This window comes from Suricata suricatta, chromosome X (genome assembly GCF_006229205.1).
Source record: "Suricata suricatta isolate VVHF042 chromosome X, meerkat_22Aug2017_6uvM2_HiC, whole genome shotgun sequence".
NCBI lineage: Eukaryota > Metazoa > Chordata > Mammalia > Carnivora > Herpestidae > Suricata > Suricata suricatta.
Window position 1 is genome coordinate 77,325,894 of NC_043717.1, and position 72,089 is coordinate 77,397,982.

The 72,089-nt window shown below is 43.0% G+C and overlaps 1 protein-coding gene across 1 annotated transcript; it reads right to left on the bottom strand.

Annotated features, from left to right (window-relative positions):
* Positions 1–4,271: 4,271 nt before the first annotated feature.
* On the bottom strand, positions 4,272–50,973 carry AMOT (angiomotin). Its single transcript, XM_029930328.1, has 12 exons — positions 50,935–50,973; positions 48,066–48,999; positions 40,976–41,456; positions 36,916–37,060; positions 35,779–35,871; positions 33,099–33,244; positions 17,181–17,330; positions 16,210–16,400; positions 7,541–7,663; positions 6,569–6,801; positions 4,781–5,482; positions 4,272–4,418 (listed from the first exon to the last, which is right to left on the bottom strand). Exons 2-12 carry the CDS (start codon positions 48,935–48,937, stop codon positions 4,321–4,323), a joined length of 3,234 nt encoding a protein of 1,077 aa, XP_029786188.1. The 5' UTR covers positions 48,938–48,999; positions 50,935–50,973; the 3' UTR covers positions 4,272–4,320.
* Positions 50,974–72,089: the final 21,116 nt, after the last annotated feature.

Sequence of the window (72,089 nt, forward strand, 5' to 3'; positions counted from 1 at the left end):
CAAAATATGGAGGGACTATGTAGCCCAAGTTAATAAAAAAATCAAATTTTGAGTTTAATGAATTCTATATCCTCTCCCATCCATGTTGTAACACCCATCAAGCCAATTCTATTGTAAAAAGTGTCCATTCAAAGCCCATCTCCCCTCCCCAGGCAGGGTGGGACCCAGTGGTAAACAGGAGGTGCAGGGAGAGCAGTGTAATGGCAGCTTTAACATTTTCAGTGAAAAAAACCCGGCTTGTTCCCGGTTTTGATTTGCTTTTAATAACAAGCTCCCTCAACCAAAACTGATGAATTGGCATAAGAACAAGGGTACAAAAGAAACATCAAGGGGCCTTCCAAATTGCTAACTAAAGGATGAATTATCTGCTTTGGGTGGCCATCATTTCAGCCCTCAGAAACAGGGAGATAAAAAGATGCAAAGCTTTTAATATATGCTGCCTGAATATATAAAGGAACCGATTAGAGTCTGTGGCCTGTGGCGTTGTCTTAATACTTTATAATCACATTCCGTACTTTAAGCAAATGCAAATTCTGTCGAATGCTTCCCTTGAAAGGCAATTTCCCTGCATAGTAAATTGAAAGTAATCACTGATACAGGGTAAATACAGTCTCTGTTGGGTAAACACCAAAGCATTTTCCACACAGTATTGCATTTTAAAATAGCTAACTTTATTGTCAGTGAAAAGATAGGCACAAAGTGGATTCAAACCTGCTTAACTTTATTGGAACTAGTTCAGTCGATTACAGAATGGGGTCGCAATCAACAAGGGGGTCGCAATCAACAAGGGGCCACCTACATTTGAAACCGAAGGTGATTCTTCTCTAGCCATCTGCCAACCCCAGCTATCCATTTTATTAACACATGCCATTAATCACAAGGGAGGCCAGAAAGGAGTTTTGATGATTCCATGTAACTCATAGTTACTACTGGAAAAAAATAAACAAGCTCTGACACTTGTCCTACTGATGATGAATGACACTTAGGAGATGTATTTCCAAGGATCATGGCAGCTTGATATTGATGGCAATTAGCCCATACTGATGCCTTCCTCTGAAAACATGTTCCATAAGAATGCACACATTTTAAGTAACACATTCCATATGTGAATGAGCAATTGAGATAACTAGAGATTATGCCTAACCGACAGGAGAATATAATTTATAAAAGTTAGTCCACATGTATACACAGTAAGCTGCCGCATTATGAGTGTTTAGGTTCTTCATAAAAAGTAGTTTGCACAATCAGTTTGTTCATTTTCCAATCATTGTGCCCACCCAACCATGTAGCAAGACAACACTTGGTATGTTTTCTATGGCAGATGATGGCAGATAGTTCAAATGTTTGCTCTCCCTGTCATCCTGAAGCTCGAAAGCAACATTGAAAATAAATCCTTAATTAAAACAAAAATCAAGATACATGATTTGAAGAGAATGTCCAAGTTACTTTCTTTAATAAAAAAATGGTTAATAGGAATTTTCTATCAAGTACAATTCATTCTAATGAAGATTTTTTGTACATGGGACATCAGGGTACAACGGACTTAAAAGAGGTCCCCAGAGACCACCAGGCAGTACATGTTAAGACAACAAGGTCAGCCTTCTGTCCTGAGGTGCCAGTAAAATGCATAGGTAAGTGGGAGTCCGGAAAGATTCCCCAAATGTTATACCCACACAAGTGTGAAAAGGTGACTAACTTGACATTTCTCCCATAAACCTGAATCTTTAGAAGGACACCTATTTGAGATTTTCTGAAAAGGCTGAATCTACCTTGTTTGTAAACACTGACAAGGACTTCTTCCATCTCTTAGATGTACGATATTACTTGAGAAAATTACCTGGGATTAAAAAACTGAGCCAAAAAGGATTTCCTCTGGTGTAAGGGGGCAGGGATGCTGTGGAACGTTCAAAGGAGTACTCAGCCAAAACCTTCCTCCTCTCCCCAAAATACATGAGACTAAAGAGATGGCTGCCACACAGTCTGGAATGTATGACATTCGTCACTTTCCAGAGTGTGATTAAAATCATGGCTCCCAGAGCTAGCAAAAATTCTGGCAATGTGTTATAAACATAAAAGGAGCAGATGAAAGGTTTAATTTTATTTGTATTTACTTATTTGGCTAGAAAGTAGCAGTCCTCAAGTTTGCTTTCCATTTGAGGACTTTTCTCCTTATGACTGAAGGGCGGTATGAATAAGTGTTAACACAATGGCACGCACTGTTTCTATCCAGAATTCATTTGATGGCTGAAGACTAACGTGTAGGATGGTCACTTCTTTATTGAAATGTTTAGACTGGCTGAAATCACATCACTCTCCCTTGTCTCTCCCCCGGCCCCACAAAAAGAATTCCTTCAGAAGGTAATTAGGAATGACACAAAAATACTGTTAAATATGCCATTCCCTGGGCACGGAGGAACTCTGTGAGATGACCTGAGACAGCCAACCCCACAGCAAGACAAGAAGTGAAGGGGTTGCTTACGGGGAAGTTTCATGTGATTCAATGTTGAAATGAGGACCAGTAAAGAGAAAACCTTACAAAAAGGCACTGCAGGAGAGGCAAGGTAGGAATCTAGAACACTGGACAAACCAACGAAGCCAGGGATAGTTTACAAAACATGTATGCCCTGGTCCATGAAGATGCCTTTTCTTAAAACGAGGCTTTTTGTATATAAGGATTTCTCAAAATAAGCGTGGTAATTAGCAAAATGGAAAGCTGTGTTGGGTGGTCTTGAAAAAGTAACCTCTCCAGGTCTCAAATTCCTCATCACTAAAATGAGCGGGTAGGGCTCTATTGCTGAAGTTCCGTCCAGCCACTATGCTTCACAACATAATATATCAGGCCTCCTCTTCTATTAATCTGGTTTCTAACTAACAAGTCCCCAAACTTCTACCCCCCACCCTTACCTAACACCCCCCACTTCCCTCACCCTCCCATACCCCTGAAAACTGATCTTAATGACATTGTCTGTGGATCTGTCACCTTAATTAAGGTCAGAAAGGTGACACAGAGCAGGGACCTGTGGCAAGAAGCAGCCCTTTTTGTGTCCCTGAAGGCGGCCCTCTGGCAAAGCTCCGGAGCCATGGCCTCCTTGGTCCCTGTCCACATGCACATTTCATACTACCCTCCAAAGGTGTTCTCAGATGGAGTCACTGGCAGTAAGAAGCGACAGCTAAGGATACATCGCAGCCCACCTCTCCCCCGACTGCAGCATAGTACTTTGGGCTTCTGATGCTATTCCCTTGGAGGTTATCATCAACGATGCCTTTTAAGACATATGCTAAGAATTGGGGAAAACAAAATGAGTTATTTCAAAGTAGTCACCAGAAACTCAAAGTATTCAGCCCATCAACAAGAAAGGCTTCCTCATTTTGCAAATGATTGGAAATCTGAAACTGGTGAAACAGCCAGTGAACTTGTGCTGGAGAAAAAAATGAATGCTAAGCAGATTGGTCTCAGGGAAGGCAAGCGAGCTGTGTACATGGCCACACACAGCACCTTGTGCAACTCTCCATCAAGGCTTCCGATGGTCTTAACTCCCTAAGTAGGAGGAAGTTGTGCAGCACACAGCTAATTTACTCTCTTAGCATCTGAAAGCAATATATTAATTATCCAAATGCATAAATTACTCCAGAGTATATATATGAATGTATGAACCTCTGCGAGGGAACCAAAAGAATCCACTTCCAAAGCACCACTGAAATGAAGATAAACACAATCTCATGACACAGGGTAGCTGGGAAATTGGGAGGGAAAATTAGCTCCAGCACCCTTCCACACCCCAATATCCCCTGCCTTTTCTTCCGCTTACACAGCTCCTAAAACTATTTCCTTTCATGAGCCCGAGATGAGAGCTCCCTCTCTGGTTGCTGCCTAGATGGTAAGTAAGTATACAAAACAGCACATGTGCAAATTCTCTCCGGCTTCCTACTTCTGAAATCTACATGTTACGCACGGTCTCCCAAACATACTGTGCTCTTCAATGAAAATGATCTGGAATATGTAAATGCTAAACAAAATCATGCCTGTTGAAAACATTCATGTATATCCAGCTATTAACAGTCCATGTATTTGTATAAATCCAAATAATAAACTTTAGAGCACATTCTGATTAATCTGTCATTAGAGGTACTCTCTGAGTTTGTACCAGAATAGACTGGAGTTTGTATGGTATTACTTAAGTACTATATTGTTTCAGTAAAAAGTCCCTTTAAAAAACATCCCCCCCACCCCTTGTCCTCACCCTCAAAATAAGAACAAACAAAAGGGAAAAATAGTTAAAAGCACTCTTGCTGATAAACTGCAGCTCTTGAATAGGCCATTTAGATGAGATATTCCACCATCTCTGCATCAGACTCTTGTCCCAGGATCTGAATGGGAGCTTTTCTTTCCAGAGTATTGGAGTGGAAAACAGGGCCATCTAAATGGAAACAGGGGGTTAGAAACCACTTAGAGATCAGGTAAAGACTCAGATTTCTAGAAATAGACCTCTTTCGAGCCATGAATCCACTGGCAAAGGGAGACTTGCCTGGCACCATCTTCCCTTGTTCACCTGAGTGTATACAGCTACTGGAAGGAAGAACCACCTTGACGCACCCCTGTTCCCATCCTAGTCTCCCAAGAAGTCATTTAAGGACTCTGCACCCATCGCTTATGACCAATCCCCTTTAGAACCTGAACGACTCTGGCCAAATGACCGGCTGTGGTTACAGAGCAGGGTACCAACAACCAATCCATAATAGAGGGTAGAACCCAAGGCTACCCCATATGGAGGATTATTACCTGTCTTATCTGGATTGCAGGTCGGACTTGGTATAGACAAACGACGTGGTCCAGAGCCGGCAGCTGGACTTGCAGAAACCTCAGCCTGACCCAGAGCTGAAGTTGGAGCTGGAGCCGGCGTAGCAGCCGCAGTTGGAGATGGAGCTGGTACCTGAGTCTGAGCCGGAGCAGAAGCTGGAGACACTGTTGGAGCCGGAACCGCAGTCGGAGCCGCAGCTGGAACTGGAGCCGGAGCAGCTGGAGCAACCTGAACAGCAGCAGGAGGCGCGACAGCAGCAGCAGCAGCGGCGGTGGCGGCGGCAGCAGAGGCAGCGGCTGGAACCTGAGCAGCAGCAGCTGGAGAAATGGCAGCCGCCAGAGCAGCAGCAGCAGCAGCGGTTGCTGGAGATGGGGCAGCGGAGGCGGCAGCAGCCTGAGGAGCAGCAGCAGCGACAGCAAGTGGAGCAGCAGCTACCATGGTGGTGGTGGTGGTGGTAGCGTTGGCACTGATGGCGGCAGAGGTGGCGGCAGTAGCGACTGGCGCGGGGACAGAGATTGGAGCAACAGCTGCGGTTTTGTTCGGTTCCGTGCCCCGTTCCGTCTGGGTGCTGCAATCCCGACTGCCCGTCTTGGAGTGAGCGGAGAGCAGGGGAGTGGAGGGCGGCACAGGCGAGGGTGTGGAGGGCACCGACTCTGCGCGGTAGTCCCCACCCAGGAGGATACCTACAAAGGGAAGAAGGAAAGGGGTCAGAAAAGTACTTGCTCTTCAAATGCAGACATCAGGTTACCTCTTCCTCTGAGCAGGAGGTTCAGGAGAAGCACAAAAGGGACGCGAGTTTCTACTTGCGCCTCCGAGGAACCCAGGAATCGGTTCAGCAGACATGTCCCTTCTGGTCCTCATTCTCCAACCCAGCACAGAGTATTAAACCTTTAAGTGCCCCGCGGATCTGTTTTGATTTACTTTTCCAGTGGTGATTAATTTCTACTGGGCTTGCAAAGACTTCTACTAGGCTCCACTTATAACCCATGTCATCCACCACCAGGCAGCTGGGACGGATTGGGGAAACGATCCTGATCTGTGATCACTGATGAGTGAGATGATAATTGTGTAACCTAAGGTTCTCATCAAGACCGGGGTCCCCAAAATGCCTATTCTATCCAAAGGACATTGCAAACTACAGAGGACCAAGGAAGGTATTAGAAGCAATGCAAAGACCTAAAATTAAAATACAAAGCTCGCTTCCTCAGGCTCTAAAAATGTGCCTGGAGGTATCCACAGTGTTTCTGGGGTTTTGATTAGAGGGGAAGGAATGAACAGAAATGGAATGAAAAAGTACATTCAGTTCTCATCTCAGAACATTCTGATAACAAAAACCTGCCACCCAGCTCCATTTAGCTTAATTAGAACACTGAGTCCTTGTATTATATGGGAGGAGAGAACAGAGAGAAGTCTGGAATTCTGAACTTCTGACTGACATGAAGGTCATATGGGCTTTGGACAAAGACAAAAGGTCTGGCATCGGAAAGGCCTTGTCTGAGAATTTTCTAGGGTAAACTGAAGTTGTCTTCTTTCCCACCTAAACAGAACTCAGAATTCTTATCTCCTAAGGCTTTGGCTTCAACCACTGCTCTGTCAGTGAGACATCAGAGTATGAAGGAGCCCCTGAATATGCAGCTAGCCTCTCAGGAGGACTGATACTCAACCTGGTATATCTTCCTCTCTAGAATCTGGACCATCACTCTTTTTCCTTGCTGAATGGGCACATATCTAAACATGTCACTTTATTCTTCCTTATCTGCTGTCATTACCTAGGCTCCCCTTCCAGCTCTTGTCATCTCGCTTCTCTTCCATAATGGGGGTGCCAGTCAGGGTGGAAGAATGAGAGAGCAGGCCTGACCCGGCATTGGAAATGGACATCAGAGACTTCGCTGGTCGCATGGATGACAGCTGCTCTGTCTTACTTGGCTCCTTCCGGGAACGCTGCTGGAGCACTTTGATCATGGCATCCTTCTCAATAATTTGAGCATGAAGCGTCTTAATCCTAGGAGCCAAAGACAAAGAACATATAAAAACCTCGTCGCCACCTCCATGTTTTGGTCTCACTGCCTGCATGGACTCGAGTTTCCATTATCTTTACAACTGAGGAGTGGTTTAGTCCTTTCAGCATTGAAAAGCAAGGGGAGGTGTGCTGTATTTTTAAAAACGCCTTTCTCCACACCCCAGTGGATCTAGCAGAACATCCAGGAGTTGTTGCCTAAACCTCAGGAAGCCAGAGCAAGGTCCTGGTGGGAAAAAAGGCTGTATGTAAGAGAGTAAATGGATGTTGTGGGTGCTATAGTGAAGAATCTGAGTCAATGGAATGATGTATTTAGTGAGAAGATGAGGACGTCTTTGAATGCGCTGCAGTTTCACTTAATAAGTAAATGATCCTGAGTTTATATGACATATTAGGCACCCTACCTCCAAGTGTAAATGGATATTCTTTTACTGTGCACTCTGCTACATCACAGTGTTGAAGTCCAGTGCTAGAAAGAATACCCCAGAGTACAAATACCGACAATATAGTTCTGGTAGAGGGAAGATGGAAGGCAATTACCAAGGCCAATGGGGAAAGCAAGGTAAAGGTCATTGCATTTCAAACTCAAGTTAACAGGCTGGCAGGGGGAGTCTGCATTATCAAGTTTCTCAGTTGTGAATGAAGATGCCTGTCCTTTCCTACTGACCTATCTGGTCTCTATACTTTCTTCTCAGATCCACTGGGGTCCAGATTGATATTTTACCTGCCCTCCATGTCAAGGCAACGCTTGTTGGCCATCAAGATCTCTTCCTCCTCTTTCTGGATGCGAGCTTCCAGAGCTGTGTCATAGCTGGTGTTAGGAGAGTGGCTGATGACTGTTGTATCCCTGAGAAGGAAAAGGACAGTCATGATGATAAGGCAGCAAAATCAATGAATCCTATCATCTCCTTCCCATGTCAAAGGTATTGCTGGAAAGCAGTAAGCTACAGCCAAACTCATTAGGAATGGCTGGTTTCTGGATGACTTACTGAAAAGAACCTCAAAGATGGGAAGGTTCAGCATTTAGAGCTAGCTAGAAGAGAATTTTGGCACAGATACAGGGGCAAAAATCAGTGAGGGGATTCTGTCATAGGTACACAGGCTTGCCTTCAGAACTAGACAGATATCTTCCCAACACCTCCTGGAAGAGAGTCCCTTCAAGTGTTTAGATTATGGACAGGTTATAGGAAGATCTTCATGTGTTTACTTTATATGATGATTTATATTACACATAAGATATTATAGATTTTCACTTTATTCTCATTACAGATATGAAGGGGGAAAGGCTAGACTTTGATGAAAGTCCAAGAATGTACTAAATAGCTACTGCTACAGATGTATAGCAGCAACGACACCTCAGTGCTAGGAACAAACTATAGAGACAGTACCAGTAAAGGTCAGACTGGGCATATGAGCTGAGTAAGAAGCATGGCCTTTGAGTCAGTGCCACTTAAATCCTATCTAACCTATTATCAGAAACATTCTAGTGCCAAATCTAGGAGTCTCTCCCCCCAGCTACGTGACTGTTCTCTTGCCAGAGTCTCAACTGCATGGGGTGCCATCATGTTTCACTTGAAAGTGTCTCAGGCCATTAACTCAAATACTAATTAATAAGGAATAAAGGGTGTGTGTGTGTGTGTGTGTGTGTGTGTGTGTGTGTGTGTGCAAGAGAGAAAGAGAAAGGAGAAGGAGGGGAAGGAGGAGGAGAAGGAGAGGAGGAAAGGGAGGGGGAGGGGGAGGGGGCAGGGCAAGGCTGATATTTAAACAGCTCAAGTCAAAGATACACGGGAATCCTGTATCATCCTGATAAGTGAGCTCATGCCTCTTTGTTTAGTTCATTTGGAACTAGTGGTAGAAAAAAAGTGAAAGGAATGAAAAAAACCTGGATCTTGAGTAGGTTGGAGGGAAAGAAAAAGGGATTAGGAAGAATATTGATGTAATTATATTGGTCTTAAAGGAAAAGCCAACAATAGACTGAGAAAACAATGAACTGGCACTTCATTATACTTCCTATGAGAATGGGGAGCTGTGGGAGAATTTTCTCTGGCTGCTAGCTATGGTCTCTTAGCTAAGAGACTGTGACCAATGCAGATGGGAGTGAAAGGGCAGGAGACTGAAGACGCACAAAGTGGGTATTAAAGTTAGGGCATTTTGGTGAATTCCTACAAAACTACTGTTTCCCAAAATGCTTACACTTGATATGCAATTTATTTGAATGGTGAAATAAACTGGAGAGCAAAAAGAAGAAGGGCTTACAATGGCTCACATCAATTGCTAAATTGAAAATATTTTAGCCTCTCAGGATTCTACACTTGCTCTAGTGAATTCTCTTGCTTATAGTCCTACCAGGAATAGCACTTGTGTTCTGAAATATCCAAGGGGAAATGGCATTGTGTAATGTTCAGAGCACGGGCTCTGACTATAGACCCATGACGGTCCAATGCCACTTTCCCAAGTGCCCTGCCACGAACAAACTCTTATGAGCTCAGGAAGGCAGTTTAGTGCTCTAGACCTCGGTCTAGTCATACAGAAGGCAGAAGTCATAATTATACCTGCATCTCATGGCATTTTGGAGGTCTCAAATAAAAGTATGCATGTAACAGATGCCAGGCACAGTAAAAACACTCAACAAAGTTATCTGTTATTAGAGAGAAAAGTATGGGTAGGGGCACCTGGGTGGCTCAGTTGGTTAAGGGCTCAACTCTCAGTTTCTGCTCAGGTCACGATCTCACAGTTTCCTGAGTTCAAGCCCCCCATCAGGCTCTGCACTGATGGTGTGGAGTCTACTTGGGATTCTCTCTCTCTCTCTCTCTCTCTCTCTCTCTCTCTCTCTCTCTGTCCCTCCCCTACTTACGCTGTCTCTGTTTCTCTCAAAATAAATAAATAAACTTTAAAAAATGTTCCAAGAGAGAAAAGTATGGGTAGAAGGAGAGTAACATACAAGAAGGTATGACTTGAAGGAATTCCAGCTCTAGGTAGAATCCTAGAGGCAGCTCCTACAGTGCACAGCTGCCATGCAATGGCTGCTTCAGAGCCAGGCCTCTCTGAAGAGTGTGTGGTGTCTATGGATACTGGGGACATAAGCATACAGTTTGTCACTGGGGGAGCCAGTAGTGGCTCACTGCCACTTTCACCACATAAAGACCATTTTGGGGACTCAGAGCCCTGCCAGCTAATTGATATGGACACTGTGAACTCCTCAGGAATGGAGCCTGAAAATGTGGAGCACTTAGTGAATTCCTCCAGAGCTGCCAGGGTAGCTTTCAACATCAATCTTCCTTCTAGAAGACTGAGGCTACTTAGCCAGTGGCTCAGGCAAAAGCATGCAATCAGTGTTTGAAAAAGCAACTTGACCTAACTTCGAAGACACGAAGACTATCCTTAAGCACATCAGGAGAGAGATGCTGAGCTTGAGAACATAATCTGAAAACCCCAAACTGTAGATCCCTGATTTTGACATCCTACATCCAAATTCATTTTCTTTAATGTTTCTTTAATGTTTCTTTACTTTTATTTTAATGTTTTTTTTTAATTTTTTTAATTTTTATAGGGTTTATTTACTTATTTTGAGTAAATTGAGAGACAGAGACAGCACAAGCAGGGGAGGGGCAGAGAGAGAGTCCCAAGTAAGCTCCACACTGTCAGCACAGAGCCTGATATGGGGCTCCAACTCACAAACTGTGAGTTGTTACAGCGGTGACAGAGGTGTAATTGTTACAGAGGTGTGTGTGAACTTTATGACCTGAGCTGAAACCAAGAATCAGGCACTTAACTGATGAGCCACCCAGGCATCCCTGAAATATGTATTTATTTTTGAGAGGGAGAGAGACCATGAGCAGGGGAAATGCAGAGAGAGAGGAGAACAGAGGATCTAAAGTGGGCTCCACGCTGACAGCAGACAGCCCAATGCAGGGCTCCGTCTTGTAAACCGTGAGATCATGATCAAAGCTGAAGTTGGACAGTCAACTGATGGAGCCACCCAGGTGCCCCTACATCTAAATTCTTAAGTAAATGATTTCTGGCAACTATCCCACCAGTCATCTCTCCTTCCACTGTCTGATGAAATTATCCTCATCACATTGCTTACATCACTTTCCAGAATGTCACCCATGATATCCTAATTAAAATATCTAGAGTTTTCAACTTTTAAACTTCGAATCCATTTTTTCCTATCAGTAGCATCCTTTGTTTATTTAATAGGTGAACTTGACCATGAGTGGTTGAGTTACTTGACCTGTGGTTGAACTTACTGTGATGCTAAAAAAGTGGCTAGACATGCATTGGACTAGTCCCTGACTGCAGGGAACTTGCAAGAAAAGAAAATATAAGGGCAAGTAATTAATTGTTACAGAGGTGAGTGTGAACTTTATTCCCATATGCACTAAAAGTTATTAGAGCTTTTTGAGGGGAGTGCAACGATCCAAGCTATGTTTTAAAAAGATAACATTAGGGGCGCCTGGGTGGCTCAGTCGGTTAAGCCTCCGATTTCGGCTCAGGTCAGATCTCACATTCGTGGGTTCGAGCCCAGTGTCAGGCTCTGTGCTGACAGCTAGCTCAGAGCCTGGAGCCTGCTTCCGGTTCTGTGTCTCCCCTCTCTGCTCCTCCCCCTCTCATGCTCTGTCTCTCTCTGTATCAAAAATAAATAAAACATTAAAAAAAAAGATAACATTATCTCTGGTTGAAATGTGATGGAGGGTTAGGGGAACAATACAGTGGACTTGGGCAAACCAGTGAGAATGGTCACTGTAATAATCCCAGCAAGAGATACTGAAATCATGAACCAACACAATAAGAAGGGGAACGCAAACAGGCCATAGGAGGCACAAATGCTACAACCTGGAGACTATTTAAGTGTGGGTGTTGGAGAGAGCAAATAATGAATAAGAGCTTTGGTGTTTCTACTTCAAAAGGCTAGAAAAGATGGCATACTGCTCATTTTCTATGATAGGAATATAAGGAGAGATTTTTGGGAAAACATGATAATGGATTTTGGTTTTAGTTACATCAGAGTTAACACATCTTATGAATAGCCATTTGACAATATCCAACAAGTTGTTGACAATTCTAACTTTAACCTAAGGGATGTCAGACTTACTATTTGAAGCTGTAGTAGAGAACAAGACAGCTAAGACAGAATGCAGAATGAGAAAAAGCTGAGAACAGAAACTGAGAAAAGCCTATAAGGAAGGAATAGGTAGGCAAGTATAATGTGTGTGACCAGCTTCTATCTCCCGCTTTCCCTTCCTTTCCTTCTTTCCCAGATTGACATCATCCAAAATAAAAACAACACACTGCATGTTTGAGGAAGGTTAATGACCGGATACAGGAAATGCAAACTAGTAAATTACATGGCTGATTGGGTTTGTTATCTTTTTTTTTTTTTTTTTTTGAGACAGAAAGAGTGTGTGTGTGTGAGCAGGCATGCACGCACGCACGCACGCATGGGGGAGGGGCAGAGGGAGATGGAGAGAGGCAATCTTAAGCAGGCTCCATGCCCAGCACAGAGCCCCATGCAGGGCTCAATCTCAGGACCATGAGATCATGGCCTGAGCAGAAATCAAGAGTCAGACACTTAACCAACTGAGCGACCCAGGTGCCCCAATTATCTTTTTATCCTTTTGCTGCGATTCAGAAATAAATTCACCATTTGTGAGCTGCAGTCTGCGTTGTCAAATCTATTCTTCTAGACCAAACTACTCAGTAATAATTTCTCTTATGTAAATTAAGCATCTAAAGAATCTCTAGGAACACAATAATATGGAAGTTATAATATGGGCCATATTATTGTGATTAATTATCATACTTTTCAGTGAATAAATAATAAGCCTCAAACAGTAAATCTTAAACAGTTAATAATCCTTAATTACCATCTTGAGATCATCATATCTGGAAGGCAGCAGAGTCTAGTGGTGAAGGTGTCAAAGTGTCATTTTCAATCCCAGTTCTTCTTAGTAGCTGTGTGTGATCTTGGGGAAATTATTTAACCTGTCTGTGCTTCAGTTTCCTCACACATAGAATAGATAAGAGTACTTATCTCAAAGACTTATTGTGAGGAAAGGCAATAACTATAAAGTACTTAGAGTATCTTATACAGAAAACACTACCTATGCTTTCTTGCCTTGACAGCTGTTCCTCTGAGAAGTGGTGCTTTGTAGAATCGAAGTGCTAACGGGGGTATAAACAGATCACCTAATAGGTCTTCTCACAGGAGAAAAGCCTGTTCTCTATTACTATATTAAAATCTGTACTTTAGGGGCACCTGGGTGGCTCAATCAGTTAAGCATTTGGCTTTGGCTCAGGTCATAACCTCACGGTTCGGGTTCCAGCTCCGCGTCTGGCTCTGTGCTGACAGTTCAGAGACTAGAGCCTGCTTTGGTTCTGTGTCCACCTCTCTTCCTCTGTCCCTTCCCCACTTATGCTCTGTCTCTCAAAATTAAATAAACATTAAAAATTTTTTTTTAAATATGTAGTTTATTATTCACAATGGCCAAAGATCTGAAACAAGCCAAATATCCGTCATCAAGTGAATGGATAGACTATGGTGGTACACCCAGCCTATGAAACAGTACTCAGCAATCAAAAGGAATAAACTATTGATACATGCATCAACTTGTATGAATCTCAATTATGCCAAGTGACAGAAATCAACAGAAAGAGTAAATACTACATGACTCCTTTTGTACAACATTCTAGAAAAGGCAAAATATAATGACAAAAAACAAACTGATTATTGTCTAGTGTCAGGTGGGGGAGGAAGGGGTCAAGCTAAAGGGGTACAAGGGCACTTTAGAATGCACCCTCTATCTTGATTGTGGTGGTGACTACATTATTGTATGTAACTGCCAACATGCATCAAACCATTCACATAAAATAGGTGTTTTGAAATATGTAAACAATACCTTAATTGAAAAAATTCTACAACTACCACTGATACCACCCAAGCAACATTTCCTAAATGTGCAACCTGTTATTTACCCATAAACGATTACACTGGGAATGTATGAAGTCAGAGATACTAGCAGAATACAGAAGTCAAGCAGGTCATTAAAATGTTGCACTAGATTTAGGGATTTAAGTTATAGAGTTAGAAACCATTTCCTTCTCTTTCACTTCTTTAGAGATTACTTAGAAGGAAAATAGAATATAAAACCTTTACCACAGAAAGAGGCAAAAAGCAGAACCTTGGTCAAACTGTTAGGGCTGAATGAAACCACTGGACAAAAAAGAAAGGGCAAAAGATGTTGGAAGGGAAGGCAAAAGAGCTCATAGGTTCTGAAATAAAATTTTCTGAATGTCACCTTCCAAATTGGAAATCTCATTAAGAAAAGATGAAAAGGAAACAAATCTCTGTGGCTGAGCATAAGAGGCACTATCTCTGAAAAAAAAAATAGTATAATTCTAGAAATAGAAGGGTCTGGAGGAATTACCTAGTCTACCTCTCTCATTTTGCAAGAATGTGAACATAGTCTCTCAATCTCTCCTGTGAGCCGGAGTAATAGGTGTGCAGAAAAGCATACAGTCCCAAAACAGTCCCTTGTTTGCCCAAGGAACTAACATAAGGTGTTTCTGGCCAGGTGGAAACTGGCTGCTTTTTATCATATTAGATAATAAGCGTGCACATTTAACCAAAAACAGTGATTACATGGAAACTTTCTACCTGGTGATTTAAACAAATGTGGCTTAAATTAAATCTACTTTATGGAAGGCAACAGCCTCTGGGAAGAAATCTATCCGAAAGTGGGTTCCCCCAATATCAAAACTTTCCAGGAAGGAAGGAAGGGAGTAGTTTCTTTATACAAGGACCCCAGTGACAACCTCCTAGCTTTCTTGCATTTCCTGACCTGAAGTCTATTCTGAAGTCGGTTTTAGCCACGAACTTCCCAGCATCAAGAATGTTGGCTTTCCAACATTTTCTCACACTGCATACCTTTATGAGCTAGATCTTTCTCAGTTCCTGCCCAAAGATGACAAAATCACCCTTCATCTCCTTTTCAGTGTTAGAGTTTCCTGAATAACCTTTGAATAAGCACTTGGGCACAGGTGTTTTCTTGGGAGGGAGCAGCTAAAATTACACTTAATTCTGCTTCTGATCTGCCTACAAACTTGCCGACCATCTTCTAGCACAGCGGGGGCTTCCTTGCACTCAGTTATTGCCCTGGCATGTGCTGAGCACACTGTTCTCCGAAAACGAAGACAGGGATGAATAAGCCCATGATGACTTCAAAATCAAGGCACAGGTGATTTCAATCCATTTAAGTTATCGATTCTCCATGTACTTGGAGGCAGGCAGAGTGTGTTAGAGAAACAGTAAGACATCTTCCTGAAGAATTGGAAATACATGTGCAGATCACTAGCCTAGGTCGAAGCACTGACTTCCTTCTTATTTGGCATGAGAAGGACCCACAAATAAATGTATACCCCCCCACCCCCACATCACAGCCTAGACTCTGGCAAGCATTTCCAGATTCCACCAGTTCACCTTTAGGAGAATGTTCGAAACAACACCATGGTTTTTAATAACCTCCTGGGTAAAGCTTCTATGGGTGCAATATGCTTTGGCCTCCCTTAGATACCCAACTGGGGGCCAAGGCTCTATCAGTCTCTCCAACAACCCAGGCCATCTCCGGACTCGAATTTAGTTTTTGTTGTTTCTCTCTTTCTTTTCCAACTGATGATTATGAACAGCAGTGGGACAGACAAATTGGACAAGAGCACTGTTTCCTCCAAAGACCAATATTTAATGTTTTCACATGAAAAGGGGACATGGAAGAGGCAAAAATTAAAAAAAAAATCCTTCTGCAACTTTCTCTCCCTTGCCAAGTGGAATGTGACTGTTTACATGTGATGAACTTAAGGACACGGAGAATGCAGCCTTCAAATATAGACCTTCTCAAAGGGCAGGGATGGATCCATGTTCGGCACAGCCTCTGGCATACCTTGGGTGAGCCAGAGCTATCAAATGGCAGCAGCCACTCCTGAGTGACATTTAGGTTCTGAGTGGCATTTCTCCGGAGAGGCTCTCACTCCTGTCCGGGGGCTAAACAAAGAAACCAACACATGTGGCTGAAAGAAGTCATGGCACTGGTGAAGGAGGCGGGCGAATGTTCAGCTGACCCTGTCTGCCATTGTCCTGGCTCCTGATGAAAGCTGAACTATGATTCCAGTAGGTTCATTAAGTTAACGTTCATTTTCAAATTCCTGACCTAAATTCCTAAACAGTCTGTGTTTAACCAGGTAAAAGGAAACACACTTGAGTAGGCACTGGGGAGGGGAACAAAGAGCACTATAGGAAAAAAAGCAAAAAACACCCGGAACAATCTTTTACCCAGTCACCTTTCTGTTCCACCCACCACCCACGCCCTCCACCAGGGATTCCAGAAGCCAGCCACTTACCTCTGCGCAGCTACAGTTGCAGCGGCATCTAGAGCGAAATGTCTCATCACATTCTCCTCCAAATACTTCTGCTCCCACTTCGTCATATCGGCTTCCAGGGCCAGGATCCTCTCCTCCTTCTCACGAAGTAACTCCATCAGTGCAGTGGCACTGTGTTCTGAAACGTTGGCAGGCTGAGGGTTGCCCTGGCGCTGGTTGGGGAGATGCCGAGACCCCCAGGGTTAGTGAGAGAACCATGGTGACCGAGTCCCATTTGAAGAGCCCCTATTCTTGGAGAGCATGACTGCCTGAGCCACTTCAGTTTGGATTCTGATCCAGAAGCAAGGGAAATTCAGATTTCTTCCCAAGGCAACAGCACTTTCTATCTTGGGGTTGAACAAGAGACTCTTTTGATCAGGAAAGCAGCTTGCCGTATCAAATAGTCATGCCGCTCAGAAAGTGGGTGGGTGGCTGAAAAATCACTACTCCTGCCTGCCAGCATGGCACAAACTAGAAATGGACATTAACCACCTAGGATTGGATCCCTACCTTGCCCTTAACTTGTTGTGTGGTCTTAAGTGACTCGAGCAACCTTTTCTGGGTCTTGATTTTCTCCCATCTGAAAATGAGGAGGGATATGGCCGGATGATTCTAAAGACCGGAGCTAATTCTAAAATGTCTGGAGTCTACTTGTACAGCATCTTCCCTTTTTTTGTTTGTTTGTTTACCAACCCTTCCCACTGCATCTTCACTTCTTAGAGGGTCTACTGTTCGTATGAAAATAAAAGGTGCAAGACAACAGGCATTAAGGATTTTACTGGGCTAGGAGGCTAAGGAAGCTGATCACAATTAGGAGGTAGTCTGGGGTAAGATCAAGTGGGGCAAAAAAAAAAAAAAACTAAAGATGAGCACAAGTGTGGTTTTTATCTTCATGTCCGACACCAAATGAAAAATAACCAATAAGGAGCGATCTCATTTTATGTTCTCCGTACCTGCTGAATTCTGAGTGATTCCAGTTCCCTCTCTAGCCGGGTCCGAAGACGATGCTCCAACTGCTCGCGTTTTTCACACGCCGCCTGGAGCTGTACGAGGGCTTGCTGCATCTTCTCGACCTTATCTACATACACTTGCTTCTTTTTCAACTGAAATTCCAGGTTGGGAGAGTTGTGAGATGGCACAAAAGAGAACAACAGAGTCGGTTATGCTGCCCCCAAATCCAGACTTGTGTTTAGATGTCTTTCTGACAAGCTCCAAAAACCAATGAATGCCATAAAGGTCCCTCATGATGAGTAGTACACTGCCTTTTACTTATCATACAAAGAATGTGATGGGGAAGAGGAATTAGGAGCCCCCCTGCCTTTTTAAACATTTTCTTCTTTCGCCATCTCTATGCCTTTCCCAGACCTATTTCCATCAGTAGGATCTCTCTTAGATAGCAAGCTTTGAAGATAATTAAAATGATAATCCTTGGGGTGCCTGGGTGGCTCAGTTGGTTAAGAGTCCGACTTCAGCTCAGGTCATGATCTCACAGCTCTTGAGTTCGAGCTCCGCATCGGGCTCTGTGCTAACAGCTCAGAGTCTGGAGCCTCCTTCCAATTCTCTCTCTCTCTCTCTATCTCTCTCTCTCTCTCTCTCTCTCTGCCTTTCTCCCACTCACAATCTCTTTCTCAAAAATAAATAAAACAAAAAATTATAAAAAATAAATAAAATGATAATCCTTCTAGGAAGGTCCTCATTTCTGCTTTTCTTCACTCTAAACTGGAATATTCTGGGGGAAGGGATGTCTTATTTTGGTCATTACAATAAACAAATGCTAAAAAAAATAAAATGGGGGGCTCTCCAAGGAAAAAAACTTTAATTTGGTATGGAAAGGCAATCCATCGCCTGTCCCTTATATAGGTGTTACTCTCCAAGTGACAAAGAACAGGTACTGAAGGTACAAGGAAGCCAGAACTGTCTTTTTGGAGTCTGTGGTCTTTGTAATTACCAAATATAGTCACTGCTGCTCTCTTTGACAGTTTCTGCTTCTCAAAAGTGAAGTTATCTTGCAATGGATTAAGAGTTTTAAATCTCCTCATTGACTAGCACTGCCCTACTACATGTTTATTAAAAGAACACAGATTATTTGTCATTTCTGTCTCACTCATGAGCCTGAGTTGATAACACTGGACTTTGAGAATACTGGACTATAATTTCTCAACTTTATTCTGGGCCCTTTAAAGATATCTAAAGAGTCAAACTAATGAATCAAATCTAAACTTAAAGAGTCAAAAATGATTCTTCCTCTTTACAAGCCTGGGAACCATAATGAAAAGCAAAGGCAGAAGCAAGTTGGGACAAAGAATTTGAATTTTTCACGTTATTTTTTAATGTTTGTTTATTTTTAAGAGAGAAGGGGACGGAAAGTGAGCGGGGAAGGGGCAGAGAGAGAAAGGGAGACACAGAATCCAAAGCAGGCTCCAGGCCCTGAGCTGTCTGCACAGAGTCCGATGCAGGGCTCAAACCCAAGAACCGTGAGATCATGACCTGAGATGATGTCACACACTTAACCGACTGAGTCACCGAGGCGCCGCTGGCACTAAGAATTTGAGTTCTTTGTGCCCTTATAGTTTACAAGCCAAACCGTGGCTCCATTGGAATAGAGCAATGGGGATCTAGGGCTCTTTCAAGAAGGCATATACCTCCTCAACACCTAAGAAGATTGGGCTAAGTTAAGTGCAGCTTCCCAGCTTGTTAGCAAATGAGGACGTTATACTCGTCATCATATTCATGCGGTACCTCTCTTGCTACTAGAATCAACCCACGGACTCTTTCTAATGCAGACATTCTGCCAGGCTAGCCTCACATCAGTCATTACCATTTTCATGGAAGCTGAGATTAGGGATACTTCCATTTTAAGATCTAAATCGAACTATTATTGGTGACCTTGTGAGGAGAAAATTGAAAAATTCAGCTCAACTCAAACTTTTAAACAAATTCCCAGGCCCTTGAGCTAGCTAGGTAGACAGTTGCAATGTTAGAAGTTAGCCTTCCAGAACTAACTGCCCAGGCACATTTAGCTAGGGGCAAGCCAGCAGGACCAACCTGGCTCCCTTTTGCAGAAACTAGGTAACTTAATGGTAATGAGTCCAAATCACTACTGTCTAGTCAGACAGCAACGACATGTTCCAAACTCTCCGTGTCTTATAAATGCCTTCTCACCAAATTAGACTCGCCAAATTTTATCTAGGTTGCAGAAAACCTATCTTATATTTTTCTATCAGACCTGTGGTATTATACTTTACCTAGGTGACTTGGAAAAGATAATTTAAAAGCTTTTCTTCTATACTTTTTTGACATTTTCTTTCATTCTAAGACCTACTTCAATTTAGCCTCACAGACTAGATATTTTTTATCCATTAGACCTTTTCCTAGGAAATAAAACAAACAACAACCATTATCTTTCTTTCAGCAAGCTTACACTTTCCTGGGACACATAACTATTTTTTACAACAATGACTAGGGCAATCGAGACCTTTAGGCCATAGATGTCTCTGCCTTCCTATTTGCTAAGCTTTGAATAATCGGAGCAGTGAATATCCTCTAACTTCACATTTTGGGTGCCATAATCCTCACGAGCTATTTCAGGTTGAATGCATTTATTTGCGAATCACTCTGAAAATCCTAGGGGAGCAGTGCAGTGTTAATGCAGAGAATGTTAACTATAATTACTGAGGCTTACAGCAGCTATACTTAAAGGCAATTAAAGTTAGCATGCAGTTCTTGCCTTGATGGTAAAGTACTCCGGTGCAAACTCAGGGAACTGAAAAACAAGCAGTCCAGGGCCTGGTGGAGGTCTCCACACCCTGCCTTTCTTGAGAAAGGAAACCTTAATATCTTGGCAAAAGCATCTCTAGCAGTAGAAGTCACTGAACCAACCCTCTTGAAGGGAAAAGCAATAAAGGCACAGGGAGTTTTCTGAGCTGGCTGAAAGACAGGGATGCAGGTCAGACAGCTCTCCCAAAGCAGGCCAAGAAAAAAATCCAATTATGCTTTGCTACTGAGATGATTATACATAAGGTACCAGGACCACGGTTACTGGCATAATTCACCTTCTACCCCCTTTAAAAGAAGAAAGAGTGTAGGTCACCCATAAATAGCATGGTCATTCAGCAAATGCTTAATCTATAGATAACTTATGAAAGGAATGATAAATCTTGGATGCTACCAATGCTAGACCCTAGAGATGAAATCAACAAGCCAGTTGTATTATAAGTTATGTACTCTGTTTTCTAGATCTCATCTGTATTTAGAAATGAACAAAGATCTATATGGTTTATTAATTCCTCTACTATTGTCATATGCTTTGCTTTTACCTTCATTGTGATAAATCCCCTTTTCTGCCTCACCTCTGTACACCTATCTCCTGTGCTAAGCTCCTCAAATGTTTGATCATTAATTAGGACATTCTGGGTCCTCAACTTCATCTTCCAATGTCATCAGAAACATCAGTGGTTCCTTCTTAGGTAAAAAGAGAGGCCACATAGTAAAATGGTTATGGTCATGAAGTCTGGCCTCAAACTATCTGAGGCCAAATCTGAGCTCTCCCACTCACTTGTATGCAAATTTAGGCAAGCTACGTAATCTCTCTGACCTTCCATTTATTCATCCATCAACAGCATGGAGATGATGATAATGTGATATACCTCTATAAAGATCAAATGAGATAAATCATGAAGTGCTTAGCAGATGGCCTAGTACAAAAGTACTTAGGGTGGTTCTTTTTTTTAAAGTTAATGTCAAGTCACACATGCTGAGTCCTTTCAACTCTGAACATTCATGCCAGATGGCCTTGATATGGTTCTCATTATTTCTGTAACTCTAATTATCACATTAATGCTAATTTAAGACAAACCAAACAAATAAATAACAATAACGAGAAAAACCAACTCATAAATATGAGAACAAACTGGAGGTTGCTAAAGGGTAGGGGCGTGAGGGATGGACAAAATGAGTGAAGGAGATTAAAAAGTACAAACTTAAATATATTAAGTCTTGGTGGTGAAAAGCACAGCATAAGAATGTAGCCAATAAGATTATAACACACTTACCATGGTGTGCATTTCATAATGAACATAATTGTTAAAACACTATGCTATACACCTAAAATTAATATTATATGTCAACTATACTTAATTTAAGAAAAAAACTTAAAGACATTGGAAATACAGTCATTTTCCCATTGGAAAACATATAAACTAAGCCTCAAAAACTTCATATGATAGTGCTTCAGATATCTTTGTAAAACAAGGCCATTCACTGGAGATAAAATTAGAAGCAAGTGCTAAGTAGCCATTCTCTAAATGAGAAATAAATATTTTTCTTATAGTCAAAGGTACTGCTTAAAAAAAAGAGCCTTAGCATTCCCCCCCCACACACACACGCACACACACAGAGTCAGATATCTTTTTCTTAATTTTTCAAATGTTTATTTTTTTATTTTTGAGAGAGAGAAAGAGACAGAGCATGAGCAGGGGAGGGACAGAGAACAAGAGGAAGTCACAGAATCTGAAACAGGCTCCAGGCTCTGAGCTGTCAGCACAGAGCATGATGTGGGGCTCGAACTCACAAACGTAACTGACTGAGCCACCCAGGTGAACCCAGGTATTTCTATTTGACAGCAAATGAAAGGTAAAGGAACAAAGGGGCAATCAGGAAACTTGGAATCTAGTCCTAACTCTGCTATTGATGGTAATCTTTTTCCCTGTTTTCAGCCTCAGCATCCCCGTTTGTAAAAAAAAATTAGGAGGGTTCTAGGAATCAGCAAAGGAAAATGGTCAGCTGCGGTCCAAATCCTTCCATCTCCATTCATTTACATACTGGCTATAGATGCCTTTGGCTAGAATGGCAGACTTGAGCAGGTGTGGTTACAAAAGACACTGTATGGTCTACAAAACTTCAACTATTTACTATCTGGTCCTTTGTAGATAAAATGCCAGAACCTGGACTGATTTTCAAATTGTTCTGTGGAGTGCTTCAGAAGCTACTGTGATGGGTAAGTTGTATCAAATGGCTTCTCTTTTACATGGAGAGACCATTGACCAGTATGTTTTAAAGAAATTAAAAAAAAAAAAAACAACACTAGGCTAGAGTGATGTTCTCAGATGGTCTCTAATAGTCTCTCTTTTAAAAAAATTTTTAATGTTTATTTTTGAGAGAAAGAAAGACACAGACAGACAGCATGAGTGGGGGAGGAGCAGAGAGAGACAGAGATACAGAATCCAAAGCAGGCTCCAGGCTCCAAGCTATCAGCACAAAGCCCAACCCAGGGCTCAGACTCACAAATTGCGAGATCTTGACCTGAGCCAATGTTGGCGCTTTACCGACTGAGCCACCCAGGCACCCCTCTAATAGTCTTTCAATTTGCAAATATTTTATGGATCTTATCTTCCCCTTTCCCCCTTCAACATTGACCAACAACTAAGAAAGGAAGCAAAATGAAATCTCAGAGTTCTGTACGGGCACATTCTTGGAGGCAAAAAAAAAAAAAAAGAAGTTGAAGTTCTGCCTTTGTTTGTGTGTATGTGCATGCAAAAGACAGAACATGTACCGTGTGTACTCTCCGTAGGATCCTAGATGATTTGTTTCTCCATGTCTTCAGTATTCAAGGAAGTGAAAGTTCACTTGAAAAGTTTCTAGAGCCAAGGCAGTGGCTCAGGCCTAGAGATGAGTACCCATGGGCCTCTAGAAGAAGCCAAGTAAATCTATCACTTAAACCAAATTCTCGGGGCACCTGGGTGGCTTAGTTGCTTAAGTGTCCGAGTTCGGCTCAGGTCATGATCTTGTGGTTCATAAGTTCAAGCCCCGGGTTGGGCTCTGTGTTGACAGCTCAGAGCCTGGAGCTTACTTTGGATTCTGTGTCTCCCTCTCTCTCTGCCTCTCCCCCACTTGTTCTCTCTCTGTGTCTCTGTCTCTCTTTCTCTCAAAAATAAATAAAACATTAAAAAATAAAGCAAATTGTCTCTGGATACACAGTGAATAGGAGAAATCATTCCATCCATTCAAGTTTTCTTTCTAAAGGCCAGTTTTCAAAAACTTGTCAAAGCTCTCTTTCCCTTGCTTTAATTCTATATATTTGTAATATGGTTCCTTATATCACTCTTACTTTCTGTCTTGGTATTTTAGACTCACCTTCCCTTCCAACCCCATCTCTACCTCTACTATACCACAAAGGTATAATCTAAGGTTCTTTATTCTTTTGCCTCTATTCCAATGGTTCTTAACTGGGGTCTATTTTTTCCCCCAAGGGGTCATTCACCAATGCCTGGAGACATTTTTGGTTGTTACAGCTCAGGATAGGTTACTACTGGCTTCATGTGGGTAGAACATTTTGCAATTCATAAGACAGCATCCTCTACTACTACTAGTGAAGAACTATCTGCCCCCAATGTCAATAATGTTGAAGTGGAGATTCCTTGATCTACACGTGAGCACTACTGGAGATTTCATTCATGTCACACTTTCAACAACTGCTTATATTCACATTTTAATATTACCATTCTCTCTTTAGTCATGGACTTCTGGCTGAATACAGGATTTCACACTCCAACACTTCATGTGTCCCAGACTGCTTTCATGTTTCCCAAAAAGGCTATCCTTTTAATAGTTCAATCAATATTATCACTTAATCTATTTTTCCCTGTCTCAAAACCTTGAAATTACTGTTCTTCCCTCTTCCCACTGTCCACCATACCCAATCTGTCACTGTCTGTTACTATGTGAATTTGAATACATCTCATATTCTTTTGTGTCCTTATATTTTCATAGCCTACAAAGTTTTAAATCCCAATTTCACAACTAAATTATTATAACAATAACCTAACAGATCTCCTTACTCTCAGCTGCCCTCTCCCACTGACACATTGCACATGTGCATGTGCACACACACACACACACACACACAAACAATCTGTCCATCCTATATACAGTTATAACATACTTCCTCAAGAAGTACATTTTGGTACTGCTTTATTTAAGGACAAAGGAAGCTACTGTTAGCATATCCATTCAAGTAGTACTGACTAGGTACCTACTATATCCAAGGTGCCTCTACACCTCCTCTCTCACTTCTTTAGACCAGAACTCTTCTTTCTCACCCATATCTCAAGCTACTTGATGCTTTTCATTTCATCTCCAGTCAGCAATCACACTGCCGCCTGTCTAGTCTGGATATGGCTCTTAAAATATGCTTTTATCAATGTTCTATCTTCCTACTGCCTTAAAATTCTACCAGGGCTCCCTTGAAAACTATTAATCTTTGTGTTAGTCTGATCCTTTCTTTCTTTCTCTCTTTCTTTCTCTCTCTTTCTTTTTTTTTCTTTCCTTTTTAAAAAAATTTTTATGTGTCTTATTTATTTTTGAGAGACAGAGAGAGATAGCATGAGCAGGAGAGGGTCAGAGAGAGAGAGTGAGACACAGAATCCAAAGCAGGCTCCAGACTCTGAGCTGTCAGCACAGAACCCAACGTGGGGCTCAAACCCACAAACCGTGAGATCATGACTTGATTTGAAGCCGGACGCTCAACCCACTGAGCCACCCAGGCGCCCCTTTCCTTTTATCTTTAGGCTAATTTTTCTTCATCCCTCCTTGCCATATCACTAAACTCTCCAGGAGTTTTTCCTCAAATAATCTGACCTGACCCTGATTGTTGCTTTTCTCTAAATTCTCTCATAGTGTGTACTCTAGTAGCAGTCATTGTATAAGATTTTAATTCATGTGTGGATTCATTCGTTCGTTCATTCGTTCAACAGATATTTACTGAGGGCTTATCATGTGTCAGGCCCTATTTTACACGAGAGAGCAGAAGTGATACAAAGGGAAGCAAGACAAAGTCCCTGTCCCATTAGAGAGCAGCATCCCATGAACCCCATAAAGGCAGGGCCTTTCTTTTTCCTTTGCATCTCTCTGAGGTTCTAGATCTAGTTCATTTTTCACTGCCCTCTTGGTGGCCAGCTAACATTAAATAGCTGTCAAACAGAAGAATAAAAATGAGCAGAGCATAGCTTAGCTATAATACTACAAATATATGAAAAAATAAACACACACTCATTAATGTATCTACTTTGTTTGGCAAGTCAAGTTAAGGGTTTCACATCATCCTAATTAAGAGACAAGTTTTTAAAGGGGAATCATAAAGTGGGAAGAACGGCAGAAAGGCAATCCAGTGAAGAATAGGGCAAATACTCTTGAGCTCAATCAATCATATTTTTCCATTGCACTTCTGCAATAATTTGAACCCATTCCCAAGCATTTGGCAGATCTCTTAACCCCCTTCTGACTCAGGAAAATCTGATCTCTGCAAATGAATACCACGTGATGGCATCTCTTCCCTCCTTCCAACAACTGTGGACGTCTTTCAAATTTATTTTTTAAAGATGGCTATATACAAAATTATTTCTGGGGCTCCTAAAGCTATCCATTTATCTTGGCCATTTTCAAGAAAGGCATTTAATCATTTATGCACTTTCCATTTATGCACTGGTGGACAAAGCAAAGGGTATGGTATTTTAGAATTAAGAGATCTGGATTTTGTCCTAGACTTATCACTAACTGCATAATATGCTTGCACTTTAATTTCCTAATCTGTTGAAAGAAGACAAAACTTCCAACGTTTGTAGGGAGAGATATAATAATGTTTTCACAAAGTTTCAAAAAATACATAAGAAAGATAAATAAGCAGAACACAGAATTCTTAGGGAGTGAAAATAATCTATATCAGATCATAAAGACAGATACATGTCATTATACATTTGTCCAAACCCACAGAATATACAACACCAAGAGTGAGCCCTCATACAAACTATGGACTTTGGAGCACTAATGTGTTAACACACATTCATCTACAGTAACAAATTTTACCTCTCTGGTGGGGGATGTTGATAATGGCAGAGGCTATGTGGGTGTGGGGGCAGGGAGTATATGGGACATTTCTGTACCTTCCCCTTCTATGTTTTGGGGAACCCCAAACTGGTCTTAAAAAAGCAAAGTCTGGGGCACCTGGGTGGCTCAGTCTGATGAGTGTCCAACTTTGGCTCAGGTCATGATCTCATGGTTTGTGAGTTCAAGCCCTGCAAAAGGCTCTGTGCTGACAGCGCAGAGCCTGGAACCTGCTTCAGATTCTGTGTGTCCCTCTCTCTCTGTCCCTACCCTGCTCATACTCTGTCTCTCTCTTGCTCTCTCACATATGAATGTTTAAAAAAAAGGCCAAGTCTTGTGGTGCTTGTGTGGCTGAGTTGATTAAGTGTCTGACTTCGGCTCAGGTCATGATCTCATGGTTCATGGGTCTGAGCCCCACATTGGGCTCTGTGCTGACAGCTTGGAGCCTGGAGCCTGCAGCCTGATTCAGATTCTGTGTCTTCCTGTCTCTCTGCCCCTCCCCTGTTTGCATTCTCTCTCTCTCTCTCTCTCTTTCTCTCTCTCTCTCTTTCTCAAAAATAAATAAACATTAAAATAATTTAAAAAGTAAAGTCTTAATAAGTAAAAAAAAGTATACAGATGGATAGGTAGAGGGGGTGGGATATTATTACAGGCTGGATGAACATTGTCATATACACACACTTCATTGGCTAAAAGACACTGAAACTAACGACACAGAACTAAGTCCAGTGCCACAGAAGACATCCTCCACTATGATTGATTTTCATCTTCCCTTCCATTGCCCACAACTCCACTCACTGTATCATAAATGTCACAATTAAAGTACACTTTCTGGGGCACCGGGGTGGCTCAGTCGGTTAAGCATCTGATTTTTTATTTTGGCTCAGATCATGATCTCACAGTTCCTGAGTTTGAGCCTCACATTGGGCTCTGTGCTGACAGTGCAGAGCCTACTTGGGATTCTCTCCCTGTCTCTCTCTACCCCTCCCTTATTCATGTGCATGCACTTTCCCTCTTTCTTAAAAAAAAAACAGGTAAACTTAAAAAATAGATAAAGGGGCCCCTGGGTGGCTCACTCAGTTAAGTGTCTGACTCTTGATTTCAGCTCAGATCATGATCTCATGATTCATGAGATTGAGCCCCTCGTCAGGCTCTGGGCTAACAGCACAGAGCAGCCTGCTTGTGGTTCTCTCCTCCTCTCTACCCCTCCCTGGCTCTCTCTGTCTCTCAAAACAAACAAAGAAACAAACAAACATTTAAACAAACAAACACACAAATAAAGTGTACTTTCTTTGCTCCTTTCCTATCCATACAATTATATGTTGCACCATGACTGTTCTGTCATTTCTATTTTATTTGATTTAGCCTTAATCAGGAGCCCCAGGCTCCAAATAAGAGTTCCCTCTGAAGCAATTTGGTAACACTACCCTGGTATTAGCAAGCTGCCTCTGTCTATTGCCAAGAGGCTGTGGTCCACTGGTGGATATTAAAAGAACTCAAGAGTAGAAACCACCTCTAGAAACTTGCTACCAAGAGAACGGAGTTCATTCTATTAAGGAGACTAAAGGAATTATATGAGGCTTCCAATTTGGGAATTTAAAAAGTTAAAGCCATAGGAAAAAACTGAGAAAAATCAAGCTCTGAGAGGTCACTCCATCTCTATTTGGGGTGGGGACATAATTTCTTAACATAGTGGGTGAACCAACACCTACTTCAATAAAATATGCAGCCTTAAATATGGGAAATATTATCCTTAGATGAAATGCCCTTCAAATGAATCAATAATTCATCAACAGAACACTGTGGAAGATTCCCAGGGATATAACATACCTTATCCGAATTCCCATCAATCCTCAAAATGCACACATAATTAGTACCCTCAGATTTTCCGTCCAGACTTTATAATCCAGCATAACTATTGTGTGAGTTTTACCTACAGAAACAAAATCCTATTTGTTTGAAGATTATTTTGGATGAGACATAAATGTCGATGCGTAGCACAGCTTCCTCTAATACTGGAAAGGAGACCAGTCATGATACTGTAAGGATGGTGTAGAACTGTCCATCTCTCAAACCAAAATGACAAATCTAATAAGTAGCAAGGGAACTAGAAATAAGAGAAACTGTCAGCCATAAAGGCTAATAGAGGAAATGGAGGGAAACAATATGAATGTTGTTTGGAAGAACTGAGTGGAGTGGCAGAAGAACATTGAAAAACGTACTGCTACCAAGAGTTATCACTGCAATGTCTAAAGCATCACCAGCCATCGTAGTTCAGCAGAGTTTAACACTTTTCCCCTGAATCTCTGTGGCTGTCATTTTAGCCTAAAGCCCAAGAACAAGGCTCACTAGCTTTTTTATTTTTTTTTTGCCAGCCCGCCCACATTCTGCTCTGTCCCTTCCAGTGCACTCTTCCCAGTAAGCAGCCCACCCGCAGCATCTTCCCTCTTTGATCTTGCCAGGCCCTTTTTCCCACCATCCTTGAAACAATTACCTAAGCAGTGGCTCAGTTCTGGGTCATCATAAGACAGTAGCCAGCCAGAAGTCTGGGCTGCCTTCAGCCTTGTGAGCGGATATGCCAGGCCTCGGTCAAAACTGTACAGTGAGGTCAAATTAGTGGGGGTGGGGAAGGGAGGTGGGGAAGATCTTTTTGAATGGGAGAATCCCATGGTTGCTGTGGGACACAGAATTCTTTTGACTTGGAGTTTAATGAGCCTCCACTTCAATAGGACCTACGTGTCCTGAAAGATAAGGGCAAGGATGGAAAGGCACCATTCACCTTGGCTGCTGTTTGCTGCATAGGCTGCAGATTGGTGGCAAGACCTAGATCATAGTGAATCACCAAAAAAAAAAAAAAAAAACCCAAACAAACAAGTCTGTTCTTTAATAAAAGTATTAGCCCCATTCAGCAAGATACCTTCCTTGATGTCAACAGAGTGGGGTCCATCAGAGAATCTCTGCTGAGCGTGGAATTGGAAGGAAGTTGTAACTGCAGGAGAAAGTTCTCTGTAAGCCTGAGGCACATCTATACAGAAAAAATTTATGTATTGAGCTTAGAGCATGGTGAATGTAGAGTATCATGGGCAAGAGACTTATGGGATTAGAAAAATGAAATGAATTTTAGGAAAAGCATCTAAATGAGGACTTCATACAGAGAAAGACATAAATGTATGCAAGGGTCCTTGATCTGTTAAATTAGTCATAATCTTTCTCTGTCTTTTTTTTAAAATTGAGATATATTTGACATATAACATTATATTAGTTTCAGGTGTACAACATAATAACTTGATATACATATTGACCTGCCCTGACACTTAGCAGGCTAAGAAAGTACTCCCTAGACAAATGACTTAATTTGGGAAAAGTTCCCTAATTCTCCTTTGCAAGGCAGACTACAGATATTTCCCCTGGAAGAACTTCTATGAAAAATTCAGGGTGCCATTTGTGAGCCATAACTTAATTCTCTATTTATACAAGACACAGGTAAATGTCTTACCTATCCCTCTGCCTTCCAAAAGGACTTTACATCGCCAACAGATAGAGGAATACATTTTCTATTCATGAATACCCTTTCTTACTTTAGAGATGTTCACTAATTTTTTGAACAGTGAAATGGTTATGGTCATGAGCTCTCGCCTCAGACTATCTCAGTCCAAATCTGAGCTGTCCCACTCACTAGGTGTGCAAACTTAGGTAAGCTCCACAATCTCTCGGACCTTCCATTTATTCATCTATCAACAGCATGAAGATAATGATAATGTGATATACCTCTATAAAGATCAAATGAGATAACTCATCAAGTGCTTAGTAGATGGCCTAGTACAAAAGTACTTAGAAGACTCCTGAATAGATTAGTTCCAGAGCCACCTTCTCTAATGTCCCGTACTTAAAATTTGATGCCACGTAGAACGAGCCTAGTGGGGGTTGAATCACAGCAGAAAAGCCAAACTTCAATGATCAATTCCTGTATTTGACAATAAGGAAAAGGAATGTTTTCCTTTGAAAATTATAGAGGAGACAAGGCAAACACCACCTAGGAGCAAAGGCAGCTCTGATAGGCTAATAAAGCGGAAAAGAAAATATGAATCAGTCAATTTTTCTAGAGACACGGTTTCAAGCCCCTCCAGTGCTAGTCTGGAAGACATAACATGGCCTCTGCCTTTGTGATTCCACTGGGTAGAAGGCTCCCAGCCCGCTCTCCCCGTCAAACCTTCTACCTCCTGTAGCACCAGCAACTCAGAATTTCTCGACCAGTAGCCTCAGAGAGAAAGCACAAGCTGGATAAAGGGTAAAAAACTGACAATAACTGATGAATTTATTTGACATCTCTGGGTGCTAGATGCCACGATTCAAACCTAGCCCAAGTTTGCAAACTTCTTTCTTAAACTGTAATCTACGTGTTTTGGGGGCAGGGCCCTGGAAAATGACAAAACATCTCTGGAACAAATGCCCAGAAAAGCCTCAGAAGTCTGGAGCCAGAAATATATTTCAGGCAACTGTTTCAGTGAGAGCTGCCCAGTGGGAACTACAAATTAACATTTTCTCCGTAGATATATATTATTTTCATGATTAACAACCAGTTACTACTAAGCCCTAGGACACAGCAAACCGAGAGAGCCACAGAGTCTTTGTCCCCATTTATCTTCTACTGGATAGCCATCCCTCCTGGAGGGGCAGCAGGGCTGTATACACACCCCAATCTTGAAGCAGGCTGGACAAGCCTCTTGTTGAAAAAGAGGGCCCCAACGGGTGAAGCAGATTTTTTTAAATGAAAAGATGCAGGGGAGACCAAATCTGAACAAACGCCCACAGTTTCTCTTTGGGAATGGAACCAAAGGATGATTCAGACTGGGAGACAAGCAGCAAGGGCTAGGGAATTCATGGGCTAGGAAGTCATGAGATTCCAGTTTTATTCCTGGCTCTACCCGACACTTGCCATGTGACCATCAGAAAGCTACTTCTCAGCCAGTCTCTTTTCCCTTCTCTAAAAGAATACAGTCTTATCCTTGTTCTGTCATTGACTCTGCAATTTCCTCACAAAAGGGAAAAGGGAAAGAACATGCAAAGAGTAGCAAAAGGTTAAATGGTGTGCTCCTGAGGTCTGGATACCAGACATATATGAATATTCCTCATGTTCAATAAAGTAATTCAATATTTCTGATGTTAAGCATGGATGAAGCAGGATGCTAGCCAGATTTCATACAACCTGAAGTTTAATAAATACGTAAGTCAGGTCAAGGACATCATAGGTCAGGCAATATTACCTACTAGAAATGTATGAGCCCACAACCCATTTCCAACAAGTGTTTTAATTCCTACCCCCAAAAAGCCAATGATATCTGAGAGTCAGGAGATCTCTAGGAACTAGAACCATTCTTCTTGAGGGAGCAGAAGCAGGTCATGAATGAAGGTAGGAAAGACACCTTACATATAAGAGCCACAATGCTGAGGGCTTGGTTACTAAACACTTTTTTGTTTGGTCTCAAATTTATAAAGCTTCCAATTTGTTACAATGGAGGCGATTTTTCATCTTAAAAAAATTCAAATTTTAGGCAGCGCCTGACTGGCTCAGTTGATTAGGTGTCCGACTTTGGCTCAGGTCATGATCTCGCTGCTCCTGGGTTTGAGTCCTGCATCCAGCTCTGTGCTGACAGCTCAGAGCCTGGGGCCTGCTTCAGATTCTGCCTCCCTCAGTGTCTCCCCGCCTCCCCCACTCACACTCCGTCTCTCTCAAAAATAAATATTAAAAAAAATTTTTTTAAACATTCAAATTTTAGAATAGTGAGTTGTGAAATTTTCTTCACCAAGTTACACTTTGGCATCCATTTTTGTTGGAACATACCCATTGCCTGAAGTATAAAATACTGAACCGCTAGTAGTACTTCAATACAATAACAACGGACACCCAAGATTAATTAATGACAGGCCAGCAGCAATATTCCCTCTCTTTCACATGAACACAGTTCAGTGTTGCAATCAAGTAACATCCGCATCAAGACTAATCAGATGCACATTTATCATATGCTTAGGATTTGGGGGAGGGGGGCTTGTATTTGTCAAGGAAAGACCCCATCCTTGCACAGAAATAACTGACGCTTTCTCCCCATCACATACCCAGTAAGACCCAGGGCATAATTCCTGGCCTGCTATAAACTGTAAGTTTTCCCTGGATCCCATCCTGTCCCAGACGTCCTCAAGATTGCTTCTATTTCAAAACCAATCTGCAAAATAAATCCTAGAATAGAGGCCCAGCCATCAAGATTTTTTCTTTTTTAACCTGAGGGGACCAACTTCCCACTGAGCATCGGGAGACAAGGACCATTTTGATTTTAAGATTGTTGGAGGGGCGCCTGGGTGGCTCAGTCGATTGAGCATCCGACTTCGGCTCAGGTCATGATCTCACAGTTCATGAGTTTGAGCCCTGCATCGGACTTTGTGCTGACAGCTCGGAGCCTGGAGCCTGCTTCACATTCTGTGTCTCCTCTCTCTATTCCTCCCCTGCTTATGCTCGGTCTCTCTCTCTCAAAACTAAATAAACATTAAAAAATAAATAAAATACTTTTAAAAAAGATCATTGGAGTACTTTAGAATATAGAGTCATTTTTTAGCCCTTCTAAAATAAAGCTTTAAAGCCCTATAAGGGCAGGCATTTAAAAAAAATGTATGTATCTGTCACAGGCTGAAAGCAGGGCTGGGTCCATCGTAAGAACTTGGATGGGGGTGTTTAGTTTATTATATGGATGAGCAAATGGAAATTACTTCTTGACCTTGGTAATTTTCTATTCTGAAGCCAAAGGAAAGGACTTGCAGAGAAGAAGAAAGAAATCAAAATCCACTCCTATCAGGACAGCTATAAGTAGAAGTAGCAGATGGTACCTTCCTGTTGGGGGATAGTGTAGCTGCCGGTTCACCAAAATGGGGAGTCCCAAGGCCCCTGATTTCTCAGCTCTCCCACTCCTTGGGGCTCATATGCTACCTAAGGAAACCACACATACCTCTTCCTCCAGCTTGACCACCTTGGCCTGGGCGTTGCTCAAGGCCTGGTCTCGGATTTCAATGTGTCGTCGTTGGTCCTCATTGGTAGAACGGGCCGTGGCCAGCTCGGCTTCCAGCTTCTCCTTCTCCCTCTGGCTTTCCTTATCTATCAAGACATGAATTATCAATACCGCAATTCTGGAGCTGGCTCAAAAGCTTACCTGAGCAAAAGTGACAGTCATACTCTACCAGATGTCCTCTAACACACAGCTAAGCGAACCAGGAGATACTATCATTGCTCTACCGCTAACTTGTTATGTAAACTCAGCAAAGTCACTGAACAATGGTTGTTACACAGAAGCAATGTGAAAGTAGATGTAAAAAAAGTTTCTGAAAGGTATTATGCAAAGAATACACACACACACACACACACACACACACACACACACACAAGAATAGGTAGGCTTGGGTCTTCAATTTTATTTCCTCAAGTGGTCTTGTATTGGCAAAAAAGCAATTGAGCCCCCCCCAAATTTTCCCAGGTATCTCCTTAAGACAATATATTAAATCAATCTAAAAATGGTATCCCATAGAATGTATAAACCTTCAAATCCCATCCTTTACTCACTAGCATTATTTTTTAATTGACATAAATCCATTGCCTTGTAGGTACAAATGACCATGACACATGTAGATATCCCCCCTACCTTTCTAGGTCCCTCCCCTTTAAATAAGGATAGACCTCATTATATATATACCAGATATACCATAAACACAAAGGAACTCTTTTGTTTCTCACTTGGAGGTTAGAGTGCCCTTCCTCTGCAGACTGGGATATTTAAGTTTGTAAGAGAAACTTTAACAGGGTAGCTCCATGTTCCCTCCCACTCTGACTTTACGTACCCATATAGTTCTACCTTGGAGAGAAATGAAAATTTGTTGAATACTTACTGCCTACCAAAGTATTGTACTAGCTTTATTCTCAGAGGAGTCATACAAGGAAGGTATTATTCTCTTTTCCATTTTTTATCCGAAAAACAATAGAGACTTGGAGGGCTTGAGTAACTTGTACCAGGTCTCAGAATTAGTAAATGAACACACAATGGAGTCCATACTTAAGGCTAGGCTGTTTTAAACTCTGAAGAGACAGCCTTCTCCTAGGGCTGCACTGGTTTGGTCTCTCTAGTGTAACTAGAGCACATTCCCCATGGAGGCTTTTCAAGAGGGCTTTCTTGGCTCTTGCCACAGTTCCAACCATGTAGCACCCTATTGATGGCCAAAGGCAAAAAGAACTAAAGGGCTGCAAGTCATGCCCTCTTCTCTGCTTGCTAAGTGGAGTCCATTTTTCCCTTCTAGAACCACTCGACAATCCCTCACCCCATTGTGAATAAAATCTTTTCTACTAAATTCCCACATTTTATAAACCAGTAGCAAAGCTCATAGGACACCTGAAACACCATCACCACACATGGAGGAATATGGACTAGCAGATCCAGGGCAAGAATCCATACATTTTCTCTTTTGTTTTGTTTTGTCTCGGAAGGCAGCCATCTTCTCCACCAGTAAACTAATTTCCAAGGTAACAGTGACACCACAAAAGCAACTTCACAACAATTTACACGAGGTACTGATGACACCAGAAAAACTACATTCTTCCCTCTAAGACATACTGACAAAGGAACAGGAGGCACAGGGAAATGAGGAAGAAAAAAGCCCCACTTCAGAGGCCAGAGCACAACAGAACAACCCGGGAAGGGAGGGGGATATTGTAAGTGAAGATCAAACAAACTTGTAAAAGCTGACTAGAAGCCACATGGAAAGACTTGAAAGGGTCATGTGGAGGCCCAGCAAAGATGGGGCCTGAGAAGTCCCCACCATGTACTACTCTAGCTGGGAGCAGCAGTGAGGGAGGCTGGGGGTAGGGAACACCAATTACGGACATCTGCAGAAGTGAGGGTAGTTCATCTGTTTCCCCCTATGGACTCAATCCACTGCATAGTTTTTATTGCTGGTTTTATTGTGGCAATTGGAAAGAATGAAGCATTGTCTAGCTGGGTGGAGTCTATTAGAGACCGATAAAGAAGAGGATTAGTTCATTGTCCGGAATACTTCCAGACAAAGGAAACAGTATTATGAGGAAGACATAGTTCTGCCCTCCTCCCTATCCTCCAACTCTGAAACCAGAGTCACTAGTTCAGGGCTAGCAGTGGATCCTCCTGAAGATTCCCTTGGAGTCTGCCAACATGTGACGATATGATACAATACAGGGTGTTGAACTAAGGGAGCCGCAGGTGCAGATCAGGTATTCGAAACACTAATCATCAATTCCGCATGTTAATCCCATCTCTCCTAGAGCGAGCACATGGAGCCTTCAACAATAATTCCCTTCAACATTAAGCGACCCCATGTTCACAGAGGTCATTTGTGGCTAGCCATGACAAAAGCAGAGATTTCAAGGGGGCTTCTCTGCTTTAATACACAAGGAACCATGTTGATGTGACTAAATGTGGCAAGCAGCCTTCTTGGCCTAGAAGGAAAAGAACAACAATCTCAACTTTATACCTGAACAGAAAAAAGATTCCCTCGATGGCATTCACTCTGTTCTGGCTGTTCGAGACGGATCAACAGAAGTGTGTGATCTTTTTACCCATCTCGCTCCAAACACACATCCATACCTGCTGCTGGAGCTTTCACACTTACTTTTTGCAAAGAGCTGAGAAATGGTTTTTCTAGTATCCTCCGACCCCTCATATTCCTTCTCTGCAAGCTGCTTGTTGGCAGTCTCTAGACGCTCTGTGGAATTCAGAAACAATCAACAAACAGGTCCTTATATACAAACTTCCAAGCACATGGTGTTTGCCCTGTAAATATTGATACTGCGGGGTGCCTGGGTGGCTCAGTTGAGTGTCTGACTCTTAATCTCATGGTCATGGTCTCGTAGTTCATGAGTTGAGCCCTACATCGGGCTCTGCACTGACAGCATGGAACCTGCTTCAAATCCTCTCTCTCTCTCTCTCTCTCTCTCTCTCTCTCTCTCTCTCTCTCTCTCAAAAATAATCAAAATAAAAAAAAATAAACACTGATCTTGGGCAAAACAAGCCTGCTTCTTCTTGTTACTCAGGAAGAGGCGACATAGACACAGATTTGCAAATGTGGAACCCCAAACAAAACTAAGACACAGTAGGGAAGGAAGAGGTGAGTACTGAACACTTTCACTTCTCACTGACAAAACCTAAGTGCAGAATTCTAAATTCCAATGAAGGAATCTACCCCTGAATATATGACATCTTTCATTCACCAGGAAAAAGGAGCACCAAAGTTATCATAAAGTCTTAAAATCAGAAAGCCAGAAGGGGACCATGGACAGTATCCAGTGCAGCTGTCTCATTTGATCAATAAGATCATCTAAATCCAAAGACGGAAGATAGCATCCCCCAGGTCATCAGTTTTGAAGGTGATGAAGGTGATCATTTCTCACCACCTTCAGTATTATCATGTTAAGCTAGAAGTACAATGAGGGAGTCCTAGAAACATTGGGGGACGTCACTATTTCAGGCTTGCACAGCCTATAAAGGAAGAAAAGTGTAGATTGTGGGGACAGGCCAGGAGAGTCCAGAAGGTCCTGGAGGGATACTCTCTGATGAACAATCAGCTCATCCCACTTCAATGAAGCAAGCTTGGGACCAAGTTCTACTGCATTCCCTGACGCCTAGCCTTGCCGATGCCCTGCACTTCAGCGACCATACCAGTGGGCTGGTGAAGCCGAGAGGCTCAATGTATACTCCTCAGCCTTTCCCTTCACTGTCTTGGCCATTGCTTCAGAAGTAAGTCCCTCACCTCTCAGATCCCTGTTGAAGTCATGCATTCTTCGAATTTCACCCTCAAGCTTATTTCTCATGGCTTTCTCCAGGGCCTCTCTTTTGGAGGATGACTTTACAAGGTTCTCATATGCCTCCGAGACACGCTGGATTTCTGTTTCCACCTGAAAAAAAAAAAAGAGGACAGATAGTGAAGATAGTAGGAGATTAATGGAAAAAAGATGGTCTGAAAACATGTCTGCAAACCCTTAATAAAAGCTTCTCCCAGGGCTTTCCAGATGGCCCAGCCACCAGCATAACACAGTCAAATGAGAAGTTTCCCAGAAGAATTGCTGAAGTCAACCAGCTCAGCAACTAATTCACAGGGTCATGAGATTCCCTCAGGTTAAATACCGTTTCTGCTTCCAGACAAGGTGGTAGGAGAGAAAAAAGTTCATCAGTAGAGTTAGAAATGATTTTCATTTCTGCATAAGAATTTGCTTAATTTTGAAAATACTATTAATAATGTATACAGTACATAGATAACATTATTCCAGAGTTTCCAAAGGGCTTTCCCATGTTTGTTTCGATTTGCCCAGATACCTGCCTTCACAAGGATTCCTCTTTCCATTTTAGCAGACAGAAAAATAAAACTTCCCTTTCTGAGATTAAGTTAGTGGCAGAGGCAAACTTTAAAAACTCTAAGCCTCACCCTTATGCTGCAGCTCAGTTCAATCTAAACAACCTTTACCAAGGGGCAAATATTTACAGAACTCTTAAAAATATCATGGGGAGGAGCACGTGGATAGCTTAGTCAGTTAAGCATCTAACTTCGGTTCAGGTCATGATTTCACGGTTCGTGAATTCGAGCCCCACATTAGGCTATGTGCTCAGAGCCTGGAGCTTGTCCTAACAGCATAGGGCCTGCTTGGGATTCTCTTCCCTCTCTCTGCCCCTCCCCGGCTTGCTCGCTCGTGCGCTCTCTCTCTCTCTCTCTCTCTCTCTCTCTCTCTCTCTCTCTCTCCCACAAATAAATAAACATTTAAAAAATACGGTGGGGTGTGTAAATATGAATGAGGACATTACTGTTTCCCTCCAACGAGCTTTAATTCTAATCAAGAACAAGAATATAGAGAAGGTTGCATTATTCAGAACAGTAGAACTTCTAGAAAAGTGCAGGGGAGGAAAAGGTATTCCTCTTGGGGTGAGGGGAGAGGTGAACAATTTCAGGCAGGAGGTGGCATTTCATGTCAAATCCTGAAAGCTGGGTCAGATTTCAATGAGCAGAGGTGAGGGGAAGGGTATTCTATTCTGAGTGAGTGAATGCATTCCCAGAATGACCAGTAGTCTCATTTGGCTGGACACTGTGGGGTACACAGACAGAAGCTGGTGAGATCTGGCTGTAAAGATAGACTAGAGTCAGATCATAAAAGGGCTTTAATGCCAGGTATTTGGACTTTCTCCCGTAGTGGGAGACCAGGATGGACTTTCGAACAGAAATTCGTGATCGGAGTTATGTTTTATGAAACCAGGGCAAATCCTGTAGAATGCAAAACAACAACAAAACCCAATAACACACAAAACCTTACAGAGAAAGGGTCTTACCCTAATCAGCCTGAAATGGGAAGAAAACACGAAATCAGACTCTAGAGTCTTTCTATAACCAGGATAGCTTCATTGCACATAAAATAGCCAGAGATATTTGCATAAAATTTGTGTAAGATAATAAACCTCATCATCTATTAAGCAATTTGCAAATTAAATCTGACTCCTATAACCATTCTGCATTGTTTCTCAGTTTTCCACCACCCTCCTTAACACAGCTTGGGGTACTTTCTGGAGAGAAATATCAGGCCTCCAGTGGGAAACTGGGGAAAAGGCTGGTTACCAAACTCAGATTCCACCTGCCCCAGCTCCAAAATGATGCCTGAGGCAGGACTGCCTGCAAACAAATGAGGCTTACACCATAGAAAAGAGCAGACTCCAGAGTGTTTTTCTCCTTGCAGATGGCACCAAGATAGCAGCACAGAAGGTGAAAACTGGTGAATGGCATTTCAAGACAAGATCTGCGAGGTCTGGGCCCGACAAAGCTTGTGCGTGAAATTCAAGTGCTGGCTACAGAAAATAAACATTTTCATTTGAAAGAGCAGGCTTGGTATTAGTCTGCTCTGGGCAGCCTTGAGAAGGCAAGGCTTTCCAGTCCCCCCACGGAATGCCACATCCAGAGGGCAGTCCCTTTACTTATGTAGTTCGGAGTACTATTTTGAGATCTTGTACCAAAACTTTCCCTACCCCCTGTGTAGACACTGTACCCCCCCAAATAGGCCAGTTTTACTGCAGTCCACAGGACCTTCCGGGAAAAGAAGTCACAGAAGGGTGTAACCCCTGCTTTGGTCTAGGATAGTGGGGGCAAGGAAGAAGGAGGTGGTGGTGGGTTTCTGTCTACTTATTCCCCTCATGAGCCCTGGGCTTTCATATCTTGTCTAGCACCAGCTGATACCTACCATACTCTTCCCACTTTCCTTTCCCTTTTCTGCCCCACTTACGCCTTTCATCCACTGCGGCACTGGGTCAACCTTCACTTCTCCCAACCCTCACACTCTGCCAATTACGCTTGGTTGAGGCATCTTTCCCCTGGCTGGGGAACAAGCAACAACAAACAACACAAATCCATTCTGCTTCTCTCCCATGTCACCCACCTTGCTGATTACTGCATCAGAGATGGGGCTGGTGCCACCCTGAATAGAGTTTGAGAAGGAGTATCTATCAACTGTTAAACCCAATCTGCCAAACAGGGCCCGTCTTCTCTGAGTGTGTGAGTATGGTTAAGTTTGTTGCACCAATGTGATTGAGAGGAGGGGGTTAAATGAGAGGAGGGAGAAAATGTAAAATTGGGGGTGGGGGGCAAAGCCAGGGAGAAAAGTTCTCGCCCTACCCCAACAAATCAACAAATCCCATATCCAGATTTTGGAACACTGTAAGGGGGAGGTGTTTTTGCTAGATAAAAAAAATTCTCAGCTGACAGTAAGTCTTCCTTGACTTTAGGACCCAGATCTGGTGTTTACACATTCTCAGTTTCATTCGGGCCCCTGAAATTTCCACTGACGGGTGTCTCCTAAGGACAGAGTTGCTGAACAAAACCAGGCAATGTCCCCTCCCTCCCACACCTGCACCCTCACCTCCCCTGAACGGTTCACATTGTCGGGAGATCAAAACCACATGAGCTGCACAATGACAAAAGCTGCAAGGAGGCTGCCAAAGGCATAACCCTATTCACCAACAGCCACTGGAAGCCAAGAGCTAAGGTTCCTAGCTCAGGGAGCTCAAGCGCTAAAGTCCCAGCTGGAGGAGACAGCAGGGGGGCGGGGAGGGCCGGGAAGCCTGTGCATTCTATGGTTCTATGGGACATACACCCCTTTTTCTACTTCCTCAGCCTAGGGCTGGCACCTGTCACCCAGCTGCGGTTCTAAGCCCCTCCTGCACCCTACACACACCAGAGAGAGACTACAGATGTTGAATGTGAGCTGCAGGGAAAAACCAAAGCAAAAAGGAGGCAAAAGAAGAGGATGCCGAAAAAGACTTACAATGAGAATTCCCACTTGGAAAAGCGCTCTAAGCCTTTTCCAGAACAAGGCAGGGCAGGGTCTGGACCTAACTACAGTGGTGAAATTTTTGTAGGAATTGTGGTTTCATGTTGAAGATCCAAATTCAGTAGTGGGGAAAATATAATCAAGACAAAAGGTCTTTAAGCTAGCAGGATGTTCATCTATACAGGTAATGGCCAGTGTTCTTGGCCTTATGAAGAAGTTTCTTTGCCTTTTGGAATTTGGAAACAATCAATCAAGTTTTCATTAGGGCTATGGTGTCTGGGCAAACTGTGTAATTATGCTTTTTTTTCTGCTCACATAAATGTAAAATGTGACTTCCCCTAGAAAGTTAGGCAGGCTTTCCCCCAAGTTTGATCCACATCCAACCTTCAGATAGAAGAATCCAGAAGACCTGCCCATAAGTTATGCAGGCACCAACAAGTGGAGACTTGCATCGATCTGAAACAAATAAGATTGAAAGAAGACTTTGATACCCCAAAACGGGGGCCTCACCTTTTGCAGTCTTGCCACCTTCTCGTAGCATCCTTCCAATTCCTGCCTCAAGTTCCGGTTCTCATCTGACAGGATCTCAACCATCTGCTGGGCTCTGGAAACAATGGCAAAGGGGTCTGCTGGCATTGGCTGGTAGGAAGCAGATGACGGCTGAGCCCGAGGCATAGCTGAATAGGCTTCTCCGGGCTGCTGCTGGTGATGGTGGTGGTGGTGGTGCTGCTGCTGCTGACTCAGGCCAGGCTGAGGGAGCCGGTAATGATCGCTCTGGTGAGCTGGGTTTGGAAGGAAATGCTGCTGTGGTCTAGGTAGGTGAGCTGAGTGGTCTCCTTGGTTTGGCACCAAGGGGTGTTGGGCAGGAGACAATCTTGTAGCTGGTGGAGACTGCAGCAAGGGCAGGGAACCCCCAGATGTGAGGGAAGAAGTAGGACTGTGGGGCCGTGAGCTCCTGGCCGACAATGACAATGAGATGTCCTGCGCCGGCCTGTAAAACATGGAAGGCACACTCAGGTTAAGCTCTCTCCAAAGACACCGGTGGGCAAGGGCACAAGGAAGTGAGATGAGGAGGCTTCTGATGCCCCCCAGCGTACCTGCAAAGTAAGGAAACTGTGAGATCATGAGCCAAAACCAACAGTCTGATGCTTAACTGAGGTTTAAGCATTTAAATGAGTCTTCTAGAAGGTAATCTCCATGTCATTATTTTAAACTAAACCTCTTCTGACATTCTAAATGTGGTCTGCACATATAGAGGGTCAGATTTACAAAATATGTTCTACTTGCCCACAAGGAAATGGCAAACTAGAGTCAAAACCAGCCCTCTTCTTGCTATCAGTAACTCTCTTTCATAATTCATATAGTCACAGAAAATTACTTGAGGCTATGCTGATACTCAGGACATTACAGACGCCAAATAAATATTGCTGATTAGTTAATAATTGAATGAGGCTGATTAGCGCAGCGATACCAAGATTTGGAGGGGATTATAGGCAATAACCCTATTATTTTTGATGAACGGAATCACAAAATGTAAGGAGCAAAAAAGCATTAAAGAAATCATTTGATCCATTCTGTGACTGGACAGAGGGGGAAACTGAAGTTTAGAGAGAGGAAGCAAACTTTCACATATTACAGAGTGAGTTTCTGGTAGTGCCAGAGTAGAACCCCCATTTCCAAATTCCCATTTTTTGCTCTTGCCACTACCACAATACATTAATTTCCACACAACGATGTTCAGATCCTCAACCTATTTCTTGTAGAAAATTCTAGAACAAGAACTTTGGTACACTTCTTAATATGGCTTTCCTGCTTTTGTACCTCATACTGGACTATTAGTCATTAAGGGCAACAATCACAGTATGTGAATGGATCACTTTCACCATCACCACTACCAGCAAGAATATCTGTAAGTAAACTGAAGACGAGAAGCTTGTTCAGCCCCCAGCCCATGCCCAACTAACCTCATATACTCCCACATCCCTTGGATGCTTGTCCTACAGTTGATATTTCTCAATCCAGGGAAGACAGATGGCTAAGAGCATGGGATTTGGATCCTAACAGAATTTGGAGACCTTTTCTACTGCTTACTAGCCATGTAACCTTGCTCAAGTTACTTAATCTGCATGAGCCCGTTTTGTTCCTGAGGTCATGGATGAATTGCAAAAATACTGGGCTCTTCTCATTTTTGAGCTCAATAGGAATTACAAAGAGTCTCTTGTCTACCTCTCAGTGAGATAGGTTGACCCTGTTAGAGATTTTACTTACGGGATATCCATTTAATCTTGGCACTAAATTGCATAAAATTCATAGGGGACCTGGGGCAAATCACCAGGAGCAATTAACATTTAAAACTGGCATTCCAGATGCTAAAGCACATCCCTCCAACATACACTTCAGTTATAATTATTGTTCATGTTATCGATCCCTACAAGAGATCCTCACTGAGGTGCCTGGGTGGCTCAGTCGGGTAAACGTCCGACTCTTGGTTTCAGCTCAGGTCATGATCTCACGGTTGGTGGGTTTGAGTGTGGAGCCTGCTTGGGATTCTCTGTCTCCCTCTCTCTCTGCCCGTCCCCTGCTCAGTCTCTCTCTCAAAATAAATAAGTAAACTGTAAAGAGAAAGAAAGAGAGGGAGAGAGAGAGAGAGGGAGAGAGCGAGGGAGAGATCTGGAAGGGCTTTTGACAGCTGCAAAATCATTCCAAACACTTGCTAATGGATCGCCAGTAACCCAGATGCTCGCCAGAATGCAGGCTCAACCCCTGGGGTCTGTATCTCAGCTTCATCAATGTCTCTGGTGTACTGTCATTCTTCCAATTTCCTACATAGGACACTATAAATAATTGCTGAATAGTGAAGAGGGCATGCGGCCTATTTGTGGACAGAAGAATTCACAGGGTGCTCATGATTACGACTGGAAATGCTCAAAACACTCATCCAATCAAAAACCTAAAAGATATTTATAAATTTATTTGGGGAGGAGTCTTAACCTATTTTCTGTACTGTAGATCTTCAGTTTCCTTAGGGGTCAAATGGACTACGTGCTCTCCTTCCTCTTTGAGTAAGACCTGTCACAATTTTTATATATCACCAGAGTTAAAATATAATGTGCTGGGATTTGTTGGGGCTCTTGGTTCTCCTGGGAAGAAAAGTGGGGCTTTCAAATTCATATTCTCCAATCCAGCTCTCAAAATTTAAGGGAAAAAAAAATAACCAAAGTAACCTTCACCCTTGTTGCCAAGATTTGGAAACCCCAGGTCTGGGAGGTGTTCTCTTTTAAAGACTGAATGCCCAGTTCTGAAATGGGTTTCTTCTTCCCAGTTCCTCTGCATCCCATGAGTAGCCCAAACCTCTCTTTCAAACAGACTAGTCATTGGCCTCCTTGCTGCTTAGGGGCTGAAAGGCCCCGCCATGCCCTGGACAGTACATGGCCTCCCAGGGGCCTCGGGAAGGAACAGATCACAAGGTCCCTGGAAAGAGGTCTTTAGAGTCAGATAAGCCCAGGACAGCAGTGGCTCTGGTCCTGAATTTGAGCTCTACTTAGAAATAACAGAGACACAGGGGCACCGGGGGGCTCAGTCGGTTCAGCATCTGATGACTCTTGATCTCTTGGCTCAGGTCATGATTTCATGGTTTGTGAGATTGAACCTTGTGTCCGGCTCCGGGCTGACATCACAGAGCCTGCTTGGAATTCTCTCTCTGCTCTTCCCCAGTGTGCTCGCGCGCTCTCTCTCTCTCTCTCTCTCTCTCTCTCTCCCTCCCTCCCTCTCTCTCCCTCTTTCTAAAAATAAATAAATAAACATAAAAAAAAGAAAGGATGGAGACAAGGTAGCTGCCTCTGGGGTTCCCCAGGCTGAAAAAGGAGGCAGATTGCAGTATACCATGATGTTGGGAAAACCAGGCAGTCCGTCCCTGGCAGGTTTGCAAACATGAAGCAAGGCTTGGGCAGTCACAAAAGGAGAGGAAGCCCTCCAGCCAACGACCTCCATCTGGGCTCCAGCATCCACTCACCACAAAAAAAAAGGAAAAAAAAACCCAGCAGGCCTGTATTAACACTCCTGTGAAGCTCCCCCTGAGAGGACTGGACAGAGGCATGACAGGGTCGGGGAGAGCTGGAGGGATGTCAGAGGACGCAAAACTACACTCAAGATTAAATAATACGAGTTCACAGTAATGCTAATATTACAGGTGGCAGCTGGGTGGGCGGCACACTCCCCAAGTGCTTCCACTGCACAGCAGTGCGAATCACTTTCCGCTGACATATTAACCAGGAACAACAAGTTGCCTGCAGACAATAGAATCACATGATCCCATGAAAGGCCCTGACCTGCCTCCCTGCCCCTTCCCTCCCTTCATCCTGCTCCTTTCCAAGACAACCTGGGCCCCTGGTGCTTGGTGGAAAAGGAGACATGGCAGGCACGCAGGATAGAGACCAATGACCAAAATCAGCATCCTTTACCCCACTCCCAAGCCCCGGACCCAAACCAGGGGAACTCTCTCCCAAAGACAGCTTTCGAGGCCACAAAGGGAAAGCAAAAGCCTGCCCCTGGAGCTGACACAGCACCTTCCCTCCTCCCACCTCACTGAGAGCCCCCGCCCTCCTCAGTCACACCCCCCCACACCCCCACACACTACACACTCCCTGCCCACACGTGTGCAAACCCACACATGCACACTCTCACCAGAGCGGGTGCCACCAACAACCTGGACCCCAGTTTATTCTCCCCACAGAAACAGTGCTTTTCTCCCAGGCTCTGCAAATCCCGGAGAAGGCTGCAGATTCTGGACTGTTTCTCTTGCACAACCAGCCCTGCTCTGAACTACAGAGTTAGGTCACCCTCAGATTCCACTAAACAAGGATTTCAGGAAACCTCAGATCTGGGCATGATTTCAACAACTGAAAGGAGGTGGCTGCTTTACAAACAGAAAGGTTTTAATTTTTAAAGGCAGTTGATAAATGCATAAACCCCAGATGCAGAAAGGGCTCAGCACTTAGACAAAGATTCAGAAATCTTTTAATTCTTCAGATGGCTTGGCCTTGTTCCCCATCTGGAGTTCTGGGCATTCAGGATATTTATTTTTCAAGCGGAGAGGAGGGCAGAGGGAAGATGAAGTAATAAAAAGATTGCTTCTATCATTTTGTTCATTTTAACAGTAAATCTCTAACATTTTCACTGCACCGCTGAAAGCATACAAAGGTATTCTGAACGGCAATTTGTTCAGAGAACTTGCTTTGTGACTTGATCTGTAATTTATGGATTAAGAACTAAGAATTCCATCTTCTAATTGGACCTAGCAGCAGTTACTTGGAAAGGTACTCGCAAACTGTCTAACAAGTCGGTTCAAGGAAATAAAGGAGGAAAAATGTGTCACCACCTAAAAGCAGCACATTTCTGGAAAGCAGTTCAACTGCCTCCCCTTGCCAGTAATTTGTCAACAGGTGCCACTCCCTCACCCCAGGCCCTGGAGACAGTTTATTGCCAGAATTTGTCTGATGCAGACCCCAAGCTCCACACAGAGCATCTTCCCATCAGGACCAGTTTAGGTTTGACTATTCACCAAGCATATGAAATACCATGTTCCTCTCCCATGGAGAAAAAAAAAAAACTATTAGAGCAAACCTGCATATAAAATTCTCCTCAAAAGAGGTAATCACCATGGGCTCTACTCCTTTGGGGGATAGGTAGAGAGACCCACAGATAACACAAGAGGGAGGGGATAGCTTCCTGTAACATATATGCATAAATTTCTTCGGTGGCTTAATCAGTCTGGGAAGAAAACAAAAATCCCTCTTTGGGCTCCTTATTATTTATTTAGGCAGATCAAAGGGCTTTTCCATCTAGCTTCAAACACTGTGGGAGTCATTTCAGATCGCAAACAATACTGGTGAATGAGTTCTGAAAATAGCTTTCCTGGGAAGGCGGGCCTTGTGCTAAGCGGGGCTTTGGATTCTGCTCCACACCCCAGCCAACACACTCCCCTCCCACAAGGCAATAGACGTCAGCCCATCCACAGAAGGGACAGAGTGCCACAGGCTCTTCCATGTTGTTGGGAAGAGCAAAACAAAAACCCCCAGCTTCATTGACATTTTACTGGCTTGGATGGGTTTCCACTAAGCTAAGCAGTCCAACTGACCAACCCCTCCCTGGGTCTTCCGTTTCATTGGGCAGATGGGGCTCTCACTTAAACCGGAAGGGCCCTGTCCATTACCCCATTTCCTGTTCTAAGCCATTTATCAGAACTTAGGCTCCTGCCCTTTGAAAGCTGCACAGACGAGGTTGGAAAAGGTTAGGAAATCAACCTGGGTTAAGGGGAAAGAAAAATCCTACACTGGCCAAGTTATGGGTGGAGCCCAAAGTGAATTGCTTCTGGCTATAAAACAGGACCCGAAGGGGGAAAATGAAATACCAGGAAATGCCAGGTGCATTCTCTTACCTTCACCCTACTCCACCCCGACCGCCTTCTCTCCAGAGTCACCCAATGAACTTCAAGCCAAGTGGCTCTTTCCCAAATAAGTGAGAAGGAGACAGGAGGCAAAGAGTTAGACCATAGAGAGATCACAGGGAAGAGGCCTCCACTAGGTCCAGGGACTTCAAGCCTCATGGTTACCCATAATTACCCATGGTTACAGGACAGGGACACCACACATAACTGCCATCATTATTGCCCATGGTTGAAATCTTCCCTCTGCTTTATATGCCAAACTGCTACTGATCGCAGACATGGCCCCCACCGTAACAGTAGGAACAATGAACACAATCATTGAATCATGAGGTCTGGTTGATAAAGTAATGGGACATCTGGCCTCTGAATAATTCAGAAGTATATTTATGAATATGTGAAATAGTCCCCTTGAACTAATGACCAGTGGTAAAGAAGTCATGGGAATATTATTCTTCCTACATTTTAGCATCTGACCAAAACTTCTATGTGACATGATGTGAATTTAACTTAGACATTAAGAACAAGACCGGCAGCTAACAGACTCTCTACAGAAGAAAGAGCAGTTAGGACTTCATGAACTGCAACGGAAGTACAAGGCAAGTAACATTCTGAATCTGCACATATATAGTTCCCCCTCCCCCACAGTAATAGCAAGGTGTTTGTTTAGTGTCTGAAAGAATCATAGTAATTCTGCAGAAAGATTTGTTCCTAAAAATAAGTGATGAGACTTTTGTGGAGGGGAATAACGGAAAGTGATAGAATATTCCAGACTAAAGTCCAAGATAATTTGCTTCTACTCCTCAGGGAAAGGCTTAACAACTCCCAAAACGAGGAACACAGGCCCTTCCTTCAAAAATCCCAGGAGACAGGACAGAGTATCGCTGTAGAAATCAAGACTCACGTTCCTGCTCATCCACTTAGCAGTTGGGGCCATGCTCAACCTATAAAGTCAAGGGAATGTTAATATGGTACTAATTATGGCTGAAGAGGCTAGAAATTCAGATTGGCAGGAAATTGACTAAGCCAGGGGCCAGCCATGCATTGCAGAGTTTGTTATACCAAACACCTGCCCATTCCTTCCCTTAAGATTCCCAACACACAGCAGAAGCTGGTTGGGGATGAGGCCAGGAAATGACAGAAAGGGAACTCTCTTACCTGGCTGCTCCATACTCAGGGGGATGCTGATACCTCATCAGTTGCCCCTCTGTTCTCCCTGGCTGGTTCAGACGATGCTCACTATAGAAGTGCCCTGGCTCTTGGGGCTTGCACACTACAGACTGGGGTGGCATGCCCTTGAAGGGATACTCTGGTGGGGGGCCTCGATGTTCCAGGCCCTTCAGGCTATGCTGGCTGGGAGGTGGCCCTTGGGCCTTGTAGAACTCACTGGAACTTGTGGGATTCTTGTAGAGGTCACTGGGTTGTGGTGGGGAGAGGGGAGCGCTGGTAACAGGTGGATGAGCCTTAACTCCACTGGTGGCCAGTGACATCTGCATTAGTCTTTCACTTAAGGAGCGGACATGTCCTTGCTTAAGGTCTCTGAGTCCTTCATCCTGGTGCATCTTGCCAGGATTAAGCCGCTGAACTGATGGGCGTCCCTCGGTCCTCATCTTCTGGTTGGTGACTCCAGTGACATAGAAGGCAGCTCCAACACTGGCATGCTGTTGGCCCCGAAAGTACTGGGATTGGACCTTTGCTTCTTCATAGGTTGGGAGTTCTTCATTATTCTGCATTCGGGGAGAAAGCTGCTTCTCCATGATGATATTTTCTGACTGGATTTCCTGCCCCTGGGGTTCCTGTCGAGCAGCATGAGCCACAAGCTGTTGGTGGTGGTCTTGGGGACTCAACACATCATTCTGAGGGCCTGGGTTCCCACTGCTACTGGGGAAAAGAGGGCCATTCCCTGTGGCTTGCTGATGTATGGCAAGCAGGTTGCGATTCTCATTAGGATTGCCATAGCGGAGCTGCTCTTGTAGCAGACGCTGCAACACTGTGGTTCCTCCACTTGGCTGTTCTTCAGAATTTCTCATCTCTATTGCTGGTGGTGCCTTGTGAAGAGAGAGAGAAATTGGGCACTTGGGCTGCCCTTGACCTGGGAAGGGGAAACAGGAAGCTTAACACCCAGTTGATGGATAAATCATTCCTCTAAAAGGGAAGAATATAGGTATTTGGGGGGTGAGGATTCCATTCCAGGGAGAAATCTAGAATTAATAGGTTAATGGTTGGTGACTCCTGGCTCTAGCATTGACGTGATGAGGAACTTGGGGGCATAAGAGATCACTGTTTCCTCTTTCACGTTTAGCATGGGTTAAATATCCAATCTTGACTTAATTCCTAAGAGAACTGGGGAACCCTGGAGCAGTCAGGTAGGGTGACCAGAGAGGGCAATTTCTAGTTCCTTACTCAGAAGATTCATCTCTCTGTATTCTACTTAAATGAAATATCCAATTCTTATGGCTCTGGCACTGGGGACAGGCCAATAGGGAGAATTTACCCCATAGACAGGATCTGTAAAGCAGGCCAGCATGGGAAAGGAGCTATAAAATGCCAAATAAATAACTAAAATAAGTGAAGGGTGAAGAATGGCTCGCACAGGATAAGAACGATTCCCACTTGATGCAAATTGTTTTCTCTGATCTCTCATAAAACTCTGAAACATAGCTTTTAAAAAATCCTTTTTGTATTGTCCATTTTGGATTCTCCTTGGCTTAATAAGAGAAGGGCTTGAGATAACTGATATTGAGAAAGTTTCTCTTTCAGCCATCCAGGAATAGTCATTGAGATTTTTTATTTTCTTTATTTATTTTTTGCTGTTGTGGTTGCCTAGGGAAGAGCTTAAATGGGAAGCCCTCTTTCATTTGAAGTGTGCCTCTGACAGCATTTAGAAACTGAAAAATAAAAAGGTTATCCTTCTAGAAAGGGTACGATTACCATAGCCCTCCTCTTCCATGACCACCACTAATTCTTCTCAAGGAAGAAATATGGGTTGAGTGAAACAGGTATCAGTAGTAAGATGACTCAAGATTCAAATTCTAATCCTTATATGGATTTATAGGGTAACCTAGGCAATGGATTCTTCTTTTCTTGTCTTGTATTTTCCCGTCTGAAAAACTAGTAGTATGTGACCTCTCTCTCTCCCTCCTTCTCTCTCTGTCTCCCTCTCTGTCTCTTTGCATGGTATAGTGCACACAAGTTCATTACTCATAAAAATCTTTGGAGAGAGTCTGTCATGTGAATACTGCAATCCAATATATTCAATAATGAAGGTTTTTCTCCAAGGGTCTTAAGCAGTGTTGGAGAATGGGCATGATGTCACACAAAAAGTTGCAATAAGGGTCACCCTAACCAGCCTCAGGTTCTTAGATGAGAACTGTGGAATCCTGGCTCCCAGGCTCTGATTTCTAGGATATTAAACAGCCTCCAGTCTCTCTGGAAACATGATCCCTTTCCCCTAGTCCTGCAGAAGATGACCAGAAGATGGGTGTGGTAGATAGAAAAAGGTCATCTTCTTTTCTTTTTTGTGTGTGTTTCTTGCATGATTACTGCTTCCTGGTTTCCAATTGTTCTAAGGAGCAGTCTAACCCCACAGTTAACCTCCCAAAGTCCCATTTTAAATCCTAATAATCATATTCTTTGGGGAAGTGTGCACCAAAGAGCTGAGTAACCTGCCCTTTCCCTCCCACCCAGTGACCAGGGACTCCTGTATTTTAAACTGTCAGACTGGGATTTTGTGATAGGCTCACAAGCATAACATGTAAATTTCTTTTGATGCCTTTAAACTGAAAAGATGACTCCCAAACTACTTTTCCTCTCTCAGAAAAAAAAACAAAACAATGAAATGGGAGCATGTTAAAACAAAATAACTTACAAACCTACCCTACAAAGCAGGGAGATTCAGAAGTTGATCTGCCTCAGACCCTCAAAGCACACCACCCCCTCCCTTTCCATGCCCACCCCACCCTGCACACACACAGGCTTGCACGCACACACAGGCACGCACACACACATACACACAGATGGTCCATACCTATTTCTGCTTTCTTTTAGGCTTAAAGCCTTGATCAGGATAGGGAATTCTTGCTTATGAGCAGCTCCAGTAACCGCAACGGCAGATTCCCTCTCCCCTAACACACAGGTTCAGGGTAAGCGCCGCCAAGAGTCCAACCAGTGGTCACTCTGAAATGTTCAGGAGGGGGAGGGAGGGAGAAATAAAAACGTCGTTTCTATTTTACCACCAATGATGGCCAACAGTTAACCAAAGCAGTCCTTCCAAGGGATGACTTCTCCTTCCAGGTGTTTGCCTTTTCTAGGAGTGGCAGAGTCCATTTCCATTAGGACGAAAAGAAACCTCACTACCAGCACCTGCGTTCAGGAGGTCAGCCAGCCTACAGAGGATGTAAATATTCAGGTCCCACACTGGCAAAGATTGTTCTTTTCTAGCCTCATGGCCTCCAAAAGCGGCTGCTTCCATTCTGAGTTGGCATGGTGGGAAATGACAAAGGACATAACCACTGTGACCCTCAGGATGAGACCTTTAAACTGCTACCAGTATCAGGGCAGGTGAGTGAGGCCCAGTGCCGCCTCACATCCCAGAAAGGGAGGCAGTCATCAGAAGGTAGGCTTTTGGTTAAAAAAGAAGAAGAAGAAGAAGAAGAAGAAGAAGAAGAAGAAGAAGAAGAAGAAGAAGAAGAAGGAAAGTAAAGAAAAAAAAGGACATTTAATTAAGCTCCAAATTAAAAGCCACAGCCTCAGATGGGCAGAGGAAACCCAAAACTTCTTTTGACCAAGTCATTAAGTACTTATCGCATATGGGCCATTCCAGATGTTTGCCAGGCTCCTGCTAGACACAAGGAAGTATACAAAAGATACACAACGAATAGTTCCTGCCCTCGCAGAGCTTACAATCTGATTGACAGTCCATCCATTCTTACTGGAGTAGCAAAGGTGATTGCTCTTCTCAGCACATAGTACCAACTCTTTTCTAAGGACAAGATGCCACCACTTGCTTTCTCAGCATTTCCACTGCCCAGGAACCCCCGAAAGTAAACTACTAGACTCACATTAGGAAACTAGATGCAAACACCCACCAGATTTGTGTTAACCCTCTGCAAAGCCCTGCAGGCCCATCTGAGATGGTTATAAAACTGAGGAGTTTGTGTTTAGGTGAGATACACATCATCCACATTCCTATTTTCTGTCCCAGCGTCGCCATGACTCACTCATGTCACTTAAAGGAAAGGCTTTAATCCATATCAGAGATGCCATTTGAGGAGAAAAGCAATGCAAGAAGGAAGCACACAAGCATCTCTGTATTTTGGGATCCTGTCCAAAACATCCAAGTTTGAAAAAAAAATCCACAAAAACCACATAGTGATTAATTTAACATTATTTCCTTGCAATGTTGCCAAAAACAAAGTGAAGAGATACAGAGTGAGCAAACATGGAAATTTGTCTTTCCATCTTGTTTTGGCCCAGTATATAATCCCAATCATAAGCAAAATCATCTCCAATCTGAAAGGTAATTATTTTACAGTGTCTTCCCTAATTTCAAAGCAAAGAACAACTTCTAATTGGAATCGAGGCTGGACTATTAACAGTGTGTGGTAAATAACCACTGTGCTTTTATTGTGCGATTCTGAACAAAAAACAAAAAACAAAAAACAAAAAAAACCAGTTGTCTTTTTTTTCCCAACTAGAACATGCAGAAAACAGCCTGAGGCCTTTAAATTTGAGCCCCTGGCGAGAAACCACCATACAATTATTTTCCAGTACTATTTAGATTCTTCATGCTGATTTTGACTGGTTTGTTCCTCATACCTCGCTTCTCACAAAGAAAACTTGTCCAAAATCTTACTCTCTTCCCTTAATTTTGTCCCCTCTCCTCCATATCCTTTTCAAAACCCAAATCACTTTATGTCAACTGGACACAGACTGTCCCTCCCCACCACCCCGCCCCCTGGCCTTTTTTGTTTCTGTCTAAAAGAGGAAAAGAAATCAGCCTAAGAAAAGAGCTTTGCTGATTCCTCTCCAGTTTATGGATTTTTTTTTTCTTCAGGAACTTAAGTTCATCTACATGTTAAGAGTCACATAAGAAGGAAAACACTAGTCCATTTATTAGCGAAAGGAAAGGAAAAGATTCCTTGTCTCAGGCACAAGAACTAAAATAGTATGAACTCTGCAACCTGCAATCTGCCCACACCTTCGATCACGCCACTGCCAGGGTTCTGACATCATCTTCAATCAATAAAATAACCTTGTTTCTCCTGGACAAACGGGCTGTCCCTGAGGATATTTGATAGGGGAAGAAAGGATAGTCATGGTTCTCTCTTTAAAAGTACAATTTCAATCTACATATTCAGCTCCTCTGTAATAACAACAGGGGAGCAAGGCCAAGCTAAATTCTTACTATATCTGCAGTCATTGGCCTCTCCCAGTATACCTCAATGAAACCCAGTTTGGGTTGATCCAAAACCCATTAGTGAGAGCCCAGATGCTTCTCAAGCCAAGTCCCAGAAAATCCACACTACAAGGTGGCCAGAGCAGACCAAATTCCTACCCTTCAAATAAGCTGTGAAATATACCTGTAAGATCTTTCTATCCCTTCTGCCTCCTCTTCCTAGTCTTCCCCCTATCCTCACTCTGGCCAACCAAGATGAAGAAACAGGGATACCTGTTTCTCTGCTAAATCTCAGTCAATTTGTTCCATAAGATTTTACTTCCAGCTAAATGGGAAGGAGCCAGTGCAAAACTTCCCCTATGTCTACATATCTACATGCATATATTTGTGCAGAACACACGCACGCGCGCGCACACACACACACACACACACACACACACACACACACGCACAACCTCCCAGACAAAGAGAGAGGCAATATAGCCCCCTGAATTCCCTTGTGTCCTCTCAGGTTGCTGGATGTTCTGTCCTGAAGTGTCATAGAGAACACCTTTCCCAACAGTCTTGCAATCCAGGATACTAATTCATTTCCTTTGGGAAGTAAGGAATAATAGTTCCTTTGTTGGTTATCCCTAACCTTTCAATGGGTGACAGGCAGGCAGTATAAATACCATGGTTAAGAGCCTGGACCTAGATTCACACTGCTTAAGTTCATATCCCAGATCTATGGATTATTAACTGATCTCATACATTTCTCTTGACCTTCCCAAATCTTATTTCATCACCTGCAAGATAGGGATAACAGTGCTACTTCCTCATAGGGCTGTTATAAAGATTAAGGAAGGTAATCCATGTAAAATACAAAACAGAGAGCCTGGGACATAGTAAAGGCTCAATAAAATGTGTCTATTAATTGTGTTTCAAAGGGCCCTTTTTTTCTAGAAGACCACAGCAATTTTATGAATTAAAGTCTTCAGTTGTCTTTAAAACCTTTATTTTTCACTCAGTCTTTGTGCACGCAGGGGTTCTTAGATCAGCAAAGGCCGGAACTAGAAATACTCTTAGGAGACTATCTAGTGGCTCAATCCCCTCTTTTTGTATAATGGAGGTGCTAGGCTTTGACAAGGGTCAGAGCCAGGGCCAGAATGCAGGTTTTATTATTCCTTGGGCAACAGTCCTTCCACTATAATATATTATCCAGTGTATTAGATTTCATGTAGAAGATGCTTAATAAAAATTTATTAAATTGAATGGTCCCTGGTTTTAAAAGACTACAAGCTTGGCTCAATACTACCAATTTTTCAATTCCATCAGAAGTAAAATGTTAATGGCAGGAGGAAACACTCAAAGAGGGAAGACAGAAAGATGTGTATAGTTAGAAGTAAGGCAGAAGGACCTTGCAAAATCTTTCCTCTTTAGGCCAAGATTGGCAGGTGGGTCAGAGAGTAACATGAACCTCCACTGATCAATGTTTCCAGGCCTATGTTCTTGGTCTGGTCAATGTCATACCAACTTGGAATTTGCCCTTACTTTAAGTCTAGCACTGGCTTAAGAAAAGGGTTTGAGTTGGCCCCACCTCTTTGCTTCTAGCTCTACCTCTATTTAGATTATGTTGGAAGATTATTTTAGGAACCACAACAAGGCAATCAGTGTCAGTTATCTTGCTTTTGATATGGTAACTCAAAGGTGTGGTCAGCTGAGTCCCAATTTTACTTTTCTGTATTCTAAAGCAATTAACTTGAACATTTTCATAGGCAATAGGAGATGATTAACCCCGAAGCATACATGAGCACTGGCATATTTAGGAACAAGAAGAATACTGTTGCCATCACCATGCCACCTCCCTCCATACACACCCATTCCATGGGGAAAGTAGAGCACGTCATCACATCCCATTTCTCCTTGCCTCAGAAAAGGGATAAGTAGTCCATGAAACCAGACTGAGCATAAACTGAGAAAAGTTTAAGAATACACTTAGAAGCTGACTACTTTACCAATTTCCTATCATTGGTTGTATACTAGTCACTTGTATTTTTGATTTTACTTTCTTTTACAAGTAATATAAATACAACATGCAAATATTTGTATCAAAGAGGAAAACATCACTCATAATCCCAGTACCTCGAACTAAACATTGTTACAATATAGAATACTTTCTTTAGTTTTTTTCTATGTGTATTTATAGTTTTATAAAGCCATGAGATTTTAATGCACACAGAAGTTTGGATCCTACATTTCACTTTACCATAAGCACTTTCTCCATGGTGTAGACTGCAGTGTAGACTTCACAACAAATACTGCCATGACTCTGTAACAGTCCCTTACATGAGTGTGTCAAGGCTCACTTACCCATTCTCCAATTGTTCAGACATTTAAGTGGCTTTCAGTTTTGTGCTACCCTAAATAATGTTACAAAAACATCTTTGAAACTTGGCCTTTTTCAAAATTTTGGATTTGTTTCCTTATGATAGAATCCCAGAAGTGAAATTAATGGGTCAAGGTACATGAATGTTTTTAGACAACCCACTACAAAAATAAAACTAGGAAACACCAAAGCCCCGTGAAATCTCTCCTTCATTTAATGAAACTTTCTCCTCTCCCATATTTCCACCAGGGCAGAGCAGGACTCCTGGGAGGGAAAGAAGCCAAGAGAAGCAGTGTAGTATCCCAGTGACTTGTGAAATGGCAGAGTGGAATGTGGGCTCCCCTGTGAAGCCAGCTTGCATGCACTTGCCCCAAATTGCCACCCGGCCAAGAAGCTAATTAGTAAAAGCATCAGGTGGGTGAGAACAGGTTCATGGCCTATAATGGCTTATATCATGTTTCATTTTTGCCCTTGGAAAGATCTGACAGTCAGCTTGAAGACATTCAGTTCTAGTGACCCAGCCTGCTACATTTTGAAAATTAAATTTGTTAGTTTTCAGATACCGATCTTCAATATATATTGTAAGAGCATTTTTTTCTGTACAGAACTAAGTATACATGACCAAAGAGTCTATGTGTGTACCTCTATTTTCAGCCCAAGTTAAGGTGCCACGTTTAAGGTCAGCTCTGTTTAATATTATATGACTAAGTGGCACCTGTCTTAAATGGTCAGTGTGTTATAGACAAGAGGTTTATTTGCAGACCCAACCATAAAAGTCATCCAGTTCTAAGCAGAGAAGGCAACAGGCCAGAGATGCTCTCGCTTAGCAAGAGCCTGGACAACAGGCATTTCTTTCCTGGGCTGCTTAGTCAGAGCTCTCAGAAGAGGGTAGCCCCACTTTCCACCTTCTCCTAAAAGGTTTTTCTCTAATCCTTCTCCATCTTTCTTCTGGTCCCAACTGTGCTCAATATGGAAAATTAATTCTCTCCCCTTGGTGTTGCCACTGGACTTCGCACACATCCCTACTGCAGCATGACCACACCGTATTTTCCACATTTATTGAGCATTTACTGGAGCCAGGCAATGGATAGGTCCTAGGGTGGATAAAAAGAGAAATAAACCAGAGTCCGGTCCTCAAGAAGCTCCCAGTTGAGCAGAGGGGACACAATCCAATAGGAAGCACAGAGAACACTGCAAAAACCTCTGGGCCACAGGAGCAAAGCTTTCCAGAGGAAAAGAGCTGAAGATGAAACATCTGATAACCAGTTTAATACTGGGGAAGTTGGAAAGGGAGGAGCCAAAGATAGGCTGAAATATATCTTTTGGAGTCATTAGCATATGGATAACAGGTAAGGTCAAAGATGGGCTGGAAAGTGTAGGGCAGGAGCAGAGCAAAACCAAGGATGAAATTAAGGATGGATTCTTGAACTGATCATTTAAGGGTCAGGTACTTTGCAAATGTGGTAGTGAGACAGAAATTTCTTTATTTACCACATGGCTTCCCCTACCCCACACCCATACCTTCAATCTAGATGTTGGAATACATGCTCCAGGTACAGAAATCCCCAGTTGCAATGCAGAGAAAGAGAAAAAGAAACAGAGGGAGAGAGACAGAGACAGAGAGAAAGAGTGAGAAGTTAATTTTGTCTTTTAAGCTTCTAAGTACCAAGGCAGAAATTGGAAGTTGCTAGACTGCAAGATATTAGAGGTCATGGACTGGGTGATGATTTTCCTCTGTAGCCTTCCCAACACCTAAAACATGAACTAGCACATAAAATATGCAGAAGAGTTGCATACTGCATATTGAGTAAATCGCAACTTCCCAAAGACTTTGCTAGAGGCAACAGAAAGAAGACAAGGAATGAAAGACAGAGAAAAGCAAGAACAATAATTCTGTTACCTTTAGTTTCTTAGCCTTTCTTCCAAGGAGACAAAGCCTCTTTCACTTCTGTTATTTGTCCTTCTCAGCAGCTCTGTGAGGAAATAAAGGCAGATGTGATTAATTCCATTTTACAACTGGAGAAGCTTAAGTCCAGAACAGATAGCTCATGATAACTAAGTTGACCAAGGTTTCACTGTGGCTTACTGGTGGGGCCAAGATCAGAACCCAGGTCTTGTGACATCCTGCCCTGTGCTGGGTAACTAGACACAGATCTCTATGGAATGACTCTCCAGGGCTTTTTTTTTATGTTTATTTATTTCTTTTGAGAGAGAGAGAGAGAGAGAGAGAGAATCCCAAGCAGCCTCTGTGCTGTCAGCGCAGAGCCCGATGCAGGGCTCCAACTCATGAACCATGACATTAAGACCTGAGAAGAAATCAAGAGTTGCTCACTCAACCAATGGAGCCACTCAGGTGCCCCAACTCTCCAGTTTTTAAGAGGACAGTTCAGAAGAGAAATTCATCAGGAAAGTGAAATTCTCTCAGGACTCTAACAGTATCTTGAGCAAGCCAGTGCACTGCAACTATAAGAAAATATCTAAGACGTTTCCCCATATCAACACTGGAGTGGTTAAATGGAAGTTGAAGGAGTACTGCTGTAACATCATTGGGAGTTCCCTGCTCTGATGTACCCCTTTTAAGGGAGCCCCATTTGCCTTCAGTCTGGCTTTTGTGTCTGAGTGGGGCTCAGGTGCTGACTGCAGGTGTGGCATCTAGCAGGTGCATGGCCAGGAGCCAGAGTTTCATATCTTCATACCAAAGGGCTTGAGTCACTCCCTAAAGGCAGCCCTTCCTCTTCACACTGACTTGCAAGCCCCAAGAACCTGTCTTGACTGAGTGGCCACTGCAAAACTAAATCTGGACTCTCCTTCCCAGGAAGGCGTAGGGTAAAATCAGTTAAAGTGCAAATCATAGAACCCAGCCAAGTTTCCTACTCTCTGAAACTAGTGTAGCATCAGGGAGTATACATACAGATAGACTGTCCCCTACTAGTTATGGTAAAAGGGAGGCTTGCAGCAGACCCAGGTTACATATTTAGCTACAGAGTTCTTATTCTACTGCCTCTACCGGAAACCTCATGAACGAGTATTCAGTCCCCTAAAAAGAGTACAGTAGAAAGAAAGAGCAGGAACCCTGCCCTCCGGTGCCCATTCTGACCACACTCCTTCAGGCTGCCAGAAGATAACCGCTTAGCCTTGTCACAAAAAGTCCCAGATCAGAATAGTCATTGCATTGCCCTCAAGGAAGCCTAACTGAGAGCCTGAGGCAGACAGGATGGTCTCAGGAGTAAAGGGGGTCATCCAAACTTTCTTAGCTCCAAAAATTGTTTGCATTAAAAAAAATCAACTTGCCTCCCCTTCCCCCAAACACACACACACACACACACACACACACAGCAAAGAGAAACTAATTGCAGAAAAATCCCACAAATGTTACCTTAATAAAATGGTTTATTGTCATTCACCGTATTTCTCCAATTCATATGGGAAACTCAGATTAATAAGCTTTGGTTTATAGCCTGTGATCCAAAATGTAAAACTGGTTACTAAACTAAAATGTGATCACTGTATATAAACAGAGTGAGACAAAAATCTGAACTGAAAACCTAAATGCACTAAAGTGGAAATTAGATTTCTTCAAAATAAGCTATCTAAACAATTTTCCTCATCTGTGATTTTTATCTTAGTTTGCTGTCACATGGAAAGAAGTGCCATTAATTCAATGTGAATCCTGCCCCTTGAAAACAACCAAAATGAGTAAGTGATGTACTAATTAGCTTCCTAATGGGGAAGGTTTTAATTGAACTATTCTATAACAACCTTCATCAAAGTTTCTAGGGCAACTTTATAAAAGGATGTCAAACCTGGCCCATATTTTTATCTCCTTAAAAATAATCTTGATGCACAATAACACAGAAAGCTTATTTCTCTTCAATGCTGTTAACACTCAGGCCACTACATTTTCTGATGTCAGCAATCCCCTTCCCACAAATATTCCAAGCATGCACCACCGTCATTCTCCTTTCAATTATGTGGTTTCTCTGCTCCTTTACTGATTGAGTCCAGGCCTCTCGGATAATGAGAAGCATGTGCAGGGAAAATATGCTCTTAAAAAACTCATACATCAGTTTCATCTACATTATGAAGGGGGGGATCATTTGTCCATATCAAAAGGACCAGAATGTGAAGTTTGCTACGGGATACATAAAGGAAAAATAGATCAGCACCAGTGCCTAAAGTTGCGGGGGCAGTTATGGTGATCTTAAACAACACCAATAAGAATAAGTGAGATCCCTCCAAATCCACCCTTTCTAGCTTGGACACATTTATATTTAATGTTATCTTAATGTTGCTTTGGAGGGTATTTGAGTTCTGACATACACATGGAAATGAGCCACGAATTGTACAGCAAGCATAAATATTCCATCATTAATAAAAACCAGCTGTGTATAAAACACTACAATGGCTGGGTTTCAGTTACTGGCTATCATCAGTATGTGTCACAAGCAAATATTACTCAAAACTTTCTCCCTTAAAACACACACACACACATAGACACACACACACAGACACGCTGAAATTTGTTTTACTTTTTAATCTTTTGGAAGAGCTTTGAAGAACTCACTGATCTCTATGGCACATTTCAACCGATGTCTCTTTTTGAAGGTATTTTTCATCACCCTGGAAAATGCTAGAGTCCTCTTACTCAAACTTCAATTTACTCCATGGAAAGAAAATGTTTACTTTAAAAAAAAAAAGCCATGAGGGTCCATAATATAAATGTTGGGATGTTGGGATGATCAATTATAGTCAGTAAGGCATTGGAACACCAAAGGGCACTGTAAGTTATAAGAGAGCAAAGCTCATTAAAAGTGAACACCTGCTCGGGACCTTATAATAAGCCTGCTCTGCCATCATGCAAACACCTTTCATCCAATGACCTCAAAGCATGTGTCCAGTATGAAGCATGCCTAAACACCTCTGTGAGGTATTAATATCCCTGCTTCCCAGAAGGGTAACTGAAGCTCGGAGCAGCTAATTCATTTACCCTTGGTCACATGACAAGTCAGAGAGGGTTGGGCACAGAAACCCAGATCCTGGCTTCAAGTCACAGAGTCTACTGTTATTTCATGGAATTGCGGCAATAACGAAAGTGACTTTACACATGGCGAGGGCAGTCTATAGAGTTTTTTTTTTAAAAAAAGTAGATTTTCAAAAATTATCTTACAAGATACTAGCAAATATTTCCATCTGCATTTCCCCCCATGAATATATATCATTAAAGAAGTACTTAACTTGGAATTTTCTAAGTACTAAAAACCCATACTTCACTTTCTTATTCTGGTTAAAGATTTTTACATCTAATTTATGATGAGCCACTGGTTTCCAGGAACGAATTCATCCAAAATGGAGATCATATGTATATTATGCCTTCTCTATCAAAGGAAAATTAAAGGACTATGTAATTGAGCTTTCACTACACAGTGAAGACCTCAAATGAAGAACCCATTATGTGCAGCCCTCCTGCCACACCTACATGGCTTTGTCTCGAATCCTTAATTTCTTTACTATTTTTCTAGTCTAATTTAAACATATTATTTTCAAAGCTACGAAACAAAACATTTGTGCATTTCTGCTTTTCCTTTCTTATTGGGGAAATTTTATAGTCTACCCAAATTTGTACTCTCTTGATGGGATATCATGATACAGTGATTTAAGAATTCATTGCCAATGATTTAGACAAAGTAAACAGTGAACCTTAGTTTTCTTTTTGCTTAAAAAAGTGGGGAGGGGTAATAAAAGGTCAACAGAGTAGATTTAACAGCCTGGGTAAATACACGAACACCCCTAATTTACACAAAGGTTTCAGGACCACTTATTAAATCTGTTAGTCTTTCCCCGCATTTCGAGGAACATAAATGATTCTTCATGTGTACTCAGTCACGTTGTGACTTCATTCTTTCACACAGGTTTACAAATCTCAGTCTTAGGTGGGCTCTTATTTAAAATAAACTTTGTAAATTTCTGTGACCTCCTCCCCCCAACTATGTAAAAATTCATGTTAAGTACCCAAACAAGGGCTTGAAAGGAACTAGGAAAAATCAAAGCCAGTGATCTGTTAGCATGATAGGATTCTTGATGAAGTTTTGGGCAGGATCTTAGCTTTTTAATTTGATATTTGTTAAAATACAAAATACAGTGCATTTATATTGATATATCCTTAGAGGCTTTTTTTTTTTTTACATCCAGATGTCTACATGATTGTATTTCTAACAATTGCTGCATTTCATTCTTGTACGAATCATTCACACTCACATCCCAAGTAGAGGTCTAGGAAGGGTCACATAAACTTTTCATAACCAGTTCTCAAAATCATCCTGTCCAGCTCCTCACAATGTACAGAGGAGGACTTGCCAAAGGTAGTAAACTGAGTTAGAGGTTAGCCTAGAGCCCACGTCCCATGCACAAATAGGCCCACAAGGAAAGTTTATTGTAGATTATTCGATGAAAAATGACATCAGTTGCTGTCATTTACCAGAAGCAATTTTCTGGACCCTTAAGTTATTCAAGTAACAAACAATAACCAGAATTAAATTTCTTTACCTATATGGGGTAGAGAGTCCCATCTTTATAACTCAGCAATATCTATGAAGTCTGATTTTTTTCCAGAAAGTCATACCACCTCCCATCTACAAGTGGTTGTAGGCTGGAGCTAAATGTGGCTAGCATTATTATAAGCCAGAATGATTTAGACAATTAACTCCATTTCAAAGACCAAATAATCGCCTCACTCAAGCCATAATCATTTCAACAAAATTCTAATGTCTTCCTTTATTCAATAAATACGTTTCTGAGAAGGCCCTTGTTATAGTGAAGTTTTATACATCAAGTCATAGTTCAAAGGTACTAAGTAGGAAAGCTACTTCTTTCAAAGAAACCTGTAGTGGGTAATTTTATAAAGCAAATGATCTCTTATTTTCCTTCTTTTTTTTTTTAGTTCAGATTTTGTGTGTTGTGTGTGGAAGGGGAAACTTCCCTCCTTCCTTTGGGTTAAAAGGGGTCGGAAGCCCACCATGGAAGAGTGCAATGCAGTATGGGCAGCCTGTTTAATGCCCCCCTTAGTTCCTAGGACCAAATTCTAACCTTAGACTTGGGGGTGGGACCTTAGATTTTGGACCAAAGTCCACAAAAGGCAGCAAGAACAAAGAAGTAAGCAAGACTAAAGACAACACGTCATAGAAAACCACCAACAAAAATTCCTGGGGACAGGAAATCAATGGAGCACAATTCTGAACAAATTGGTTTAGTCCCAAGCCAATTAACTTGTCAAGCAGATCTCCAAACCCACTGAATCCATGGGGGAAAGAGGTGATGTAATAGGAGATTTGGGAACATTTACCCATTTACCATCCTAAAAGGCTCAGCCATGACCACACACACCTCTCTCCACCCTTTTCAGTGGGTTTTAGCTGCACTTAATGGGTGCAAAGGACAATTTCTTCCAGACAGTCCCTAAGAATAGACTGTTCTCATGCATTCCAAATGCTAAGTCTCCATGGAAGAGGCTACCTGGTCACAGGCATTTCCCAAGAGGGAATATATTCTCTACTTCTCCTGGCTGATAACATCCCTTCCATTCCAACAAAACAAAACAACTTAATAACCATCCTGAGAACTTTGGGGGACTTTTTGAGGGGAAAGGAAAAGAAACCTTAAGAGGGGAGTAGGAGAGTGTGAGAAACTCCTCTTGTTTCCAAATGGAAAAGGCCTTAAAAAGCTGGATCAAAGGAAGAAAGGGGGATGGGGGAGACAGTCTGCTTAATTACAAAGGCACCCTTTTAAAGAAGGCACAGGCCCTGGGAGAGGGCTCATAGGAGAGGCACAGAAGCAGATGTACCCACTTAGAATTCTGGCACTCAATTGGACCCCAAGGTCATAGCATCCATCCCTCTGTGTTCTGAATAGGCTCCTCTTAAGGCATTCTAGAAAGTGTCTGATTTGCTCTTTACAAAACTTCAGAAAAAGCAAGTCCACAAAATGCCATGGTTATGCATTCTGATAATCCCTACTTCACCAACGAGAAATCAGCTTTCAATTTCCAAATCCAAAATGGTATCAAATATGAATTTTTAAATTTCCTTCTGAAATATTTTAAATAGGTAAACAGATTCCCCAACTTTCACATAAAAGTAACTACATACAAGCATGGTCAGAGGTTTACTTCATACCTAGCCATGAAGTTAGAAAAAGCACTTTCAATTTATGGAGCCACAGACTTCTCCAAAGAAACAAGTATCTTAAAATGAAGTATGATGTAGTGCCAGAAAGTGTCTGAAAACGACACCGGATAAACCCATACAGAATAACTGGAACCTGAGTTATCATCTGTAAATAGATGCAACTACTCTACAACCACCTGGCTATTAAAATGTCCCAGGCCAGTTATAAAATGTAGTTTGGTCAGGCCAACTTTTCCCTCCCAGCTGATCGGAAAGACAATAGCCTTTAAAATTGTTGCCCTGTAATGTTCCTTTTCTCCCTTCCTGCTTTCCTTTCCCCCATTAAAATCAACCAACACAATTATTTAAAAATATAAGTAAATAATTTGTTCCCAAATCAGCAATGGGTTGGTGACATCTTGATAACAGGTCTTTGAATACCACCATTCTTAAAAGTTTGCCATGCTTGCTCAATTAGAGATAGGTGGGAGACGGGTGAAAATTTATCCTGCATCCAAAATGGTATTTCAAAGTATTCTTAGGTACTAAATGAGGGTGCTGAAAGGTCTAACTGAGAAAGCTTCACAAAGGCTGGCCCGGGAAAGGACATTTCACAAAACCTTGTTCAAGGAGACTTAAAGAACCTTAGCTCTCCATTATTGAAGATTATGGTGACTAATTATCTTCCGCTCTGAAGGGGAGAGGAGGGATATATTCAAAAAAGTTTTAAACGCCTCCCAACTTCCACTCTTTATGTGGTGGTCTGGAGCAGCGGGACGACACAGGAGAACTAAACTATGCACTCCAAGGTGTTCTACAATTCTTCCTGAAATACATACCAGAAATTGAAAATGTTGTTTCTCACAAACGGTTCCTTTACTCTCATTTAATTGTATTTAGTATTTTGCTGCAAAGTATTATTATACTATTATTAGTGGCAATTTACCAGACTACAAAGACTGTCACTTTCCCTCTCACTTTTCTGTTCCTTTGTTTTCACATATCAATAAATTCCTCTTGCTGTTGAAATGCCAATGTACAGTGACCAAGGCTTGGGACTCTCAAGGCACCTGCATGATCCTGCAAAACTTGTTACTAATATCTGTAAAGCAGATAACGGGCAATTCCCTCCTCACCACCAAACACATACTACTCACACACAAATACCAAAAGGAGTGTAGCATTGTAGATTACTCCCAGACTTTAAGACTTCAAGAATTCACAGCCCCCGGGGGAGGGGAGTGTGAGCCCCCACCGCAACTCTAAACATTTAGGAGGAACGCATCTAGCAATCTGAGATAAGCGCCCGTAGATCTTCCTTCTGAGGTAAATGTTGACCTGGAGTTCTCTCCTTCTTTTTGTGCTTAATTACCTAGATACCTATAAGCACCCCAGGAGGCAAGGAAATAAAAGTACCATCAACTAGTGGTACCCACTAGCATCTCCGTAGGACGGGAAAGGAGTGCACACTCTTTAACCGATTTAACTTGCTGCTCATCCTGGAAACTCAAGGCCAGCTGTAAAGAAAGTAGAACACCCGGGCATCCCTACACGCATCTAGATCGACTCACTCATGCCGAGGGCACGACCAAGTTCATGCCACCATGGATTCCTGCCCCAGTTCCCCGCGAAAAGTAACCATGCGTCTCCTACCCCTGAAGGTACCGAAGACAAGGTGACGACTCCGCTCGCTCAAGTGGTTTCGATCCCGGGCCGGAGGCCAGGGATGGGCAGGGAGAAGCCCCAACTCCCGGCTGCTCCCCTCCTCGCTGCTCCGTCCGGGCTCTCCTTGGTGGCAGTGGACAGGCAGGATACCGGGCCAGAGGGTGGAGCAGCGGATGGTCAGAGGCAAGACAGACTGGAGGTGGGGGTGGAGGGGGCGGTGAGAACTAAGAGAAGATGAGGCGAAAGAGAGCGGAGATGGAAGAATAAATCAGGGGGTCTACCAGCTTGGGCAGCCAGAAAGCTCCTCGGAAGGAAGGGGCGTGACTGCGATGAAGGCAGCTCCTGGGCAAAGGATGGGAGGTAGGGGAGGGGGACGAATGGGTGGCTTTTCTTCTTTGGGTGAGCGGCTAGGACCGCCCAGGAGCGGTGGGCGGACTAGAGAGAGGGGCGGAGTAGAGGGCGGGGAAAGAAGGGAGGGAGCCAGCCAGGACCTGGAGGGGGGGCGGGAGGCGGAAGAGAGGCGGGGCCAGGGGGCGGGGAAGTTTCAAACAATTGAACGGCGGGGTCCAGCCACTCTGGCGAAAGCGGGGCTGGGGCGGGGGGGAGGTGGGAGGGGGGAATCCTAGCTCTAGTCTTAGGCGCTTACTGTAGTTCTGAGGCTACTCAAGAACTGGCTGGAAGGAAGGAAAGCGTTCTGCAAAGATTACAATAATAACCTACGACACCAGCGGAGGGGAGTCGCGTAGGAGAGCCAGTGCAGCTACCCGCCCCGCAGCGGGAGGACGAAACACAAATAATAGAAACCCTGAAAAGCAGCTTCTCGGCAGTCGACTCAAAATAATGCAGGAAGGAGCAGCGCTCCATAGTTTTCCTTCCCCTCTTGCTTCCTATTACCAGCAGGCCCCCACCCAGGTCGCAGCTCTGTGCGACACCCTTCTTCCTCCGCTCCCCCGAGCCTCCCCCATCCAACCCCACCCCCGCCCCCTTTCCCTTTGGCGGGCCGCGCTGGCGGCGAGAGGGGGGGGGGGTGGCGTGGGCGGGACTCCGCAGAGTCTCCGCCTGTTGGGCAGGTTGGGAGGGCCGGCCTGGGCGGAGCGGGCCGCGAAGAGTAGGTCCCACCCACCATTCTTTTGCGGCTGCCGGTTGGCGAATCCCGGCCCAGGATTCGCTCGCGATTGGTCACTTGCATCGTCCATCTGATCTTTTTGTCCCACCCGCCCTCAAAATTAATAAAACTAAACAAGAGACCATTGTCTAGCTCTGCGTTCTCCCCCAGCTACTGCTGAGAAAAGAAAGAGACGCTTGGTTTCTCAGTCTCTTGAGAGAGTGCAACAGGGTCTCGGGTGGCTCCCATACATTTTTGTGGCACTGTCCTGCCCTCTGGAAATATGTAACTTTTCTTCTCCCTTAATTCATTAAGGCAGGAGGGGGGAAAATGTGTCAATGTGATGTTCACATTTCCTGGCTGCGAAAAAAATGGAACTGGCTGAGAACACAGAGGGTTGAGAACAGTATCCTGGGGACACTGAAAATCTACCATTTTACATCTGGGAAACACAAGCACAAAGAAACAGCAGTGGAGGGGTAGCAGAAATACATGGAATTTAGAACTAAAGGAAGAACTACTTCTGGACAGTGGCACTTACCAGGTAGTTGTGCGACTTTTAAGTCGCTTAACTTCACTGAACCTTAATGTTTCTATCTGTAAAGAAAGACTGTAAGACATACCCTATTAACTTATGACGCTGGCATATGAAAATAAAATGAGTTATGTGTATAAATTCTTGAAACCACAGAGCAGTCCACACATGTATGTCTTCCTCCTTTTGTGTATGTCACCCGGTGGAGAGTCTCACCTGTGTCCCACAATCAACTATTCTGTTCATCTGGTTTAAGCATCTGCTTTATTTTTAAAGTCAACTCTTTTCCTACAGTTTTTAGGGCGGATATGAAGTTAGATCCCTGAAGTTAGAATAATAAATTAACCGCTTTTCTAACAGGGTGGGTGAGATTTTTCTTTTAAACAATTCTGCAGTGGCACCCTAAATCTATTGTGGCTCTGGGACTGCAAGAGGAAATCATGCTGTGTATCTCCGAAGTGAAGTTGAGATAACAAACGTGAGGGAACATCGCCATGGAAGTTACCATTCTCCACAGATCTAAATTTCCTGGAAAACATTACAAGGAGGAAACAAGTCCATGGCCCCTGGGTGGCTCATTTGGTTAAGCATCTGCCCCTTGATTTTTGCTCAGGTCGTGATCTCATGGGGTTTCATGAGTTCTAGCCAAGAGTGGGACTCTGCCCACATGGGGCCTGCTTGGAATTCTCTCTCTCTCCCTCTTCTCTCTGTCACCCCCCATCTCCCTCATGCTCTCTCTGTCTCTCTCAAAATAAATAAACAAATAACACTTTAAAAAAAAAAGGAGGAAACAAGTCTAACTGTAAAGGCCTTGACAATCCAGGGATATTATCATGACCTCGTGCCACTGAAAAAGGGAAATCCAATTCAAGGCTGCTGAAAAGGAGTCCTCTGAGAGGCCATGGATGAAGACATGCAAGAGGAAATGTGCTCAAAGGAGACACTAACTCACTCTGAACGGGTCCCCAGAATATAACGAGGTCCAAGAAAATTAACAGGCTGGTGGCATGTTGTGAGGTAACCTGGACCTTTAGAGTGCTCTGCTCGGGCTGTTCAGAGACTCGGAAGCAGGAACATGTGCAAGATAGATTCTTAGTGGAATTCACGTTATGTGTGAGGTGAAGTTATTTGAGTGATTTTTAAAAATTTTTTAATGTTTACTTATTTTTGAAAGGGGGAGAAGGGGAGAGGGCCAACCCAGAATCCGAAGCAGGCTCCAGATTCTGAGCTGTCAGCACAGAGCCCAACACAGGGCTCAGACCCACAAACCGCGAGATCATGACCTGAGCCAGGTGCCTTGGGTGATTTTTAATGGGAAAAGTGAGATGATTTTGAGTGTTAAAGACATGGAGGCATCTGGTTCATGAAGCAGGGGAAGACTATTCCCTTGTTATTTGGAGGGGGCGCCAGCAGAGCTAGACAGGGTGGGTACACGCAGTAAAATCACAACAGTACTGAATGGAGTAGAGTTCCTCTATACCACTCTGTTCTCATATCCCTTTCTCCCTTTCTTTCTATGCCTGTGTGTAATATTCAAAATATAGTTTTACACACACACACACACACACACACACACACACACACATGGGATCATCAATCACAGTGCACCTTGCATTTCTTTATTTAACAATGTCTGTTAAATATCTTTCCATCTCAGGATAACTTCCTTCAATTTTTTTTGTTCTTTTTCATGATAGCTCAGTGTCCCATTGCAAAAACGTGCCCAAATTCTTGCATGTATTCCCCTATTGAGAGGCCAGTTAGGCTATTTCTCATCTTTTTGCCATTACAGAAAATGCTGGGAAGCAAATCCTAGTAGCAAAAGCATGGTGGCTGTTTGTAGAATGTCTGTCCCCATCTTTGAAGTTGTCCTCAAAAGCCTGTGTTCCCTATAGCTACTGGGGCCTTTGCACAATGGAAACCCCTAAAACACTTAAATCCTTTAATACCCCCTCCTCAAACCCTGCCTGGGGCATTACTGTTCTCCAAATTTGAATTCTGATGGAGTAAAGTGAGGAATTCCTGAACTCAATGGTGGATCAGGCCCTGTGTGAGTCACTTCTTAGGCCTGTGGCAAACAACAGGTTTTTGGGTACCTGGGCTTGGCCCAGGTCTTCAAGTGTCTTAGGTGTTCCTTCTTTCCCGCCACGCAAGACTGCCTTTTGTTTTCACCCTGAAAACCCTTCAATTTGTTTAAACTGGGTTTGAATTTAAACTTATGCTTTGCCAGCTCTACTTAAAAGGGAGGGGGACGGGGAGGCCAACATCAACAAACGGTGATCAAGCCCCTATTATGGACAGGACTGAATAAACAAAGAGGGATGAGACTTGGCTCCTGCCTTCAAGGGTACATACAGAAAAAGACAAGTATCAAGCATATGCTAAGTGCTAAATGAATGGGATTGACAGTAAAAGCTGTGGAAGTGGAGAGCAGGGAGCAAAAACTTGTTCCAGAGAGTGAGTTTACACAGCAAAGTATGCCACACGCATTTAACTAATCCCCAGAGCATCCCGTGTCTTCATATCCTGACTATAAAATATAGAGAGGCCTCTAGGGGATACCAGGAGAATTAACCACTAACCGAAAAACACCTGTGTAAAGACACTGAGTTGCCTAAGTACATTAAGACCCTCCATATATTAATAGTGGGTATAATGATCATTTTAAGCTTATGAATAAAAAGCCTCTAGACCAAACCACCTGTTTGGACCTTTTTCTCCAATAAAATGCAAGTCCTCCTTTAACATGCAATAGAAATCAGTGTCTATGCTCTTAAAAAAAAAAGGCAATTTAAAAAATCATTGTCTCCTTTAAAAACATTACGCTAAATGAAAGAAGCCCAACACAAAAGGACAAATGTATGATTCTACTTATGCCAGGTGTCTAGAATAGGCAAATTCAGAAAGACAGAAAATGGCATAGTGGTTATCAGGACCTGAGGGGAGAGAGGAATGGGGAGTTACTGTTTAATGACCACAGTTTCTGTTTGGAATGATGAAAAAGTTCTGGAAATGGATTGTGGTGATTGTTGTACAACATTTGGAATGTTTTTAATGCCACTGAGTTGCATGTTTAAAAATGGCTAAAATGGTAAATTGTATTTATTGTGTATTTTTACCACAATAAAAAGATTTTTAGGGGCTCCTGGGCAGCTCAGTTGGTTAAGGTCCAACTTCGGCTCAGGTCATGATTTCACAGCCTGTGGGTTTGGGCCGCATGTTGTGCTCTGTGCTGATAGCTCGGAGCCTGGAGCCTGCTTGGGATTCTGTGTCTCCATCTCTCTCTGCCCCTTCCTCTCCCCTCCCTGCCTTCTTCTCAAAAATAAGCAAATATTATAAAATTTCTTTAAAAAATTTTTTGGGGCGCCTGGGTGGCTCAGTTGGTTAAGCCTCCGACTTAGGAGGCTCAGGTCATGATCTCATGGTTGTGGATTCGAGCCCCGCGTCGGGCTCTGTGCTGACAGCTAGCTCAGAGCCTGGAGCCTGCTTCTGGTTCTGTGTCTCCTTCTCTCTCTTCCCCTCCCCCTCTCATGCTCTGTCTCTCTCTGTATCAAAAATAAAATAAAACATTAAAAAAATAAAATAAAAATAAAAAAAAATTTAAGGTAGCAACCCTTAGGCTCTGTGTCAGGTGACAAGACTAGTGGTGGAGGCTGCCTTCTTGGCAGCAAAGAGGGCAGCTTGGTCAACACCATTGGAAATGCAGGCCCAATGTGTTCAGGATTTCTGATTTTTCAAGAGAAACCAGAAGTGACATGTTCTAATGTAAAATTTCTTGGGTTTTAATTTTGGCAATTAAGAAATTTTTCAATTAAAAAAAATATGACCTTTACATGCAATGTTTTTGCTCTGTGTATAGGAAAAGTGGGAAGGAGAATGTAGCTTATTCCTCAGCCCCTGGCTAGGTTATTCTAGAGGGAAAGACCACAAAACCATAGTGCTTTGTATTGAGTGCCATTCTCCTCCACCCATCAAGGCAACTGGGAGTGTGAAACGAACACATCTTCCTCTGATTGCCTGGTGAACGAGTAAATCATTTAAATACATCTTGAAACAAAAGCACATACATCAGGGGAAAGAAATCTTAAGGATTTATGACTCCACATAACTCCTGTTCCCCCCCCTCCCAAGTGTCCTACAAAATATATCAACCAAACCCTGAAAAGTAGCCTTCCTTCTTCAGGACCTCTCCTAAACTCTCTTATTAACTAGCAAGGATACTAGCCCTGAACATGCAGAAGCCAGCTGATCAGAAAATAGCAGCTTTATCTGAACAGGAAAGGAACAAAGGGACACATGTGCAGTAGAGGCACTGAGTTGAACGCTCTTCCTTTTGGAGGCCTCCTCCTGCTTCCCACCCTTTGCAAGCATATAAACAAACATGCATGCATCGGCATGCACACACACGTATGCACATGCACACAAAATGGTCCAGACACAGGAAGTTTGAAGCCTAATCCATGTGTGGAAAACAGCAATGTGGGAATTCAGGAAACAACACCAGAACTGTGCTCCAAGGCCAAGACCTGCTCCAGCATCTGGAAGCCAAGTTACTCCTGGGGTACTTGTGGGCCCCAGCATTTTGGAAGTAAATCGGCTGTAGAAAAATAAAGCTGCCTGCAAGACTATTCCCCAAGCACCTCCTAGGGTCCTGTTTGAGTAACCCGGGTTCGCCTCTTTATGATTTATGCAGGGCTTCACTTCAGTTTAACTAAATACCATATCTCCTTCAGCAGCTTGAGTTTCTGGAAAGGCCCAGACTGTCCACACTTCTCAGTAGGGTTTGTTTGCAAAGTCCTAGGTTAGCTGGAGCAACAGGGAAGTAGGAGGACCTAAGAACACACATCGAAGTCTGCACTCCAAAAGGTAGGTGGGGGCAAGGATAAGAGAAAGAATATGACTTAGTGATAAAACACAAATCTCTGAAAGCAAGTCAGAGGGAAAGCAAATTCCTGA

Bases quoted from the DNA above. Each gene is read 5' to 3' on its own strand.
- AMOT (XM_029930328.1), bottom strand. From the start codon at position 48,937: ATGAGAAATTCTGAAGAACAGCCAAGTGGAGGAACCACAGTGTTGCAG. The intron at 16,401-17,180 runs GTACGGAGAACA...CTCCCCAACCAG, and splicing joins AATCACTCAGAATTCAGCAG to CGCCAGGGCAACCCTCAGCC. The intron at 6,802-7,540 runs GTAAAATATCAA...TTTGGCTCCTAG, and splicing joins TGCCTTGACATGGAGGGCAG to GATTAAGACGCTTCATGCTC.